General features: G+C 46.3%; 3 protein-coding genes, 1 long non-coding RNA gene, 1 other non-coding gene and 1 pseudogene across 7 annotated transcripts; 1 reads left to right on the top strand and 5 right to left on the bottom strand.

The window, feature by feature from the left end:
• Window positions 1–10,769: 10,769 nt before the first annotated feature.
• Window positions 10,770–16,051, bottom strand: LOC120685401 (GTPase Der-like). Of its 2 annotated transcripts, none has more exons than XM_039967302.1 (12): window positions 15,600–16,051; window positions 15,397–15,449; window positions 15,177–15,260; window positions 14,772–15,065; window positions 14,405–14,544; window positions 14,033–14,120; window positions 13,408–13,590; window positions 13,060–13,221; window positions 12,737–12,930; window positions 12,341–12,491; window positions 11,790–11,952; window positions 10,770–11,455 (listed from the first exon to the last, which is right to left on the bottom strand). In XM_039967302.1, exons 1-12 carry the CDS (start codon window positions 15,979–15,981, stop codon window positions 11,391–11,393), a joined length of 1,959 nt encoding a protein of 652 aa, XP_039823236.1. In that variant the 5' UTR covers window positions 15,982–16,051; the 3' UTR covers window positions 10,770–11,390. The 2 variants fall into 2 exon arrangements, with proteins under 2 accessions (XP_039823236.1, XP_039823237.1); XM_039967303.1 differs by having other exon boundaries at window positions 15,397–15,465; window positions 15,600–15,733.
• Window positions 16,052–20,722: 4,671 nt separating this feature from the next.
• Window positions 20,723–26,490, top strand: LOC120685718 (1-acyl-sn-glycerol-3-phosphate acyltransferase PLS1). Its single transcript, XM_039967793.1, has 11 exons — window positions 20,723–21,095; window positions 21,866–21,988; window positions 22,887–22,926; window positions 23,044–23,117; window positions 23,202–23,261; window positions 24,006–24,083; window positions 24,161–24,319; window positions 24,933–25,058; window positions 25,273–25,365; window positions 25,496–25,579; window positions 25,998–26,490. Exons 1-11 carry the CDS (start codon window positions 21,015–21,017, stop codon window positions 26,202–26,204), a joined length of 1,125 nt encoding a protein of 374 aa, XP_039823727.1. The 5' UTR covers window positions 20,723–21,014; the 3' UTR covers window positions 26,205–26,490.
• Window positions 26,491–27,820: 1,330 nt separating this feature from the next.
• Window positions 27,821–29,508, bottom strand: LOC120685149 (annotated as a pseudogene).
• A 6,067-nt stretch (window positions 29,509–35,575) lies between these two features.
• Window positions 35,576–36,205, bottom strand: LOC120684453. Of its 2 annotated transcripts, none has more exons than XR_005679303.1 (3): window positions 35,921–36,205; window positions 35,711–35,794; window positions 35,576–35,634 (listed from the first exon to the last, which is right to left on the bottom strand). It is a non-coding gene; the product is annotated as an uncharacterized LOC120684453 (long non-coding RNA). The 2 variants fall into 2 exon arrangements; XR_005679304.1 differs by lacking the exon at window positions 35,921–36,205 and adding an exon at window positions 35,866–35,904.
• A 3,001-nt stretch (window positions 36,206–39,206) lies between these two features.
• On the bottom strand, window positions 39,207–40,809 carry LOC120685148 (probable indole-3-pyruvate monooxygenase YUCCA10). The gene is made up of 4 exons (XM_039966978.1): window positions 40,195–40,809; window positions 39,699–39,932; window positions 39,496–39,618; window positions 39,207–39,383 (listed from the first exon to the last, which is right to left on the bottom strand). The coding sequence occupies exons 1-4, from the start codon at window positions 40,807–40,809 to the stop codon at window positions 39,207–39,209; spliced, it is 1,149 nt and encodes a 382-aa protein (XP_039822912.1).
• An 8,833-nt stretch (window positions 40,810–49,642) lies between these two features.
• Window positions 49,643–49,749, bottom strand: LOC120687049. The gene has a single exon (XR_005680551.1). It is a non-coding gene; the product is annotated as a small nucleolar RNA R71 (small nucleolar RNA).
• Between the last annotated feature and the right edge of the window lie 13,669 nt (window positions 49,750–63,418).

Here is a 63,418-nt window from a genome sequence, read left to right as displayed (position 1 = left end):
TTGCGCCTAAGGTGGTTATGGGGTCAATGGAAGCACCCAGAGAGACCTTGGAATGGCATGGAATTGCCAATCGATGACACTGATCAAGCACTATTTACAGCGGCAACAAGGGTGACCGTAACCAATGGGAAGACAGCACGGTTTTGGACGGCGAGCTGGTTTGATGGCACTTCACCAGCACTACTTTTCCCAGACCTTTACAGTCACAGCAAAAGGAAAAATAGAACCGTTTTTGAAGCAATGACCAATGATCAGTGGGTTCGTGACGTTTCTCACGACCTCACTGTTCGCCTGATTTCTGAGTTTGTGCAACTATGGACACTTGTTCAGGAAGCCCATTTTGATCCTTCTAGTGCAGCGGAGGATACAATCACTTGGACGCGGACTGCGTCAGGTGAATACACGGCAAAATCTGCATACTTGATGCAGTTCGACGGGGGTGCGTCCTCACTGTATCCCAAAACGGTTTGGCATGTATGGGCTCCATCAAGATGCAAATTTTTCATATGGTTGCTTCTTCAGAATCGGGTTTGGATGGCGGACAGACTTCTCATGAGGGAATGGTGAGGAATGTTGAGTACTCTATCCTGCTTGTGATGAGTGAATTGTTAACCGTGCGGTGTGATCGTGCGCTTGGTCTTTGGATTGCAGGTACACGGGCGTCGAGTGTCGACGGGGAGTTGCCGTGGAGGTGCTGTGGCCGATGGACCGTGCGGTGGACGGCGGTGCAGGGCAGCCGGGACCGGAGCTCGGACCTGGCGGCAGCTGTGGCGTCCACTCCTAGATCGAGGGCGCAAGCGGCGACAGAAGGCGGATTTCTTGGTTTGCGCCACAAAACCAAGGAGGCGGACGGCGGTTGAAGACGCCGAGTCGTGGAGGCACGGGCGTCGGTCTCGGGACTGACGGAGGCGACGGGCGTCGACGGCGTCTAGGGCCTCGCTGCGGGCGAGGAGGTGACGGGCGTCGGGCGGCGTCTAGGGCCGTCAGAAGGCCGAGGCGGGAACGGCGTCTAGGGCCACGGCGCGGAGGCGGGAATCTTCCCGCGCGTGAGGTTTTGGCGGTTTTCTCAAAACCGGCCACCTACCCGGGTTTTGCGGACCCTCCAAAACCGCGGACTAGATCTTCATCAAGACGGCGGCATCGCGGAGAAGACTTCGTTCCGAAGAAAGAACCTCGGCCGTCGGATGAGATCGTGTACATGGGGTGCTGCAGGCCAACCGGTCTGACCGGTCCCTGGCACCGGTCTGACCGGTCTAACTAACCGGTCTGACCGGTCCAGCGTACCGGTCTAACCAACCGGTCTGACCGGTCCAGCGTACCGGTCTGACCGGTCCCGCGGGTATAAATACCCCTTCACTTGTGTTAGGTTAAGAGCGGCTTTTGTAATCTGTTCGTGGACTCTCTGTTTCTCCAGGCCGCCGCCCCTGCGTCTCCCTCCCTCTGTTCCTCTCGTTTGAGTTGATTTTGTCCATGGATTGTTGAAACCTTGTAAGGGATTTGATTGGGAAAGGAGACCCTATCCTCCTCGTGCCCTCTGGGCTTTTGATTTGATTCAATCCCCTGGTTTTGTGCCTTGTGCAATGGATTTTCGATTTCGTTTTTGGCACACTTGATTGAGAGGAGGCTTCCCGTGCTCCCAACTCTGACCTAAACCCTCTGGAATCACTGGCGTGTTCGAATTCGAGTTCTTGAGTGTTTGAGAAAACCCCAATCTCTTTTGATCTCCCCCATAATTCTCACGAATCGTTGATCTTTAGGACGAGACCTTTTGGGGATATGTTCACGGGGTAGGGGCGAAGCAATCCCCCAAGTTTCACCGATTTTCGTGATCGTTTGCTCGAGATTCAACGTTTGAATCCAATTTCTCGGGGGTTTTCTGGGTGCTACCGGTCAGACCGGTAGGCACGACCGGTTAGACCGGTCCAGCGCACCGGTCAGACCGGTCGAGCGCACCGGTCAGACCGGTCCAGGCAGATCAGTTCTGCAGTTTTGCCGATTCGCTTCCGATTTGCTTTGTGGTTTCGCTCGCTCGTTCGAGGTCTTTTGTGTTGGTTTAGCTTTTCCATAGCTATTCCAAACTTTGGCCAGAATGCTTGAGGGCTCGGGTGATTTTCGGGATATAGGCCGACGGTTTGATTTTCGGAAGAAATTTTGATCGGCTCCCATTCACCCCCCCTCTGGTCGCCGGCTTCGGTCCCACAATTGGTATCAGAGCTTGATTGAGGTTTTCAGTACCTTAACCGGTTCGAAAACCACTCGGTGACCATGGCGAGTCTTGGTAAGATCCCGGTGTTTTCCGGCGAGGACTATGCCTACTGGAAGGTTCGCATGAGGGCCTTCCTGCAGAGCATGGGAGCCGAGGTCTGCGAGATTACCAAAAACCAGCTTTACGAGGTGCTGGCTGTTCGGACCACGCCTCTTCAGGTGACCCAGCACGAGGCTAATGCCAAGGCCGTCAATGCCTTATTCGCTGGCGTTTCTCGTGCGGAGTTCTCACGCGTCCAGGGTTTTCAGGAAGCCCACAAGATTTGGACGTGCCTTGAGAACTACCACGAGGGTACACCTCAGGTGAAGGCCAGACTGTTCGAGACTCACCGGCGTGAGTACGAGAACTTCACACAGGAGCCGGGTGAGAGCATTGACCTGATGTTCAGTCGTTTTCAGTCGATTGTGAACAAGGTCAATGCGAACAGATCTGCTGGTGCCCTTGAGTATACAGAGCACGAGAAGGCCCTAAAGTTGCTTTACGCACTTGATCGCTCTGTGTGGGATCTCAAGGTGAACACCATCATTGAGTCTGCTGGCTATGAGACTCTGACGGTGAATGAGCTTTTCAGCAAGCTCAAGGCCACAGAGGTGGATAACCAGACACGAGCCAAGCTTAATGGTGCCCCTCCTTCCAAGAGCGTTGCTCTTGTGACTGGCCCAGATGGATCGAGCTCTAACGCTAACTCTGCTCTTGGCTTTTCTCTTGCCTCTTTGCCTTCTGTTTCAGATGAGCAGCTGGAGACGCTGGGCGACGACGACTTGTGCCTCCTCATCAGCAAGTTCCAGCGCGTCTACCACAACAGGCAGAGGAAGAAGAACCCCGGGTGCTACAACTGCGGCGATCTGAACCACTTCATCGCCGATTGCCCCAAGAAGTCTGGCGGTGGCCAGAACAACTCCTTCGACTACTACCGCCACCGTGACCGCGATGAGGGAGGCTCCAACAAGGAGCGTCGGCGCCACAAGCACCGCAGTCGTGACCGGGGAGGACGCTTCGACAAGGAGTCGCTCAAGAAGCGCTTCCAGTACAAGGCCAAGAAGCGGGAGAAGGCCTTCTTGGCACAGCTCAGCGACCTCGACAAGAGCTCCGACACCGACCGCTCTTCTTCAACGACCTCTGACGACGACGACAAGAAGAAGAAGAAGCGGGACAAGGAAGCCACCGGCTTCATCGGCCTTTGCTTGGCGGCCGGTCGGCGCAAGAGCTTCTGCACCATGGCGGGCGAAGCCAATGGTGCTCGTGCGTCTTCGGGTGGACACGCTACACCGACGCACTCCGGCTCTTCTCCTGGATCCGAGAGCGATTCAGAGGTAAACTCCACAATCGACCTGCTTGATACAGAGGTTAGGGAGTTGTACGCTGCTCTCGACAACCAGAAGAGGCTGCTTAAGGAAGCAGCTAGAGAGCGTAGAAAGCTTAGGGCTGAGCTGGCTTGTGCTAGGGAGAAGTCTAGTGAGGATGAGTGCGCTGGCTGCATATCTCACATGAACAATCTTGTTGCTCTCCGTGCCAAGCATGATGAGAACGTCGCGGACTTAGATGTTGCTAAGATTTCGCTTGCTGACGTGTCTCATGAGCTCGCTAAGGCCAAGCATGAACTAGAACTGGTTAAGGATGCTCCTGTTGTTAGCGATGTGCTTGAATGCGAGGAGTGTCCTATCTTTAAGTCCGATCTAGCTTCGTTGCAGTCCAAGTTTGCTACTGTTGTGTGCGAGCTAGAGGAGATGAAGTCTAGGCCAGTTTTGCTTGGCGCTTGTAAGCTTTGTCCCACGCTTAGGTCGGAGCTAGAGGAGAAGAACGCTTTGATCAAGTCTTTTGGAAAGACTAAGGTCATAGAGTCTAGCCCACCTATCGACTGCTCTATTTGCCCTGGTTTGATCTCTGATTTGGATAGTCTTGCGGTAGAGAAAGCCAGCCTGGAGAATGAGAATACCTATCTTAGGGCGATTCTTAGTTGGGTTTCTGGTAGTGAGCCGCAGTTGGGCATGATGATCAAGCAGTTCAAGCGTGGTGATGGGTTTGGGGTCGGTTACACGTACACGAAGTCAGACTTTGACAGGTTGTACGGTAAGATTGGCAAGGCTGCTGGAAACACTGCTAGCACGAGCACGCAGTCTTCGCTTGTTGACCCCGCGGATGGTGTGCTTAAAGAGCCACCGAAAGCACCTCCGCAGAAGCAGTTTGGGTTCCAAAGCCCAATGAGCTGAGGAACTCCCTCGACACGCTCCCTACTGCCACAGCCCAGGTTGCCCAGAAGAAGAGGGCTGCTCCTCCCAGTCCGCAGGCTAGGCCTCCACCTCCCAAGCGTGAGGTGAGGTACCACTGCGAGTTCTGTGACAGGGAAGGTCACATGTAGGAGTTTTGCTTCAGGAGGAAGCGGGCTGTGAGGAGAGAGCAGGAGAGACTGAACGCGGACATGTACTCTGCTCGGGTGCATGATCCTTCTCGGCGTGGTGATAGGCGAGATGCTAGGGCGCGCCGTGTAGGTGGAGGTCACGGAGACGGTGGTGGTTACCGTGCTCCAGCAGGTGGTCGCTTTGCCGGCCGTGCTCCTGGTCGTTTTCAGTACGGCTATGGACCACGAGACCGAGGCTTTGGAGGAGGTTTTGAGGCTCCACGCTTTCCTCGCGGTGGTGTTCGTCAGTCACGCGGTAGACGGGATGGGGGATACGCTTTGTCTGGTTTTGCTAACCCTTCTGTAGAGCAAATGGCTCGACACTGGTTTGCTTCTCACTTTGTTAACCCCAGTGTTGAGACATTTGCTCACCCTTTGTCTCACTACTGATGTGCAGGTTGGAGGCTTGGAGAACAGGTGGATCATGGACTCCGGTTGTTCGCGCCACATGACCGGAAATGACAAATGGTTCTCCAGCTTCACCCCGATGCGCTCAAAGGAGTACATTGTGTTCGGGGATAATGGAAGAGGAAAGGTACGTGGACTTGGCGCTGTTCGAGTTTCTGATCGTTTTACCCTGAGAGAAGTTGCTTTGGTTTCGAATCTTGGTTTTAATTTGCTCTCTGTTTCGCAACTTCTTGATGAGGGGTTTGAGGTTCGCTTCAAGGAGGGCTGTTCGCGTGTTTTGGATTCCAGGGGAGATTTGGTTTGCCGGATTACATCTCGTGATCGAGTTTTCTTGGTTGACTTCTCTGGAACTCCTTTTGGCCCTTCTCATTGCTTGATGGCTGGTCCTTCTTCTGATTTGTGGAAGTGGCATAGGAGACTAGGACATTTGAGCTTCGATTTGTTGTCGAGACTGAGCTCACTTGGCCTGATCCGAGGATTGCCCAAATTGAAGTTTGAGAAGAACCTTGTTTGCCATCCGTGTCGCCACGGGAAAATGATTGCCGCTTCTCATCCGCCTGTTAATCAGGTGATGACCGCTCACCCTGGAGAATTGTTACACATGGACACTGTCGGTCCTTCTAGGGTGATGTCTGTTGGTGGGAAGTGGTACGTGCTTGTGATTGTGGACGACTTTTCTCGCTATTCTTGGGTCATTTTCATGAGAACCAAGGATGAGGCTTTCGAGTTTGTTCGAGACTTGATCTTGAGGTTGAAAAATGAGCTACCCCAGGCCATGCGAGCGATTCGCAGTGATAATGGCACAGAATTCAAAAACGCTCGTTTTGATGCCTTTTGCAGTGATCAAGGGCTTGAACACCAGTATTCTTCTCCCTACACTCCACAGCAGAATGGAGTTGTAGAGCGGAAGAATCAGACGCTGGTTGAGATGGCGAGGACGATGCTCGATGAGCATAGGACTCCTCGCAAATACTGGGCTGAGGCGATTAACACCGCTTGTTACGTGTCCAACCGCATTTTCTTGCGTGCTTTCATGCACATGACTTCTTATGAGTTGCGGTTTGGACGCCAGCCCCGTGTTGACCATCTCAGAGTTTTCGGTTGCCGGTGCTTTGTGCTGAAAGATGGAAATCTTGATAAATTTGAGTCTCGCTCGTCTGACAGTATTTTTCTCGGTTATGCTTCTCACTCTAGAGCGTACCGTGTGCTGATTATTGATACTAACATCGTCAGAGAGACTTGTGAAGTCACTTTCGACGAGACTGCACCGTGCAATTCTTCTGTCTTTGAAGTTGCAGGAGATGATGAGCTCGGCACCTCCATCTTTGAAGATGAGGAAGAAGCTGCAGATGGCGAGGCTGAGGCTACCACGCGTGCTGTGGACCCAGCTATCTCTGCTACGAGCTCGGACGATGACGACGGCCCCGACCCGACTACATCGACTTCCCGGGGGCTGTTCGAGGTGGTGACACAGGCTACACCAGCTGCACCTGAGGAGGCACCAGCTTTGGTTGAGGAGGAGGTGACTTCGACACGGGAAGCACCGCGACATATTCAGCGTCGCCATCCACCTCAACAGATGCTAGGTGATCTCAACGAGCGAGTCACCAGGTCCAAGGTAACAAGTATCGCTGGCTTTGCTCATTCAGCGTTTTTTGCCTCTTTTGAGCCCAAAGATATTGGACACGCTCTTTCTGATTCTAATTGGGTCAATGCCATGCATGAGGAACTTGAAAATTTTGAAAGAAACCAAGTTTGGGTTTTAGTCGAGCCTCCACCTGCTTGTAATCCCATCGGAACGAAGTGGGTTTTCAAAAACAAGCAAGATGAGGATGGTTTGGTTGTTCGAAACAAGGCTCGCCTTGTTGCCCAGGGGTTTTACCAAAAAAAGGGTATTGATTTTGAGGAAACTTTTGCCCCTGTTGCTCGTTTGGAAGCTATTCGAATCTTTCTTGCATTTGCTGCTTCCAAGGGTTTTAAGATTTTCCAAATGGATGTTAAATCGGCCTTCTTGAATGGTTTTATCGAAGAAGAGGTTTATGTAAAGCAACCCCCTGGTTTCGAAAATCCCAAGTTTCCAAACCGTGTTTATAAACTTCAGAAAGCTCTTTACGGTTTGAAACAGGCACCTAGAGCTTGGTATGATAGATTGAAAACCTTTTTGCTGGCTCAGGGCTTTAAAATGGGATGTGTTGATAAGACTTTGTTCCTCATGCGATCTGGCACTGATTTCCTTTTGGTTCAGATATACGTGGATGATATTATCTTTGGTGGCTCTTCTCACGCTCTTGTCTCCAAATTTTCTGAGCAGATGTCTAGGGAGTTCGAGATGATCATGATGGGTGAGTTGCAGTTCTTCCTTGGGCTGCAGATCAAGCAAACTCCTCAGGGCACTTTTGTCCATCAAGCCAAATACACTAGAGACTTGCTGCGGAAGTTCGACATGAGTGACTTGTCTCCTCAGCCGACTCCGATCAACACATCTACGGCGCTTGATGAGGACTTGGACGGTGAGGCGGTGGACCAGAAGGAGTACAGGAGCATGATCGGCTCGCTCCTATACCTGACGGCGACGCGACCGGACATCCAGTTCAGCGTCTGCCTTTGTGCGCGTTACCAGGCTTCTCCGCGCACCTCCCACAGGCAGGTGGTGAAACGCATCTTCAGGTATCTGAAATTCACCCCTGAATTTGGTCTTTGGTATTCTGCGGATTCTTCTCTGGTTTTGGTGGGCTTTTCTGATGCCGATTTCGGTGGGTGTCGGTTGGATCGCAAGTCGACATCTGGCACTTGTCAATTTCTCGGTACATCTTTGGTGTCTTGGTCCTCTCGCAAGCAGGCTAGCGTAGCGCTTTCTTCCACAGAAGCCGAGTATGTTGCCGCTGCTAGCTGCTGCTCCCAGATACTTTGGATGAAACAAACCTTGCAGGATTATGGTTTGAGTTTTGGTAGGGTTCCCATCTTTGTAGACAACATGCCAGCCATTAGCATTGCAAAGAACCCTGTCCTACACTCCAGAACCAAACACATAGATATCTGATTCCACTTCCTGCGAGATAACCATGAAAGGGGACACATAGACCTGATCCATGTCCCTTCAGAGAGGCAAACCGCAGATATCCTCACCAAACCGCTAGAGCAGGACACCTTTACTCGCTTGCGAGGGGAGCTTGGGGTTTGTTACCCCTTTTGATCGCTGACTTTTGTTTTGGTTAGCTTGGTAGGTCTTTGTTTTGTTTCCCTTTGTTTTTCTAGGTTTGGTAGTTGCATTGTGCATATGCATTGTACATGTTTGCATTTTGCATTGTCTCACTTGTACTAGCATTCTTGTATACATTGCTATGATCTTCTAGTGCCTGCTAGTGTGAGTTGTTAAACTTGATCATGTATAGCTTGCTCCATTGTGTATATGACATCATCTGAGTTAAGCTATTTTGATTTGAAAATCTGAAAACATGATCACCCTGTTTTGGCTACTAGCATGTTAGGGCGTGTTAATATGCTTTGCTATCTTATTCATGCTAGTGTGGTCTTTCGTTCAGCAATTCATATTTGAAATGATCTAAATCTGATAAAATTGCTTGAACTGTTCTGGAAATGGATGGAAAAGATCCAGGTGGGATTGCTTGTCGCACTGATCGAGCTTTCGGGACGGCTCACTTTGCACTTGTGAGAACCCGGACAAGGCTGTGCATGACTGAAACGAGTGCTTTAAGCTTCTGATTGTCTTTTGGCATAGGCTTGGCCTCGTTGCTAAGTAAAACATGATAAGCTTTCAACCCCTGGCATTAAAAATTGCTTGATACAAATTTGATTGAAAAATGAATGTTCGCAACATGTTTTGGCTGGTTTGGCTCACCTGTATGAGTTTGAGTAGCACTGCTTTCCATTCTCTACTTGTTAGTGCTAGATCATGGGTGATGCTTTTATTTCTCCTAAACTGAATTTGCCTAGCTCTAGACTGATTTGATATACCCTGTTGAGCTAGATGCAGATCTTGTTTATGGATGCACATATGCTTGAGACTAGATGTTGCTCATATTTTTGTATCCCTGAATGCTTTCACTTACACCTTCTGCATTGCATTCATTGCATAGCATTTGTTCAGGGGGAGTCTCAGTTTCAGGGGGAGCTTTAGGTCTTTTTAGACTTGATGTGTGCATGTGCCAACAAGGGGGAGAATTTTGAGAGAAGTGATCGAACAAGGGAGAGACTTGCTTGATTTTTGGAAGTGATCGAACAAGGGAGAGACTTGCTTGATTTTTGAAAAACTTGTTGTGCACAGGGCTTTGAGAGTGCATCATTTTGTGAGAGTTGCACATGTGAGAGGGAAAAACTTTGCTTGTGGAGTTTCTGCTTTGGTTTTGACTCCTAGTTTTCCTCGTTTTCCCTCTGCTTCTTGCATGACTGCGTCGAGCGTTACCTCTGTCTTTGAGGAGTCATGTTGTGGCTTTCGGTCGATTGCGTCGAGCCTTTGCCCTTGTCTTAGGGGATCGATCTTTGCTTGAGTAAGTGACTGGTCTTGCTTCTCTGAGCTTTGTGTCACTTGCTTGAGTTCTTCACTTTCTTGCTTCTCTTTTTATCACTTCTCTACTTTCAGGTGGTGTGTTGACAATGCACTCATCAAGGGGGAGATTGAGGAATGTTGAGTACTCTATCCTGCTTGTGATGAGTGAATTGTCAACCGTGCGGTGTGATCGTGCGCTTGGTCTTTGGATTGCAGGTACACGGGCGTCGAGTGTCGACGGGGAGCTGCCGTGGAGGTGCTGTGGCCGATGGACCGTGCGGTGGACGGCGGTGAAGGGCAGCTGGGACCGGAGCTCGGACCGGGCGGCAGCTGTGGCGTCCACTCCTGGATCGAGGGCGCAAGCGGCGACGGAAGGCGGGTTTCTTGGTTTGCGCCACAAAACCAAGGAGGCGGACGGCGGTTGAAGACGCCGAGTCGTGGAGGCACGGGCGTCGGTCTCGGGACTAACGGAGGCGACGGGCGTCGACGACGTCTAGGGCCTCGCTGCGGGCGAGGAGGTGACGGGTGTCGGGCGGCGTCTAGAGCCGTCAGAAGGCCGAGGCGGGAACGGCGTCTAGGGCCACGGCGCGGAGGCGGGAATCTTCCCGCGCGTGAGGTTTTGGCGGTTTTCTCAAAACCGGCCACCTACCTGGGTTTCGCGGACCCTCCAAAACCGCGGACTGGATCTTCATCAAGACGGCGGCATCGCGGAGAAGACTTCGTTCCGAAGAAAGAACCTCGGCCGTCGGATGAGATCGTGTACATGGGGTGCTGCAGGCCAACCGGTCTGACCGGTCCGTGGCACCGGTCTGACCGGTCCCGCGGGTATAAATACCCCTTCACTTGTGTTAGGTTAAGAGCGGCTTTTGTAATCTGTTCGTGGACTCTCTGTTTCTCCAGGCCGCCGCCCCTGCGTCTCCCTCCCTCTGTTCCTCTCGTTTGAGTTGATTTTGTCCATGGATTGTTGAAACCTTGTAAGGGATTTGATTGGGAAAGGAGGCTCTATCCTCCTCGTGCCCTCTGGGCTTTTGATTTGATTCAATCCCCTGATTTTTGTGCCTTGTGCTATGGGCTATGGTAGCACTTTCGTTATTATTTGACAATTAATATTCAATCATGGACTAATTAGACTTAAAAGATTCGTCTCGTCATTTACAGTTGAACTGTGTAATTAGTTATTTTTTTAAATATATTTAATGCTTTATGCATGTATTCGAACATTTAATGTGATAAGTACTGTAGGAAAAGTAACTAAACAGGGTCTTAGCTCCCGGCTGGTTATACACACACAAACTAAGGAGACCAACCCTTTAGCAAACACAGAGGTAGACCGACAACACGCAGCTTGGTGCTACAACGAACCTGTCCCTCACCACACAGCAGCTTGCATCCCAAGCTCCTAAACAAACGCGAAGCCGTTCTGCGACCTGCCATGACACACCATCATCCGTTTCAATATTTGGGATCCTCGGCGGTGAGCCGGTGACCTTGTGCTGCATGAGATGTGTCCACACACCATTCTCGTATCCACCACCACCACACTACTACAGGTGATTAGTTAGTTTGTAAGCAACAATCTGGCCCTGGATTCCTCTCATCTTTCTAGTCTCTTTCCCTCCGTGTAATACTGTCTTCCTCATCATCCGCGGCTGTCACTTCAGTACTATGTTGCCCCCGCATCTCCTCCCACTCTGACGGTTCGACGTCCCAAAAGTTCATTTCTGAATCTCAAACTCCACCCCCGCGTGTTTCGCATCAGCCAAGGCTATATAGTCAAATCCGAACAGAGTCTATAAACGAAGGTGGCTCGATCAGGCCGCCACAACCATTCTGCTAGGGGCTCCTGGGCTCTGCAACTTACTATCTGCAGATTTACCTGCAAAGAAGAAATAGCAAAGGATGTGAGTTTCAGTAGTCCTTGTGGTCTGTAACGCGGAAGGATACTACAAATTTGCAGCAGGTGCTAAAGATGGACGTGTGAATTGAAGAAGCTACGTTAGGTACTTGACTTTCAAGCAAGCAACATGAATGAATCCCACTAGCCATAGCTACACCAATATCCGACTTGAACAAAAGCTAGCGATATATTAACTCTTCTTTCCCATTTTTTTTTCACTGGCCGCGCAGAACTTTACCTGCATGTCTGTTTTAAGTAACTACTCAAAGCCAGCATCTATTCAGCTGAAATTGTGCACCAGCACTTCTCTCACCTCGTTTGTCCGGCCGCCTTCTGCTGCGCCACAGTAACCGAATAGGGGTGCCTGGAAATCCAGCATCCGACCGGAGTTTCTTTTCCATGTAACGGCGGTATGTATCGGAAAAGAGCTTCGCATCATTCACAAATAAAACAAATGTCGGTGGACCCATGGCAGCCTACAATTGACCAAATAAATTTCCTTCAGGTGCCAAAGAATGCAAAGATAATTCTCCAGTACTAGTTTCGGAACAAATCTCAAAGCAGTAAAAACCTTCTCTAGTGCTCATCTAGTTCATTTCTAGGTGTTTATTCTTTTCAGGGATCTAATCATTTTTGGATGGCCGATAAAGATGGTTCCTAAATCATCAAATAACCGGACATGATTTTGGGACTGTCGTTGATTCTTTTGTCACCAAGCTGGGAAATAAAACCTGATTGCAGAAAGGATGCAACAAATCTCAAATATTGTTGATTTCTAGATGTTGATTCCTTTTTAGCTTGCATCAAATACTTGTTGGCTTGTAAAAACAAGTGTGTTGCCTTGAGAAGAAGTTAGGACGTTACCTGTGTTGTGTAATATACACGACCTCTTTTGCCACCTCTTGTCCGTGGTGGTGGTTTGAATGCTATAGCTTCTCTCACAACTTGATTAAGAATAGAGGTACCGAGTCTTCTCGACCTTTCCTTCTCAACCAAAGCAGCAGCAGAAATTATCCTGACAACAATTTGTACCAACACATTATACACTATCAACACGTGAAAGGATATCTAATTTGGGGAGCTAACCCTCTTCTATAGGGGTTATACAGAGTAGGTGTTTGGATCAATGGTAAGAGCAATGCACAACTCAGAATTTTGAGGGGAAACAAAAGTTTCACAAGTCTGCTAAGAAAGAAAGAGATAAACAATAACAGTTATAAGCTGCAAGCAGATTTGGGTGTGCAAAGATGAGGTGTTTACTTTTCAACACTGGTTCCATTTGTCGCAGAACAGTAGACAATAGGTGCCCAATCAAGTATGCGAAGTTTTTCTCTTACATCTTGCTCATAATGTGTCGTACTCTCATGGTTCTTGTTTGGGATTGTATCCCATTTATTCACAACAATGACACAAGCCTTTCCTTCTTTCTCAATCCTCTCTGCAATTTTATAATCCTTGATACCACAAGAGTTCATTGTGTTAGAATGAACATACAAGACAATCACAAAGAAAAAAAGAAGTAAAAATAACTATTTTATGTCTCTTTGTGGGTCAAAAATCACCTGTGTTTATAGTTAACATACCTGCTCTGTAACACAGGCCATCGCTTCAATAACAAGGGCAACCACATCAGAGCGGCGAATTGCTCGAAATGCACGTTTCACCGAAAGTGATTCCGTTGTGCTGCCAGCAGAAACAACTGCTGCCCGGCGTCGGATCCCAGCAGTGTCAATGAGTTTGTACTTCTGCAGCATATTTCAACAAATTAGTGTTATATTCCTTTGAAAAGCAATCGGTCTTTCTGGGAGCCAAAATTTTATTTTGTGACAAAGGAAGTGAATATAAGTGGACATAACTAGGGCATTCAATAGAACAATGTAGCAGCACTAGATTTAATTAAATTTTGGCAAAAGTGTTGGGAACAGACATACCTCTCCATCTGCTGTAGTAAACTCAGTATCGATAGCATCACGTGTAGTCCCACTAACTGGGCTCACGATAGTTCTATCTTCTCCAACCAAAGCATTTAGAATACTACTTTTCCCCACATTTGGTCTTCCCACAATGGCAATAGCAGGAACCTTATTTTTCTCTTCTTCAACTCCGTCCAATCCCTGTAATTCCCAATGAGTTACTTTATGCATGTAACTGAAAGTGTCTTCGCACAGCAAACAAAAAGGGAAAAAGTGTCAGCTATACAAGAAAAATATTTTAAAGACATAAATTTCCGAAGCAAGGTACCAGTTTCCATAGTCAAATATGTTGATAAAACCATGAGGGGTCTCCACTCCAGCACATTTTATACTTTCCACAATATTCATTCTGCTTATTGCGGTATGAAGCTAATCCGCACACTGAACAGTACCAACCCTGCACTTTTCTAAGAGTCTTCTACGTTCTATGTTAAATCAACCTAGCTTTTTTGCAAGTAACTATACTTGTTTGTATCGTCCGATTATCCAATCATTATGTCACAAAAATTTCATTAATATTCAATCATTAACAGGAAAAAGCATGAACCTACAACTGTTTGGGTAAATATAACAATTTCAATACCTCAAATTTTCTCAGCTCTCCACACACCAGATCAAGGAGATCTCCGGTTCCTGTCCCAGTAATAGCAGAAATTGGCAGAGGAGAAAACCTAGCAGGAATCAACAGAAAGATGAGTGCAGCAGCTTGGCTGACTGTTGGGCAGTAAAAAAAAGGTACACCATCAACAAACATCAGATGTCCTTGTTAATATTTTATTTCTTTAAAGTCAACGCACAAAAAGAGAATTGCAGTCTTGCAGACAAGGTACCCCAGTTAAATTCTGATAGCAGTTTGCAACACAGTAATGACTGCAGCTTTCAAAAAAAAAACACAGTCATGTCTGCAAAGAAAACAATGATACGCAATTTGATAGACAGCACGATATATGCTCACCCTAGTGACCAAAAGTCTAATGCTTGCATTTGCCCTTTCCGTGGAGATTCACACTTATTGACAGCAAGTATAACACACTTGTCAGAGTAGTTGCGTCGTAACCAATCAGAAATCTCTATATCGGCTGCCACAAGACCAGCCTGAAATATGTATTGCCACCATTATGTTAGTAAGAACAAAGTTTAGATAAGAAATCACTGAATAATTTCTAAACGTTAAAGGCAATTATTAGAACTACAGCTACAAGTAATGCATTCCGTTTGACAAATGAGCCTAAAAAGGGCAATGGTGCAGAAATTGTGCTTCAAAGTCATATGAATTTAAATTAGCACTTCCCAGAACAAAAAACAAATTTGAATAAACCTGCCTGACCATCCACGACGAATAGTACGACGGCTGCTTCATCAACAGCTGCAACTGCTTGTTTTTCAATCATTGATGGCATCCTCGCAATAGCAGCTTCTCTAGTGGCGAGAGGAATCCCATCCATACCAACAGTAGTGGTGACAGCAAGTTCTTCCATCACACCTGCTTGAGACTTTGATAAAGTAATTACCCCACCAGTATCGATAACCATAAACTCCTGATCACCCCAATATGATCGTCCATATAAGCGATCTCTTGTCACACCAGGTTCATCAACAACAATAGCCCTGTTTCCCTGCAAGATATGCCAATTCAATTTATTGTAGCAACCTTTGCATTCAGGTCTGAAGATTACACGGTGACCAACATTGCAGACACACCAATGAACTGATGATGATTGGCATACCCCAACAAGACGGTTGAACAGCGCAGATTTACCGACATTCGGCCTCCCAATAATTGCCACCTTTGGAAGAAGACTATCTGGGATCTGAATCATGTATAGGGCAGTAAATTAAAAAAAAAAGTCAGCATTTAGCCATTTGATTCAGGAGAAAATTGCATAAATAGGACACCAAACAATGGGCTTCTTTGATTCAGTAGAGCATGAAGGTGTGTATACTGACATGTTTAGACACGGATTCCCTGATGGTTTTTCGTTTCTCCCGTACATCATCATCTGAAATGCAGTTGGTCTATCAATGAATTACTGAAACATGAACTGGGGGACAAAGCGCAAGCCCGGCTTCAGTAATTCGGATTACTTCGACAGGCCAGCGGGAAGGACGGAATGCGAAAAAGGGTTGGGCAACGAGGTGGAGCCGCTCACCGATGTGGAGCTCCCGGGCGAGGCGCTTGGCGAGGTCGGCGGCGGCGCCGCGCGCCTCCTCCTCCATGGCCTCCACGTCCATCTCCTCCACCTCGTCTTCATCCTCCTCCCACTCCTCCTCCTCGCCGTCATACCCGTACTCCTCCTCCTCCTCCTCCTCACCATAATCTTCAGCAAAATGGTACTCGGCGGAGCGTTGCTGTGCGGCTGGAGCGCGGAGCCCGGCGGCGCGGCGGCGGCGCGCGGGCGCGGGGAACGAGAGGAGGAGCGGGCGCGGGGCGGAGGCGGGCGGGGCCTTGCGGCCGGGCAGGCGGGCGTGAGCTCTGCTGGGGAGGTGAGCGGGGAGCGAGGGGGCGGAGGAGGAGGGCGCCATGGCGGCCATGGCGCGGCGGCGGGTGGGGGAGCCGAGCCGAGCAGAGCAGAGAAAGCAGAGTGGGCTTCCGGATAAGGGAGGGAGGGAACGCGGCGAAGCGTGGTCCCGTTACTAACGGGCGGGTCGCGGGGCTGAGAGTATGGCAGGTGGGGCCTAGATGTCAGTGATAGAAAGCTTTGGGGGTGGGACCCACCAAGGTCGGAGTTTGGGTTGTGTCGGGTGGTTGGAAGAGGGTGAATGTTCGGTCAAATTTTCATATCTAGGCGCAATTCGTTCGTACTCGCATATCAAATTTATATTTTCTATCTATTTCTAAAGTAAATAAAATTTTTACCTAAATTTTTGATTTGATCCGTTGATTTCATTCACCGCCTCACATTGAGTCATTGAGAGGTGGGTTTTAATTCATCCCGTAAGCGAGTCGTATCAACTCCCTCCATCTACGATTCGATCACGTAGATTTCTTAAGTAAGCACAAGCACCGATACCTATTCAATACTTATATAAATTTTAATTAATTGTTACTCAATTACAAACTGCAAAGATTATATTGTTGTGTATTCCCTCCATCCATAAAAAATGCACTTCTCCATCCCATAATAAGACAACTCGAATGCAATCTTAACATCGCGAAAAACAACAAAAGAGCATCCAGCTAACTTGGTTAGATGACTCCGGTAGTAGTACTTAGATTCTATGTTCGACTTCCAGTACTAGCGAATTTCATGCTGAGATTAAAAAAAAAATCCCAAACTGACTGTGTAGTGACTAGAGTAGCCTTTCTGTAGCCTTTTCATAGTCTATGGACCAAATTGAGCTGAACAACGGATAAATTTGGCTATTTTGCTATCTTTTTTGGAGAGGAAGAATTTGGCTATTTTGCCATCTTTTCTGGAGAGGAAGAATTTTCGGTGTCATCAACTGGCGGGCCCGGGTGGCCGCGTGTGGGTCATTTAAGAGACCATGCATGACACAAGCCTTGCTACATCAAATTCTCCCCTTTTTTTTCTTTCTCTTTTTTCTTTTTTTTTGGCACAGAAGGTTTAATGATAAGGTGTATTTCTTAGTATAAAGGTAGTATGAACTTTACGAGCTTCAACTGGAAGCACATAGTTTTAAAAGAGCTTTGTTGAAACATAGTAAATTAAAGCAGCTTACAGCTTTGGCATGCATTGTATCGTGTCAGCGTTGAACGGCTTGCTTGCTTGACTAATGGACATCTCATAGCCCTTAATTAGCTGAACCACCACCTCCGCCATCATCAAGCAAGCTCTCAAGGAAAACGAGGAAGCTGCAGCAGAGAGAGCGCGCGCGCGCGCGCACACACAGAGAGAGAGAAAGAGAGAGAGAGAGTGATGGTGCCACGGCAGGGTTCAGGCTACCATTTTTTCTTAAAAATGAAGGTTTTTTTTGGGGGGGGGGTATATTTCTTTTTGGAATTTCTACTGAAATATGAAGTTCTAGACAAATTTCATCCGAACAGAAAACGAAATCACCGATGTTAGCCTCCACTAGGGGTGACCGATTGAACGAACCAAAAGTTGCCGGTGTTCAGCTGAAACTCTGAACATTGTGCCGGGAGAGAACCATGGCAGATTCACCTTGGATTCTTGGGCAGGGATGTAGCAGCCTGCCACGGTAGTTGTAACACTTAAGGTATTAATCACCTGTAATTAAGAATTAATTTCGGTCATTAGCTCTAACTTCCATGATAATTCACCAAATTAAGTTGTTCTGTCAGTCTGGGCCAGACCAGTCTGACCGGTCGGGGCGACCGGTCTGACCGGTTGAAACTGTTTTGTGGGTTTTGGGCCCACATTATTTAAACCACTTTTCTCTCTCTCCCAACAACTCACTTATCATCACCAGCTCTCTCCCCTCACTCTCCCCGAGCTCATCCCGTCCCCAGCCCTAAGCTCCCCAAATCCTCCCTTTCCTTTGATTCCCAAGGCCAAGGAAGTATCAAACCGGCGTGGGGGGAGCTTCCTCTTCGTGATTCCCTCACTGGATAGCTGAGGATCCAAGTTCTTCGCGGGAGAAAAGGTCATCCAAGGTATTTTAGCTAGGGATGGTTCGATCTCCTTTTCTAGATGGTTTTAGGTATTTTCCTCTGGTAAAAAATGTCCAAATGCAGCAGACTCAAGGCAAGCCCCGGTGCACATCCTCCAATTTCAAATTATGATATCTATATATGTCTCTAATAATTGTGCATTAGGTTTAGGAATTGTTTGAAACCTTAGTTGCATGATTCCTAGGTCTTCTTGGGCCTTATACTAGTATGAATAGGTCGTTAGCACTGTTATCCTTAGTAGGGCTCGATAGAAGTCGAGTGATAATTCTGTCACTCGCGAGATATAGGATGTCTTTAAATTACAGTATATGAATTATTATATTCAAGATGGAAGGTATGGGATGGGAGACCGGATGGGGGAAGGTGTAGCCACATCTGTGTCGATTAAGGACCGTTCCGTTGTAGGCTGTGCTGATTGGGGATTGAATTGTACTAGCCGCATGCCGGGAGTAGGAGGTAGTCGAAACCGGTAAGCCGAGTACTGCTTTGCTTTGAAAGTACAGGAACTCGCACCCAACTCCTGGGGCGAGTCGAGTAGTCGCGGAGAATTGGGGATGCATATGTTTACTTTTGGTGGTCTCACGTTGAGCTCGACTGACCATATGTCGTTGTGCTGGTTCCTGTAGTTCGAGGCGGAGAGGGGAAAGGTTGGTGCGTGGGGTTCGACGGGGCTTTTGCGTGCCGTGTTGGTTAGGTCCACCTTGCAAGGTTAAATCGAATCGATTCGCCGTGTCTCGCGGTTATGAGGGCCTTGATCTCTTGGTCACATCGTAGAAAGGAAAATGAGTAGAATGAGAAGAGATGAAATGTGGGATGATGATATCTAATTAATGATTTGATCACCTTGATTGTTGTAGTTCTGCCAATCATAGATGAGTAGTAATTCTATTGATAGAAATGAGAGCTAAAAATTTGGGAAATAAGGACTCGCTTACAGTGCTTTTCTGCAAAATACCCACCAGACAAAAACCTTGCATGTCTAGATACGTGGGCTAAGTTATACCCACTGGTCGGGTAAATCTTGCTGAGTATTACTTGCTCAGGGTTTGTTGCCACCATACTTTTATTTCAGGGCAAACAGACGTGGATTTCTGCCCCTGCTGCGTCAAATTTATCCGCCGGGATGCAGAGGGGCGGGAAGTCGTGGATCGAGACCCTAGGTTAGAGAGTTGTCGGGTTGCACACTTAAGGGCAAAGTTTCAGCCCCTCAGATTTTGTTGGACCGGTCTGACCAGTCGGAGGGACCGGTCTGACCGGTGTCTACGTGAAGAACCCATGCACACCGGTCTGATCGGTGGAGTGCACCGGTCTGACCGGTGGTGTCATGCTGAACCTTTAGGGGTAGTGTAGTATAGTTTTTTTTCTTGGCATAAATTCTAGTTTTAATAGTTGGGAGACTTGTATATCAAGTATGTATTTAAATCCGATTTGTAAAATTATTGTATTCTAAGTTGGTTTGTAAAAGTGTGTGTTATCCTATTATGTCAAGTGTTGTATTTTCAAGTAATTGTCGTGCTTGTACCATCTGCGCCCACCTTCGCGTGGGACTACCGGTGTTGTTTCGATCGGGCCGTGGGTTGAGAAAGGATCGCCAAATTAAACCATTAAGCTAATGCGCCCGATGTCTTCAAATAACGGCCATTACGCTTAATTTGGAGTTTTAATTTGGCAGCACAGTAGTACAGTGTCCAGCCCCATGGGGGTACATGCTGGATGGGGGTATTCTGGGAAAATGAAAGGCATGCTGCTCACCAACAAATACCTACCGGGATTGATGAGAAAATGAAGACAACATTCACTGGCTTGTCTGACTCACGCACCTCCATGTCCTGACCAATAGATCTCTTTCTTCAGCCATCCCAGACTGTCAGTGACTCGGTGCCTGATCATGTCAGTGTTACTTCTTTAAAGTAACTACTAGAAACAAGTTTGGATCCGTTGTTTGAGAATGTGTGAAATGTAAACGCTGCTCTCGACTCTACCTTTCCTTCCTTTCTTTCTGTTGGTGTCGTTTTCCAGCGAGCAAATCAACGTACACGTCGCTTGGAACCTCATGATTAGCTACTCTGTACGCCCTGCTAAATGTGCTGCTAGAATTAGATACAAACACACGTTTCGGTTCCTTTGACAAGAGCATTACTTGCTCAAAAGAGTTCTACACGCCTCCTCTAGAAGAACTCATTTCTTTTTGAAGACGTTTGTCGTTGTCTGACAGAATTTGCCAAACGAACTAAATGCATCAAAAAAAAAAAAAGAGAGAGCCTTTCGCCATCTTTTTTACTTTAGACCAGCCAACACATTTTTCACATTTTCACAAACATTTGAAGTCGTTGAGTTCCTCACCCTCAAGACTACATACTCGATATACAGTGTGTTGGGTTTGCTGGGCTGATCGCGGCTGGGGCTGAGGCTGGCGCTGGACTGGCTACAAAGCATGCGGCTGCGGCTGGACCCGAGCAGCTGCAGCCCAGCAGATCCAGTCCAGCCGAACGGCGCTATAGTTTCAAACCAAACCAAAAACTTTGTTTAACAAAGTCAAATTATAGTCATATTTATCCGGGACCCTCCATTTGCCTCCTAGTACAATGTGTCCCTTCTTCTTAAAAAAAGGGTAAAAGCATCATTTTTTCTAGGGAAAAAATCGTTTTTTTAAAACGAGTTATCCGACGTGGCACACCAGCCTCTCGTGTTGCCAAGCCAACCATGGACGCATACGCATACGCATACGCATCCGCTTCCCTCCGTCGCCTGCCTCCCAGCGCTCATCCATCCACGACCGCCCCTGTAATAAAAGCCTCCGAATCCGGAGCCTCGTGTGCCCCGTCCTCGTCGTCGCCGGCGGAGCCGCCTCCGCCCACCGCAGCTCGCTGACCTCCCGCCGGGGAAGGAGAGCCGCAGCGAGCTTCTCCACCGCCGCCTTCCGCCTGACCCCACCCTCCGAGATTGGGACCGGCGGCAGCGGCGGCCGGCCATGGCGATCCCGCTCGTGCTAGTCGTGCTCCCCCTCGGCCTGCTCTTCCTCCTCTCCGGCCTCATCGTCAACACCATCCAGGTAGCCTTCCTACCCACCGGGGCTCAGCTCGATTTGTTTTGCCTTCTCCATTTTGGGCGGCGGCCGGGGTGATCTGATTCGGTTGCTCAGCAAAAGATTTGATCTTTTCCCCCTTTAAATAGACCACCTTTTTCAACATTTTCGTTGGATTCCTTGACGCTAGTTACGCGTTGTGGGTTAATTATTGCTGATGCGTGTTTTACTGAGGGCCCGTTTAGTTTCAAAAAAAAAATTCATAAAGGACCCATCACATCGAATCTTCGGACACATGTATGGAGTATTAAATGCAATTGAAAAAAATAACTAATTACACAGTCTAACTGATTACCACCAGACGAATCTTTTAAGCCTAATTAGTCCATAATTGAACATTATTTGTCAAGTAACAACGAAATGTGCTACAGTCTCAAAACCCAAACTTCTTCGCCAACTAAACACACCCTGAAAGATTTGGTCTTTTTAGACACAGATTGTCACGGTCGCCTTCTGGGATTTCGTTCGTCCTGATGCTTCCTGAAGTTTTTTAACTTAAAGATGTGTTTTTTCGGGGAAAGCTTCATGTGGGTCTGTTAATTTTTGTGATAGTATAATGCTTTCGTAAAATATAATTAGGAAATTTCCCTTGGCAGCGGTTTGCGGCTAAGAATGGTAATCGTACTCAAAACTGCATATCGTTACCGAAATGATCAGAAGCTTAATGCAATTGATCTGTTAATGACCTGAACTACAACCACCACTCAGCAATTCTCGATCTGTTTAAAATTTTTCAGGCCATTCTATTTGTGACAATAAGGCCCTTCTCAAAGAGCTTCTATCGGCGGATCAACAGATTCCTGGCCGAGCTGCTGTGGCTTCAGCTGGTTTGGGTTGTGGACTGGTGGGCAGGCTTCAAGGTATGTAGATGCAATCAACATTAAATCAAAATTTTGTTTCGCATTGCATTTTTAGATTAGTTTTACCTTTTTTTTGTTGCTACATTAGAATTTGAAGTTGCATTAGCGCCATGAGTCAGGCGCCGTTTGCATGATTTTGTCCGTTTCCTAGTCAACGTTACTTGCACCTGTCATGTGTTGTGTTTTGGAAATGTTATCCAGTGGAAATAGCTAGCATTTATGAACAAACTGAGCAAAGCTACTATTTTCAGTGTTAGAACCTAACAGAATCTGGTAGCTGGATATGTAACCGAATATAGTAAGCAAAGCGGTTTTTCAAGAACTTAGCTCTCCCACACATCAAGTTCCATCAAAGTCAGTCCCAAGGACCAAAACAACAGAAGTGTTAGGGGCGTTGATAAAAATTGACAAACTTCCTTGGCTAGAGTTGAGTGTGATGTGTTTAAGAGCCCTACTGGGCAAACCATCATGGTATTGAACTACTATTCAACTCTGTGGTGCTGCATTTTGGTGAACTTTAGTTGCATATCCTCTAAACATGGACATACTTGTGCATGAATTGATTAGTGTGGCTTGTAAAACTGAAAAGGGAAGATACCCATGGCAGTGTGGCTTGTAAAACTAAAAAGGAAGATAGCTAACCTTTTTGTTTTGTTCTGATGCATTATGGAAGTATAGCATAATAGTAGACATGATGATTTAACATTTACTTAACTGGCTTAAGCGTACAACAAATGAAATGCTCATTGAGGCTTTTGTTTCTTCCTTTTCATGAATAAATCTAAATGAACTTACCTCTTAAGTACATAGAGTATAAATATAATGTTCAACTGATGTTTACAAAGAAATTAGTGGTGTTTTCTCCCTATCACAACATAATTTTGTTCACGTTCTGCAGGTACAACTTCATGCTGATGAGGAAACTTACCGATCAATGGGTAAGGAGCCAACTTCAAGATTTTGTTACCCGAATTGCTGGTGCTTACAGTAACCGCCATGCCAGCTTAAGAAAAATGTTAGAGTTGGACTACAAGCTTATCTGAATAATTCTGTAGGTAAAGAGCATGCACTCATCATATCAAATCATCGGAGTGATATCGATTGGCTTATTGGATGGATATTGGCACAGGTTGTTATCTCTCATTTTTCTGAACAGCTGTTGCAAACTTGTATTGTTTACTGATTTCCATTTCTTTTCTGGGCTTGTGTTCAGCGCTCAGGATGCCTTGGAAGTACGCTTGCTGTGATGAAAAAGTCATCAAAGTTCCTTCCAGTGAGTTGTCTCATATGCATTTTTCTGTAGCATGTAATTTTCCAATTTATATTCTCATTTGCTAGTGCCATTAATTGTAAAGCACCCGCAAAAAGTTATTTGTGGCAAAAGTAAGCAACATAAACAAGTATATTTGGGGTAGAAACTTGCTTGTCTAGTATCAAGAAATTAGGATAGCATATTACTTTCTCATGTTCTTACCGTAACAACTGTGGGTTGCAGTTGATGTATGACTCCCAAGGAAAATTGCTTAAAGATTTGTTCTTCTTGCTTTACAACTGCACCAACCACTGAATATCAACTACAGCCTGAATGAAATTGATAGTACTTATATTTTATTTTGGACTGGGGAATCTTATTTTGTTTTAGCTATTGAGATCCAGCGTTAATAACTGAGAAGCAGTAGCGTTTCTAGAAGTACCATTGCCTATTTTCACGGAGTCCACTGATGTGGAATAGAAGGTAGATCTGGAAATAAAATAAAATGACATAAGTAAGCTCAGATAGTATACTTTTGGCAAAAGGAAAATTGGAAATATGTAACCATGATCAGGTTCAATTATTTGGAAGTTACCTCATATTTATGGTAGGATCCATTTATGTTTATAAGGCATTCGTGCACTAGCACCAAGTGAAGCAAAGATGCCTGATTTCAGATCCTGCTTGAGTTAAATCTTACCGTCTCTGCATAGTAGATGGCACATGCTTTGATGTCCTGTAAGTCATTCTTATCACTTTCTGCAGGTTATTGGCTGGTCCATGTGGTTTGCAGAATACCTCTTTTTGGAGAGGAGCTGGGCAAAGGATGAAAAGACACTAAAGGTAACTCTCCACCGTTTATGTACAAGGAATTTTAGTTTTCCCTTTTCACCTAGTGATCTTGTAAATCTTGATTGTAGTGGGGCCTCCAAAGGCTGAAAGACTTCCCCAGACCATTTTGGCTAGCCCTTTTCGTTGAGGGTACTCGCTTTACTCCAGCAAAGCTTCTTGCAGCTCAGGAGTATGCAGCTTCACAGGGCTTACCAGCTCCGCAAAATGTACTTATTCCACGCACCAAGGTACCTCGCTGTTCCCACTTTGAAATGATTCTAATCTAACAATTCAAATGAACAAGAACATTACTAACATTAGCCTTCTGTTATATTGCACATAACAGACTTAATGTGTGATTCTAATTCCAAAGTGTAACTTGGCATGCTCCAAAAAAACTACGTTGTTCATAGGATTTGAAGGCACTTTTTTTCTTAGTTTATTTACAGAGCACATCCCTTGTAATGTTTTGAATATGGGTCACAAAAATTGTCAGCAGTTTGTTGCATGTTATATGTACATGACAGCTGGTAGAACTAATAACATATTTGTTGGTTTCAGTCCAGTTGTGCAAACTTGAAAGGAAAAAGTGCAGCCTTTTTGTACATTGATGATACAACTACCATCATAAAAGCTAATCTTGATATTCCAATACAACATTTCAGACTAGTACATAAATAACAGATACTGAGTACTTGATTTGATGGAATGACTGGGCAATTAATCTATTCGTAACAGCTACAGACACTAGTTATCAAGAAAATATGGTTGTATCGTATATTTTGCCTCACCTATTTGTGGCACCACTTTATTATGTTTTGCAATAAATTATGTACTGATACCTTCTGTGGGAAATTCCAGGGATTTGTATCTGCTGTGAGTATTATGCGGGATTTTGTTCCAGCCATTTATGATACAACTGTAATAGTTCCAAAAGACTCACCTCAACCAACAATGCTGCGGATTTTGAAAGGGCAACCATCAGTGGTAAGTTTGCTAACTTAATGAATATCTGAAGGTAGATCAATATGGAACTAGTCGCATCAACTAACCACTGAATTGAGTTGATTATTTTTCAGTACTAATGTACTATGGTGTCTTAAAGTCAAATTGGACACAGTACAATCATCATAAATTGTGAATTTCAATGCCCAATTACTTACTGAGATGTTAAAACAAATTTACTACATTTTTTCTGTAGATACATGTTCGCATGAAACGCCATGCAATGAGTGAGATGCCAAAGTCAGATGAGGATGTTTCAAAGTGGTGCAAAGATATATTTGTAGCAAAGGTACTGAACTATATGTAGTTATTTTCAGATGTATATTGGTTGGAGCTTGTTGAAAATTAAAATTCTCGTTTACTGTTCTACCTATGATTAACTCTTAAGTACATACCGTCGGTCTCCCTTTTTGCTACAGGATGCCTTACTGGATAAGCATTTGGCAACAGGCACATTTGATGAGGAGATTAGACCAATTGGTCGTCCGGTGAAATCATTGCTGGTAAAAACTCAATACAATATATCAAATATAATCTGCCACAGCATTATCATTGGCAGTGATTATTGTCTTTGCTGAACAAGAAAAAGTTGGTCTTGCTGCGATGGACAAATGGTGTTTTTGTGTAAATATGTTAGTTTCAGGGTCCTTTTGCTCGTGGGCCAGGTTACATAAGTCAAGCAAGTGTCATGTGAAATTTTGATGCTGCTGTTTCACTAGGAGTACTGCCTTGTAGAAACCTCTGACAGCTGTCGCTCTGTTTCAGGAAACCCTTCTTTCAGTACTCATTGTAAAATTTATCTTGCCATTTCATAGCTCAATAGCTTTGCTTTAATTGAACTGAGACACCGCCTCTAAATGCATTAGCAGTATAGCATATCCTTGGCAACTAACTGATTTCTTTTTTCTCCTAATGCATCAGGTGACCCTGTTTTGGGCATGCCTCCTCCTATTCGGCGCCATCCAGTTCTTCAAGTGGACGCAGCTCCTATCGACATGGAGAGGCGTAGCATTCACCGCTGCCGGGATGGCCCTCGTGACGGGGGTCATGCATGTGTTTATCATGTTCTCCCAGGCGGAGCGTTCGAGCTCCGCAAGGGCAGCACGCAACCGTGTGAAGAAAGAGTGATAGTATGACGGTATTCCGGGTCTGCTAAAAGGCAATCCACCAAACGGTTGCAGATTCAATTCATAGACACCAAATTTGTGGGTCTCTGGGCTAGACATTGTTGTACTCAACAGGAAGCGCATAGCGCTATTCTTGTATTTTGTATGCAGGAAGGGAGTTGTTTTCTTTGATTTTTTTTTTCCTTTTCAGCGGAACTGTAGGATATGGATTCGTTGGTACTTTTACCCCTGCCGTGTTATGTGGAAGTCTTCAGTGATTTATGGATTTGCTAAGCTTTCCATCTCTACTAGTGATGTGTGTTCTTTTAGAAAGGTGGTGTGACTGTGAAGCCTGTGTTGAGGCAGCCTGTTTCTGACAAGGGGAATGTTCAGTAGGAGACCGGCTGATCCCCTCCTGGCTCCTGCACATGCTGAAGGGGAAGGTGTTCGGATTGAGAGCTTTTGGTCTGTCTCTCCTCCAGGAATTCACATCACACTGACGCCGACACCTGGAGAAACCTTCTTACCATCGAAAGCCACATACGGAATATTTGTTGAAATTTGGCCCATAAATATGTTTTTTTTTCCTAAAAAAAAGCTATAGAAAATTTAGTTTGGTTGGGTGTTGCTACTATCAATTGAAAACTCGTTCAACTGTATTCAGAAAAGGTATCAAAATACGCATATGTCGTGCTCAGATAAGAATGCGGGAGATCACCAGTCAGATGCATGGCAAGTGTAAACCATATTCGAAATTTTCAAAAATAAATTTCCTGCGATTGCGGCCTTGTTGCGCAAAACTTTCATTTGGGAGTGCTAAAATCGTGCGAAATTTGTTAGCCACTTCCTATCTCAGTAACTGTGTGTCCAGAAATGAGTGCCCTTTTAACATTGCTTGAGACTGTCACAATGTATATATTCTAATTAATGGTTCGGGTTTAACTGGACAAACAAACGGATGTGAGCCTGCTACGAGCCTGAAATTTTAGCATGCTTGTAGTTCCAAGTGCAAATTAAACAACTTTGCGACAGAAGTACTACTATTCTTGTAGGTTGTAAGAATATATTTCAAGATGCATGCCTCGAAATATTGTTAGAACCTTCCCGGGTCTAATTTTTTTCTCGGAAAACGCAGGAGAGCTGCGCATCATTATATTAAGAAGAATGAGGGGGTAAGAAACCCCAGGTGATACAGTTTAGGACCTGTACCAACCCATACAAAGTAACCTGATTGCTATTACAAAAATATTATAAGGTGGGGCCTGACCAATTCCCGGGTCTAATAATATAGGTGGTTATGTTTTTATAGTTTATTACCATGTTGAGTCAGCGTACAATCCGTGTTGGGCAACATAAAAGCAACGAGACACCTAAGTTAATACAGAAGTTGGATGAGACATGAACAAGTTCTAAAGATAATGAGTAATACATTCTTGGTGTGCTATGGGAAAAAATCATTACAAATATGATGTACAATGTCCATGCTAATGTTTTTTGTACAAACTATTACAAGAAAACATATCATTTCACAAGGTCAAGATCGATACATAAATATACACAAAATATGGCTAGAAGATAGCACCGCCACAGCCTTCATAAATACAGTTAAAGGCTAGCTAATTCATCTAGACATCATGTTTATGCATGGTAGCTAGAAAAGATGTCATTGGCGATATTCTTGGCATCCAAGGCAATTCCAGCCAAGCCTCTCTTTGCCAAGCCAGCACAATAGAGCCCGTTTGTGCCCTTCCAGTGATCCGGAAATTCGTGCTTTGGCAGTCCGTCATCATTTAACATGCTTTCACCATTCTGAAACCATAAATTGAAAATTTATATTAAATGACACAATTGTTGTATAAATTAATTTATTTGCATAGTAAGACCAGGCATTGGCATTGGTACCTTGAGCCACGTATTTGCTGTGCTTTTATATCCAGTTGCAAACACAATGGCATCAAAAGTGCTTTCCTTCCTGCCTTCAAATTCAACTAACTTACCCTCAATTTTGGAAATATTTCCAAGCACCTGCAAAGAATAACAAACTTGAATAAATTGAAGAAGAAACTTTACATATAATATTTCTTTCATATGAGAAAATATGCTCACCTTGATAGTTCCATTCTTAATTAAACTAATTGTTCCAACATCAATCACAGCAGATCGTCCGGTTTTTGCCTTTTGGAGGAGAGGGCCTAATTTTGGTCTCACAATGCCATGCTTTGAAAGGTCTCCAAACACAAAATTTGATAACCTCACTAGAAGACCATCCACAATGTTCACTGGTATATGTTGGACCAAAGTCATGCCCAACCGAATTATTTCTTTTGTCACTACATGTACCTGCAAGCACACCACATGTCGCACACACATATTTTTGTAAGAGCACAGCAGCATAAACAAGTGCAGAGTGTTCATCTTTATAGAACTATCGCCCTACATTTTCTCATTTATAAATCATTTTCCTATGGAAAAATTATGAGAAATTTGGGCTCTTTTTATGACTGCTCCATTAGCTCGAACTAAGAATACAATTAACTATGGTTGATTGCAAGCATAACAATAAACTTACCGGGCTGCGTATAACAATGGATGTGTTGGCACCATGAGACGCAAGGTCATAGGCAATCTCCATTCCAGAGTTGCCGCACCCAACCACCAACACATTCTTCCCTGAGTAGGAGGCACCTGATTTGTATCTTGATGAGTGGATAGCATCTCCATCAAAGCCATCCAGCCCAGTGATAACTGGGATGTTCTCTGCACTATTCTCACCACTTGCCACAACAAGGAACTTAGCCTTGTACCTGAAAACCACGGATGTTGTCATGTCACGTGCCATGCTGACCCAACACTTTCTACCTTCATCATATGAGCATGACTAAATGGTAGTTTCGTACTTTGGCTGGATGTCAAAACGGTCAGTATAATTATCTAGGTACTTCACGAACTGATCCTTTGGGATGTAGGTTGGTGCATCTGCTGGGTATGCCATGTGGGGCAACTCGCAAAACTCCTTTGCAAGGTGCAGATGCACTACAATCCTCACGCTCAACAATGACATAAGGGATACTTAGTTGGGTGAGGCCAGGGGCGGAGCCAGGATTTGATCATTGGGGGGGGGGGGCAAGCAGTGATTGAGGGGGACCAACAGTCTTGCCGCAGATCATCGCTAAGGTGAGTTTCACCTTCGCTAATGGTGCTACGGGAGCATTAGGGGGGGCCAGGCCCCTACCCGCCCCCCATCTCCGCCCCTGGGTGAGGCATGCCGCAGTTGCGAGGCCTGCTAGTCCAGCGCCCACAATGAGGACTACGGTCTGCTCCTCCATTGGGAACGAGCGAGCTAGTGAAGTTCTACTTCTAGAGGGAGATGTGAATGTAGGACTTGAGGAATTGTTATTGTTGTTTGTTTGATGGATTGTGTGAAATGTTGTTAAGGGAGGGGGAGTATATATGTCTTACTTTGACGCGTATATTGCACTTGATTGAATGAGAACGTGGTTGCTGTCAAATTTGGTAAAACCACGTTGAAGGACAACACATAGTATGTATGCTTGTGTGTGTAATGGTAAACTAAACAAAGCAAGAGGAGAACCTACTACCTGCATTTTGTGTACATTATTGATCCAATGTGAAAGCTTTGTCTAATACAGAAATAGTTATAAACACATAAGAATTTTATCTTCAAGTGTATATTAATTTTATACTAACATTTTCCTCAAGCGTTATTTATGATCCACGGCCTTGTCAGAAATCCTTGTTGAATTTCGTCCCAACGTGTTCACACAGATTACCCGGATCTTGTTTTTCACCTCTAGGATTACTGGATGGATGATCTTAATGGAATAAGAACATACGAAAAGATGTGAGAGGGTTCTAAATATGTTTTATATTTTTTTTTGGAAAGGGGAAACTTTATTGATTTCAAGAGGATACATCAAGGTGATACATCGACTCGAAATGTTCCCGGCCTCTGCCGCAAATGCACACAGCCTAAAAAGAGTTTAAATATAACCAGGTACACTAGTGACCGTCAATCCTATGACTAGATCGCCACCCATGAGCCTGGGCAAAAAAATTCTTGGCCACCTGCGCCAAGAAATGAGATGCCGCTACAAGGATATTCTGCGAAGAAGGCCGTTGTAGGATAGCCCACGTACGAAGCCAATGTGTAGTCAAGTAGATAACCTGCAAAAAGAAAGATTGTTTGTTATCGAACACCACCGCATTCCTGCAGAGCCAAATAGACCAACACAAGGCTCCCGCGCCCACAAGCACTGATGGCTTAAAATCTTTGGGTATTCCATTTAGCCAACTTTCGAACATATTAGACATATTGCGAGGTTTGGGTAATCCCTAGGCCGCATATACTGTAGCCCATAACATTCTAGTGAACCTGCAGTCAAAAAACAGATGTTGTATTGTTTCATTTTCATGACAGAAACAACACTGTTGATTTCCTTGCCAGTTTCGTCTCACTAGGTTGTCTTTTGTGAGAATGACACCCCTCCTGAGATACCATAAGAAGATTTTGATTTTCAGTGGGGTCTTCAGTTTCTAGAGTTTCTTATTCAGGTTTGGGGTATCTTGATGGATTAATCCCAGGCAATGTGATTTCACAGAGAAAACACCAGACTGGTCTAAATTCCATCTAAATTCATCTCTCTCCTGTCTTAGTTCTATTCCCTCTAGCCGAGATAGAAGATTGTTCCACGATATCAGCTTGTTGCCAATTAGGTCTCTCCGCCAAGATATATTTGGGATCTGTGTACTTAATACATCAGCCACCGTATCATGTTTTTTTCTGGCTATATTGTAAAGCTGAGGGTATTGTTCCCGGAGAGTTATATTGCCTAGCCATCTATCCTCCCAAAAACGCACTTGTGACCCGTCTTTAACTATGAAGGTTCCGAATTTTAGGAATTCCTGTTTCGTTTTCATTAGGTTTGCCCAGAAATGAGAATCTCCATTTTTCCATTGGACTTGCACAAGTGGCTTTGTCCCAATGTACTTATTGCGGATGAGTTGCTGCCATGTACCGTCTGTCGTTAGCAGACGATATAACCATTTACTGAGCAAGGCTATATTTTTTAGCTCTAAGTTGTGTATCCCTAAGCCCCCTTGGTCCTTAGGTTGGCACAGGATATCCCACTTGGCTAATCTATATTTTTCTTATGCTCGTCATATTGCTAGAAAAATCTAGAACGGAAATAATCCAACTTCTTACGGACCCCTTTCGGGATCTCGAAGAAGGACATCATGTACAACGGTATACTGCTGAGGACCGAATTGATTAAAGTCAGTCAGCCACCAGTTGAGAGGTTTTTCCCTTTCCAACTGCTTAACCGCTTTTCAATTCTTTCTAGTACCTTCGTCCCATCATTGTTAGACAATCTCCTATAATGAATAGGAATGCCTAGATATTTAATTGGGAAAGTACCAGGGTTACACCCGAACAGTTCCATGTACTGATTTTCACAGTTCTTTGCTTGGCCAAAGCAGAAAATTTCGCTCTTATGGAAATTAATCTTGAGACCGGATAGTTGCTCGAAAGCACAAAGGATGTTCTTCATGTTCTAAGCCTGTTCCAAATTATGAAGATTGTGTCATCAGCGTATTGTAGTATAGATAACCCGCTATCAATGAGATGCGGCATCACACCACTTAGCTAGTCTTCTGCTTTCGCTCTATTTATAAAAAGCGTGAGCATATCGGCCACAATGTTGAAGAGGATAGGTGAAAGGGGATCTCCTTGCCTCACTCCCTTTTTAGTCTGGAAATAAGGTCCCACTTCATCATTAATGTTTATTGCTACACTGCCACATGAGATGAAAGACTTGATCCACTCTATCCATTTGGACGAGAAGCCTTTCATCCGAAGCGACTGCAATAAGAAATTCCAATTGACCTTGTCATAGGCTTTTTCAAAGTCTATTTTAAGGATAACCCCACTCTGTTTTATATGTTTTATATGGTAGGTCCTTTATATGGTAGGTCCTTTTTCTTTGTCATATAGTATTTGGCATTTCCGTCCAAACAGATAATTGTAGTTCCCATTGAAGTACACAGTTAAAGATGAGGCTCAACCTGGGAAAAAAATGTGATGTTTTTATCGAGTAGAAACGAAGCTTAAATTCTAAAGTCACATTCATATTAAGTGTATTTTCTAGAGAAAAGGTTTACCCCCACTTTATTATAAAAACATAAAGTGTACAAAAGAGTTTTAGTCGTCCGTTTTGATTGCTACGGTACTCCTATTACCTCCTAAGAGGTAAGAGGTTGATTAAATTTGGACCTTTAAATTTCAGAAGAAAGAAGCCAATTAATTAAATGCAAAAAAGATTTTACATGCTATTTCAGTTAGCATGCAAGCGCCCATGCACACAGGGGGAATCTGGCATGGCGCTGAGGTCATTTTTACTCGGAGATGATTCAACTTCAATCTACTACATGCATGTTACATTTAGTTGTTGTCACATTAGAATAGAAAAAAAAGTGTACAAACGTGTCATATTTAATTAGATCTATTTTGCTGAAGGCTTGGAGAAAATCAGATAGACTGATTCCATCGTATATGTAACCCTTTTTAAAAAGAAAACAAAATCATGTATATCTTTCAAAACAATTGTCATGTATATAACAAAAAGATAGATGACATCCATGACACACATATCACCTATCTGTTATATTCATTCGAAATAAAAATATACATAATAGTAGGGATGAAAACGGTCGGAAACAATCGGTAAAAGGTTCCATCACTTTCACTTTTATTTTTTCATTGAAAATGGAAACGCTTCGATATTATCAAAAAAAAATGGCATCGGTATTACGGTAATTTCTGAAATAAAAATATATGATTGAGAATACATCAATAATGATCAAAACCTATCGAAACGGCATCTTGAAAAATGATAAATATGTCAAACCATAGAGCACAACTCCAACTATATGACTTGACACATTTCATGCACAAATACTCCAACCATATAATACTTTCATATTATTTTCCATTTCCATTTTTGTTTAGCCTTAAAAATCGATAGATCTCGAAAATCTGAAATTACCATTTTCACTTTCATCCCTGCGTAACAGCATGCCATGTTATACAATTTTAAAACAAGTAGAATATCATGCCACACGTCACGTCTCGTGTTTCTATTTCAAACGTGACTAAAGGTGCAAATAACGCACCTTTTGCTAATTACAAGATATTTCGCCTAATAGATCTTAACGGTAAAAAACTACAATTCATATATGTCAAGTTATGAAAAAATATTTCAACTCACACATCTCATATCTAGTATAGATCTACTAGATATTTAAATCACACGCCATGTCACTCTTTTTTCTAGCAAATCCATTTCACAAGATATGATTGGCACATGTCACGTGGCGAGATGGCAAAAATGTTGAATGCAATCTGCTATGGGTATGTGACACGCTTGGAGGGGACAAAAAATGTTTCTTGTCTCAATTTAATGGCCGGCACATCGTATGGTAGAAAACAAAATATGGTTAGCAAATGTCACGTCATGGCAAAAAAAAAAACGTTACACCCAATTTACTACCAGTATGTGATGAGTGATGGGTATGTATCGTGCATGGCATGGAGGGGACAAAAAATGTGTCTCACTATTACCTCCTAAGAGGTAATAGTCTATAAGATCAACAGTCCACGGTTATTTCGGTGTACCGTAGCAAATGCCATTTTAATGGGTGCCTGCTCTAACATAATAACCTAGATCTTCCACTGTAACACTCCGATGCAAAGTCACTCGACGCCACATCAGTGAACTGAGCAAATGAAGACACTTCCAAACTTGATTCCGACATGGTAGTCCAAGTGATCCTCGGCAGCCTTGATCCTAGTCGCTCTGGTTCGCCAATGAAGTTGTCCATCTCCACAAGCTTGTCCTCCTTGATCAGTGTCTTTCATCGTCTCAACATCCTTGCCACCATCCCCAGCACCTATTCCACCCCATGCCAACTGTTTCATTAAAACATAAGCCATTCCTTAGTTTTTAGGCGTGTTGTCTGAAATGCTTTCTGCCCAAACAATTTTAAGGTGTTTTCACGACAAATCCAGCATGACACCACCCAGCAGGATCACATGTGATCTCTAAGCTGAACATTAGGATTAGAACACTGCTGAGATGTCAGTACTAGGAACTTTTAGCAACCGCTGATTGATCATATGATTTCAGCAACTGAAGGGTCCACAGAAGGGTAGTCTGAATATTTACTGTCATATCTGAATATGCTGTGTGCTGTCTTGGATTCAGAAGTGGCTCGATGGCTCTCGAGACTGGCTGATCCTCCTGCACATGCTAAAACCCGAAGCTTTGCAGAATGAGATCTTTTGATTTGCAAAAATCTATCGCTGTCATGTGAAGATCATCGCTGTCGTCGAACAGGCAATCAGGCACTTCCAGCTCGGTGGTCCGACGCCTAACAGGACTCACTACGAGATCAGAAGCTTGAAGCTAAGCTGTCACCTTGTTAAAATTACAACAAGCTTCAGGATGTTCCTTTCTCTGAATCCATTGAATTCTAACTAAATGGGTGCAGAAGCCCACTCTGCAGGTTCAAGATTCAGAAATGGTGCAGTAGCTAGCCAGTTTCTGGAACCCTATTGTATCCTGAATTTGGATGATACACTACTACAAAAATTCATTAATAGAGGCTTTTTTTAGCATATCTGAAGCGGGTACAAAAAATAACCGTCTCTATTAATGCTCAACATTAACCGAGGCAGTCATTTCTTATTAACAGAGGCAGTTAAGAAAACCGCCTTGCAAAATCGATTAACAGAGGCTGTCAATGTTCAAATGATCGGCTCTGTTAATACTCCTATTTTCAGAGGCAGTCTAGTAACAAAAGTCCGCCTCAGTTAAAAGGCAAAATTAGCTCCAGGACATTCAAAAAAGGTGGCATTTTCTGCAACACACTAAAAAAAGATGTCTTTGCCCAAACACACTAAACTTTCATGTCAATTAGGTGCTGGACACTATAACACATATTATAACATATCATCATCCAAAAGGTATGAACACATTTATAAAAGACAAGTATACCCCTGCCCCTTCAAATGAACATTTAGATAGACAAAAGGACATGATAACAGCATGTTTTCACCATTCAGCAAGCACCATTCAGCAAGCAGTAACATATACAAATAGCATGTTCAGCCATATTTGGTTACAATATAGACCCTAATTACATGGTTTAGCAACAGGGAATGATTCAACAGGTTTAGCCAAAAGGAAATCACATATTCGAGCCACATTTGGCTATCTTGATGCTACCAAAACCATACATGCTACTGATCCAACACTCTAGACCTGACAACCTTCATCTTCTTTGCCTTTCCCTTGTTCATGAAGGCTGCTGGAGATAGTGCTTCACATGCAATAGGCTCTATGGAGTCTTCAAAGTCCAGCAACCTTTTTCGGCTGAAATGAATATAAAAGCATGTTAATAATTATTTGAAAGAAAGATAACCTGAAAAATATAATGGTGGACGTATACCTCCTTGTCATAGGGCTAGGTGTTTGCACATGAGTGATAGCTCTACTTGGTGTAGATGGATTTTGCTGCAACCTCCTTGACATACTAAATGGAGGAAAAAAAATCAAATTCAGAAGTAATACAATATGGCAAAAGGATGGAAGTTGCATTTGTACCTTCTTGTCATAGGGCTTGGTGTAGAAACAGAAGTGATAGAAGTTGCATTTGTACCTTCTTGTCATAGGGCTTGGTGTAGAAACAGAAGTGATAGTTCTTGTTGGTGTAGCACTGTAAATTATTTAGAAATGCATGTTAGTTGTCTGCTATGTAAGATATGTTTCAAGCTTGAGTTGAAAACTTACAATGATTCATCAAGTGATGGTTGCTCCTGTATTGGATTAGTAGCACTACTAGATGGCACTACAGTGACATTTTTCTTGGCCCTTTTTCTTTTTGGTTTTGGAGAGGCAGGTGGTGGTGCATCAGATTCATAAACATATTCATTACATGTTTTTTCCATGTGGCCAAGCTGTCCACACCTTTTGCATCTTGTGGACCTCTTTCAAATGCCACCTTTTGCAATTGATTTGTACCTTCTCTCCCTTGGTCTACCAGCTGCCCTTTTCAGAATTGGCCACAATTTGAATCCAGGGTCCATCTTAGGCCATTGTTTCCTATCTGTCATTGGCTTCACAGATTTCTCATAGGCTTTCTCGAACTTTGCCATAGAATAGTACTCATGAACATAGTCTTCTATATTATAACCTCGAAATGAGGTGATAATACAGAGGGCCTGTGTACATGGCAGACTAGTAACTTGCCAGCGCCTACATGTGCATATCCTCTCTTTAAGATCAACAGTATGGCTCCAATGAACTAGATCCTTTGTAACACCTTCAACTTCACCTAAAATTTCAGTCTCAGTAACACTATCTTTGTGTGCATACCTCCACACAAATTTGAGCCCCCTGCTTCTTTTATTGAGTTTCTTCATGACGTTAGGTAGGATCCTGCCTTCAAGCTTTCTTGAAATTTTTCTTCTCAAGAACATTTTGTCCATTTCCATCTGTCTTATCCTATCCAAAAGATCCTATCTAACCCAACTGTTGAATGTTTCAGCAATGTTATTTGTGACATAGTCACACTTGCTTCCTTCAGCAAACAAGTGTCGTGTCCAAAGGTGCTTATGAGTATTATGTATCCATTTCATGGCTTCAGGACATGCTTCATACATTAGATTGTAGTGCTCTTCAAACCTGTGCCTTTGATAAGCTCTACAGGCTGGCCACAAGTGCTTCTCAAAGACTTCACCCCAAAATCGCTTTTGGAAGTTTGCAACTAAGTGTCTCATGCACTCTCTATGCTCAACCCCATTTTTGAAGACTTTAGTAACAACTGAATCAATTTCTTTTCTTGCATCAGTTGAGATCACTAAGCCTGGAGGTGATCCAATAGCTTGATGAAGTCTGCTAAAAAACCATTCCCAATTGTCACTTGTCTCTGATCCAAACACACCATGACAGACTGGAAACATCCAATTGTGCCCATCAATACCAGTAGCAGATGCAAGTTGACCCTTCCATTTCCCTGTCAAATGAGTGGAGTCCACACCAAGGAAAGGCTTGCATCCATTTAGAAATCCATCCACACAAGACTTCAATGCAACAAACATTCTTGTGAACCTCATCTTCTTCCCAACTTTCTCATATTCAATGTCTACCAAACTGCCAGGATTGGTCTTCTCCACCTCTGCCTTGAAACTGAAAATACACACAAAACTACCATCCCACTTCCCTTTGAGTTGCTCCAAAGCCGGCTGAGGGCGCGGTTCCAGAGGCTCACGTGGCCACGGACGACCGGCCGGAAGCGGCGCACAGCACAGGGAGGAGCAGCGCATGACACTTGGAGGAGAGCGGCGCAGGAGTGCGATCTGTTTCGCACAGGGAGAAGGGATGGGGAAGGATGGAATAGGCAAGGGCAATTTCATCTTTTCGTTGACCTTTCTATTAAAAACGATTATATTAATAGATGTAGTGTCCAGCGCCTAATTGACAAGAAAGTTTAGTGTGTTTGAGCAAAGACACTTTTTTTAGTGTGTTGTGGCAAATGCCATCTTTTTTGAGTGTCCTGGAGCTAATTTTGCCTAGTTAAAAAGCCAAGCCCAAGCAGACTTGGAAAAGCCCAACCCGGCCCGGTAGATACCTCCAAGTATATATACTTGGGTTAGGGTTTTTTCTTCCTCACTATCTCTCTCTATCTCTCTCCCAATCTCTCTCCGTCTCTCCCATGGCAGTGCCCCAACCCTCACGCTCCCCCCTCTCCTTCCCTCCCTCTGTCTCTCCCATGGCGCGGCGGCGGGCTCTGGGCAGCGGCAGCAGGCGGCGGTAGCAGCTCCGCTGGGGGCGGCAAGAGTCGGAGCTTGGGCGGCCAGTGGGCCTCCGGTGGGGTGAGCTGCTGGGCCCCGACATCCATGGATCGAGCCTCGGGGGATCAAGGCTGGTGGCCCCACGATGGGGGAGCGGCGGTCGGCACGGACCGCATCGCCGCCGTCGGGGCGGTGGCCGGGCCTGCCGGCTTGGGGCGGTGGGCGGTGGCGGCCGGCGGACGTGCGGCATCAAGTGACGCTCAGATGGGCTTGGCGGGCTCGTGATGGCCTCAGCCGGCTCATCACGGGTTTTTCTTTTTTTGTTTTTTATTTGATTAACTGAGGCGGTTGCTAAAACCACCTCAGTTAATCGATTATGCCTGCCTTAGAAAAGTTTTGTGTAGTAGTGATACCTGTTGAAAACCTGAAACTTGAGTGCTGGACGAAAGTGGTCGAAGGATCGTAGAATGCAGTGTCATCAGACAGGATTGTTTGCAGGTTCAGAGCTCCACAAACTAGAGACCATCATAAACCAACTGAACAAAAAATGACCATCTTTCTCTTTAGGTGAAGCAGCACCGTGAATGTAGAGTGTCTATTGGTAATTGCGAACGCGTACTGCGCCAGCCCCATTGACTCTCTCACCGCCAGTTGGCATGGCACGTGCTCGCGCCTTGTCTCCATGATCATAGCTTCAATTGTCTGTGGGCTTTTTGCGAAAGGATGGTTGCGATGAAGGCACCATCTGATTAAGTAGGTCATATATGTAATTTTTTTAATCCTGAGCAACCCAATTTAGGGAATTATTAGCAAAAACAACCTTGGGATGTTTGCAAAAAATTTGATAATCCGTACAATTTGCACAAAATGATGACATCAGTGGATCAGGCCAATCGTTTCACCAAATATGAACATTTAGCATCACAACATACATACTTAGGATAAATCTAAAATTATACAACAACAACCATATCAATGAGTAAACGGCTGGATAGAACCCACAATATTACATAGAGTGCTCATGGTAACATTTTATACATAATATATAGAAAAAAAACTTGATCGGTAGCATATATACACCTAACAATATGGCTAGAAGATAGCATCAATGCTTTCAACAATACAGTTAAATGTGTCTATTACGTCTAGATATCATGTATATGAATGGTAGCTAGACAAGATGTCATTGGCAATATTCTTGGCATCCATGGCAATACCGGCTAGTCCTCTTTTTGCCAAACCAGCACAATAGAGTCCATTTTCACCCTTCCAATGATTTGGGAATTCTTGTTTAGGTAATCCATCATTATTCAGCATGCTTTCACCATTCTGAAATCACCAATTACAACAAAATATATACATTTGTTAAAACGCAAATTACCCAATTGTTATGTAAATAATTTTGTTGCATGGTAGACCAAACATTAATGTTGCTATGTACCTTGAGCCATTTATTGGCTGTGCTTTTATATCCAGTTGCAAACACAATGGCATCGAAAGCATTTTCCTTCCCACCTTCAAATTGAACTATGTTGCCCTTAATTTTGAAAATATTTCCAAGCACCTGAAGAGATAAACAAACTTGAATAAGTTGATCAAGAAAATTTACTATATAAATGTTTTCATAAGAGGAAATATGCTCACTTTGATAGCGCCATCCTTAATTAAACCAACTGTCCCAACATCAATCACAGCAGATCGACCAGTTTTTGCCTTGAGGAGGAGAGGACCTAATTTTGGTCTCACAATGCCATGCTTTGACAAGTCTCCAAACACAAAACTTGACATCCTCACAAGAAGATCATCCACAACATTTAATGGTATATGTTGGACCAATGTCATGCCCAACCGAATTATCTCTTTTGTCATTATGTGTACCTGCATGCACATAACGTGTCAGACAAATATATATATTTTGTAAGAGCACACCAACATGAATGTGTATGAAACATTAGCCTATATGAAAGTGTCATACCACATTTTTGAAATATTACGGTATAGATCATTTTCCTTTGTAAAATTATGACTAGTTCAAACTCTCATATTGAATGCTCTCTTTACCTCAAATTAAGAACTTTATCACACAACTAAACTAATATTGCATATGTTCCTTTAAATGCAAAAGAAATAGCACACATACCGGGCTACGAACAACAATGGATGTATCAGCACCATGTGATGCAAGGTCGTAAGCGATTTCCATTCCAGAGTTGCCACACCCAACCACAAGTACATTCTTCCCTGAGTAGGGGGCGCCTGATTTGTACCTTGATGAGTGAATAGCCTCTCCAGCAAATTCATGCAGCCCAGGGATCATAGGAATGTTCGCTGCACTATTCTCACCACTTGCAACAACAAGAAACCTAGCCATGTACCTGACCGTCACTGATGTTGTCATGTCACGCGCCATGCCAAACCAACATTTTCTAACTTTGTCATATGAGCATGACTCAATGGCAGTATGATACTTTGGCTGGATGTTGAAACACTCAATGTAGTTGTCTAGGTACTTCACAAATTGATCCTTTGGGATGTAGGTTGGGGCATCTGCCGGGTATGACATGTGGGGCAACTCACAAAACTCCTTTGCAAGGTGTAACTTTAGGCGGTCATAAGCACGGTTGCGCCATAGGGATGCACTACAATCCTCACGCTCAACGATGACATAAGGGATACTAAGTTGGGTAAGGCATGCCGCTGTTGCGAGGCCTGCTGGTCCTGCACCCACGATGAGGACTACTGTCTGCTCCTCCATTGGGAACAAGAGAGCTACTGAAGTTCTTGGGGGGGGGGGTGAATGTAGGACCGGAGGAAATGGTTATTGTTGTTTGTTTGATGGGTTGTGTGAAGTGTTGTTAAGGGAGGGGGAGTATATATGTCTTACTTTGACGCGTACATTGCACTTGATTTAATGAGAACGTGGTTGCTGTCAAATTTGGTAAAACCACGTTGAAGGACAACACATAGTATGTATGCTTGTGTGTGTAATGGTAAACTAAACAAAGCAAGAGGAGAACCTATTACCTGCATTTTGTGTACATTATTGATCCAATGTGAAAGCTTTGTCTAATACAGAAATAGTTATAAACACATAAGAATTTTATCTTCAAGTGTATATTAATTTTATACTAACATTTTCCTCAAGCGTTATTTATGATCCACGGCCTTGTCAGAAATCCTTGTTGAATTTCGTCCCAACGTGTTCACACAGATTACCCGGATCTTGTTTTTCACCTCTAGGATTACTGGATGGATGATCTTAATGGAATAAGAACATACGAAAAGATGTAAGAGGGTTCTAAATATGTTTTATATTACTGGTTGCTGTAAAATTTGGTAAAACCATGTTGAAGGACGCCGCATAGTATGTATGCTTGTGTGTACGCGCAACAGCGAACCCTTTGGAAAATTTTCTTTATATATTACAACTTGGTGTGAGAAAAACTTAAGTATTATTTATTAGAATAATTGTAGTACAAATAGGGAAATATAAATTAAGAAAGAGTGGTAACTTACTAACTACAAGCATTTTGTGTACATTGTACCAGTAGAATTGATATCAGTTTGAAAGCTTGGTCTAATACAGAAAATAGTTAGAAACACGACAATACAAGAAATTTATCTTTTAATTTTATGGCAACTCCATACTATAATTTTCTTAAAGCATTATTTATGTCCCTAGAATCATCGAGATGTGGTCATTTTAGAGTTGTTTCCCTTTTAAGCAGTCTACATCAGTATTGTATATTATTAGGGTCTTCTCGGTGAGCTATAGATGGCTTAAGCATAGATGCAGTGACCTTTCATGATTTCATCCTTTGGTGCGCCCATTCCGTAATTCAAACTTTCATAATTCTATGGATCAGTAGAAAAACGTAAAACAATTTAGTGCGTGAGTAAAAAAACTGCCAAAGGTGCAATACAGATATACTGATAGGGCTTGATAAGTTTGTAAATCTCTAACACATAAAGTTCAAAGTTTGACAGAACTATATTACATATAGTGCAGATATGCTATAAGGTCTTACATATTGTAAAAATATTACAATTCTACTGAGGTAAAAAAACACGCATTCTAATTAATTTTTCTAAACACTTGTGATCACTTGAAATTCGACATTGGAAACACGCGTGCGCACGCACACACCAGTCGTTTTTGTTTCCTGGCCTATTGGTTTACCGGGTGTTGTTTTCCTTCTCCTTTGTGAGCTTTCCTCATTTTTGTTTCATTTTCTCGAATGGGCCAAGTCTTGATGACGTTTCATAACCACAGATGGCCATGTAGCAACTACGACATCAAGCAGCGGCTGAACCACACCGCAAACTTCTGTGCTAACCTCTGCAAGTCCATATAAGTGATGGCAGCGCTAGCTTAAAATTAAAAACGTTCTCTAAACTTCATAAACTATTCATGAAGAAATTGCTTGAATAATCTGACAATGAAATTTTCCAAATAGGCATTTCGCCCTTTGTGTATACGATTTACTCGATACCAAGTGGCCGTCAACCGAGTTTGTGAATGTTCCAAAGAAAAAGTTGCTTTCAAGTAAAAAAAAATGGCATCCTCAAGAAAAGAAATGTTCCACTGAAGACAAAAAAATGTTTCTCTGAAGAAAAGATTTGCACGAGTCCAATTTATGAATGTTACGTTTCAGAAAATAATTGAGATCTATATCACACACCCACATACATAGTTAACTAAAAGAATAGTGAGATTAATATTACTTGAGCAAATATACACCTTCTTTGTTTCCGGAGTCAAGAATGATGGGAATACCATATAACCATGAGAATTACCAATAGATTTTGTATGAACTCTACAATACCTACAAAATTAAGCGCATCTCAGTTCACTTAAATAAGTCACCATAAAAATGTTGTATTGACTACTGTCGGTGTCCAGACCTCGCGGCCTGGCACTAACTAGTAATGATGCTGCGTTTCCCTAATCCTAGATGGTTGATGCAAGAGGTAACACAGTAACACAAGAGTTTATCCTGGTTCCGATCCACGGGGCCGTACGTCCAGCAGAGTGTGCGAGTGCACTGTATTATCTTGCACCGGAGTGCCTGTAGTAGGAGGATACAAGCGAGGCGAGAGAGGGAGAGAAGCTCCCAAGTCTCTGCTAGATGCGAGATGATTGAGGCGAGTGCCAATATCAGGGAGAGTGAGCGAGTGTGCTCTGCAAGTTGTGTGCGTGGATGAACGATGCCAGATGAAGGAGCCCGCCTCCTCCTTTTATAGACACAAGGAGGGGCGGAGTACATGTACGGGGTGAGCACTGAAGTCTTCGTCCTTCCCCGAATCGGAGGAGAGCAGTGTGCTGTTGATGTTGCCGGGGCACTGGAGAGTATGGCGCCGGGCGTGAATGTCGTCCTTGGAAGCCTCTTTAGCCATGCGGGGATCACGCCGGCATCCTGCGACTCCTGTGGGCGGCGTGTCGGTTGCTGTTGAAAGTACCGTCCTCCGCGCCCGACTTGGCGGAGCGCCGAGGGTTCTGTTGACGTTGGTCTTGCGCTGGTCAAGGTCCGTACATCATACGAGGGTTGTACCATGCTTGTCGAGGATCCTGCAGAGGAGAAAGTACGGGGAGTTGGCAGCACAGTGGCGGGAGTAGTGCTAGGCGTGTCTGCACAGCGCGTCGCAGGTTCCCACAGGGTCAGAACAGCGCCGGGAATAGCGGCACAGTGGCCGGAGTTGGTGGACGGGACTCCGGTCACTCCCGCTGTGCGGTGTGGCGGCCTGAAGCCGGCTGACTCCGCGCACCGTGGTGGAGTGGTTGGCATTTAATGCCTCTGTCAGTCGGGTGGGTGAGCAGATGGGTTGCTTGTTCTATCTGTCGAGGGTGGCCTCGAGCGAGGCAGAGTTTCCCCCTGAGCCGAGGCCCCACGGAGGGCTTGGTCGAGGGGGTCTCGAACGAGGCGGAGTTGGCCTGCTTTCCAAGGGTAGGTCTCCTACCCTCGAGCGAGGCGAACATGGGGCGCGCTGCTTGAGGCCTCGGCGGGGAGGCCTCGAGCGAGGCGGAGGTCGCTCCATAGGTTCGAGGGGGCCTCGGATGGGCCGCATCGTTGAGTCGGACCGTGGGCCGAGCGCGGATTTGGCTTCTTTGGGACCTGGAGAGGATCTGGATGCTGTGGGAGAGCTGGAGGAGCTCCAGGATGTCTGGGTGTAGAGCAACGATGGAGTTGTCATCATTGGTGGCTTCGGCGACTTCTTCCTCTCCAGGATCGCCGTCGAGTAGTCCTTTTTCCCCTTCGAATCGGAGGAAGACAGTTTGCCTTGGTTCGTCATGACTGTAGAGCCCGATGAGGTGGCTAGCACTGTGGGCCCGATTGCCTAATTGTGTTTTGTGCTTTTGAGGGCGATTTAGTCCCTAGGTTAGGGTGCCCCTGATTGTGGTACCCGACAGTAGCCCCCGAGTCTTTGTAGGGATGGTTAGCAGCCCTGCAGAGGCTTAACCCCTCAAAGCGGTGACTCGGATGCCAATTGTTGGGATTTTGTTCCTCGAATATGTGAAATTTCCTCCATGGGGGTGCGTCAGTGCACCCGCAGGTGTAGCCCCCGAGGCCTAGGAGAAGTGCTAGCACTCATCCAAGGGCTATAAACGTCACGCTTGCATGGTCGATCGGGTGAGGCAGCCGCTCATCTTTCCTTTCAGCCGGCCTCGGCATTCCTTTCAGCCAGCCTCGGCATTCTTTAGTGCTGATAAGGTGGCCCCTTGCCCTTTTCAGACGGCTCACTGATCACGCGAGGGGGTTTGTTTGAAACGTGGATTTCACAATCAGGCGATAGCCGATTTATTTGAGGATACGGCCTTGGCCGTGTCGTGCGAGGAGCCCCCGAGCCCTGGCCCGTGTGAAGGCATTCAGGGGAACCATCGGTTTAGTGTTACAACCCTCGTCGCCCTTCCACAAGGAGGAGGGGTGAAGCAAGCCATGCTACCCATGCCCGGGCCGCGAGCTATGGATGCTTCGGTGAGCTGTTAGCGGGTAGTTCAAGTGGACGTCCGTGCCCCGTTCGATAAGGCTCGACTCGTGGTCCATAGACACATCACATAAAGAGCTCGCAAAGATTCGCTAGGCGGGGCTCGGACCCATTAGATAGGGTCCGAGGGCTTGATGCTCTCCCTCGATGGGATCCCCCTTGCTAGGCACCCTCGGCTGGCCTTGAACACTGCGTAGGACGTCTCAAACTCTGCATTCGAGGGTAGCTTGTAGGGCACGTCCAAGCTGTCCCTGAATCTGGTGATCTGGGGTGTCTGTCGAACTCTCGGCGGGCCAGTCTTTGAACCCCTAATCAGTAAGGCCTCGGAATAATGTTCCTTTGCTGATAAGGAGCCCCTGGAGGGAATATTCCGTCACAGTCCGCATACGGCACGGAGTCGTGGGTCGTGCGCGGGTCGTCCGCCGGTCATATGTGACGTGTCCCGGCACGTGCGGTGCGGGCGCGCCTTTTCAGGCGGCAGCCTCGGGGAGACAGAGCAGCGTGGGCGATGGCCGTTTGACGTGATGGTGCTACAGTGCCCCTGTACCGCGTTGGTTCCTGCACCGTGATATTACGGCGTGTGCGCGCGGGGGTTCCACAGGCGTGGGCCTAGCTGTCAGTGACTGCGAAATCTACCGCATTTAATGCGCTAGATTCGGGGTCGCTGCGGAGAATCCGCCCGGCGCAGCGATAAAAGGAGAAGTGTGTGCGGGGGGGGGGGGGGATCCGTTCGGCTTACCTGCCTTTTGCCTTTGCCTCCTCCACCTCCATTGCCGTCGCCCTGCATCAGAGCTCAGAGCGAAGAGGCGAGAGAAGAAATAGAAAAGCGAGCGCACCTTGCCCTTTGTTCGAGCCCCTTCCCCCGTCCTCCTTTCGTTGAAGCAATGGCGCAGCTGGCGGATCCGGGGCCATGGGGCAGGTCCACTGCCAATGCGGCGTTCCTGCCGCCAAACTCCGACTCGGCGCGCCCGGCGTGGATTGCCCCGACACAGGCGGAGAGGGAGCCGAAGCCCCCGAGCGGCTACGTCGTCAGCTTGGCACGGCTGCACGAGCGGGGGTTCGGCGTCCCTACCGGGCGGTTCGTGCGTGCGCTCTGCCATCACTACAAGGTGGAGCTACACAACTTCTCCCCCAATGCCATCTCGCAGGCAGCGGTCTTCGTCGCCGTCTGCGAGGGCTATTTGGGGGTGGAGGCGCACTGGGACCTGTGGTGGCACCTGTTCCGGGGCGAGCTCTACACCGAGCACGTCCATCAAGGGCCGTTGAGGGCCGTCCGCGCCGGTGGCCTCATGCTGCACGTGCGGGAGAATAGGAGAGATTTATACATCCCCAGGAAGATGACGTCGAGCAACCGCGACTGGAGCAAAGCGTGGTTCTATCTGCGTAACGACGACGGGCGGCTCCCGGCGTACTCCAGCAAGGTCCTGACGGACAAGCTGGATGCGTGGGGGTACGGGGTGTCACCTCCCGAGCACCATGCCAAGCTCGAGGTGTTCACCGAGGCGCTGAAGCGCCTGGCGCGCAGGGGGCTGACCGCGGCCGCTATCATTGCCAACTTCAACCGGCAGAGGGTTCTCCCCCTCATGGAGAGGAGGCTGGCGATCTTTCAGCTGACTCCAGAGGCCGCATCCGAGGGTTCACGGATATCAGGGGAGCTGCTCTTCTATGAATTCGCTGCCCAGAGGGCGAAGATTGCGGTGGTGGACTTCCCCTCCGACACCGAGGAGCTCTGCGCGATCAAGATGTGCCCCGAGGTGGGGTACATCCAGCTGAGGAGAATCGCTTTGACTATTGATGATTTTGTGTTGCTCTCTTTCCTCTCCTGATCTTAGTTGCGCTCGCAGGGGCTGACCCGCAATGGATACGTCTCGGACCCCCCACTCCCCGAGACCCGAACCGCGAACTGCCTATGTGCAGAGGCGGACAAGAGGAGGAAGGACGAGGAGAAGGCGACCCGTGACAGGAAGAGGAAGAGGAAGGAGGACCATGAGAGGGAAAATAAGAAGCGGGAGAAGGAGGGCCTCTCGCCGCTGCCCACGCCCAACTCCACCCCAGAGCCGGACTCTTCGTCCGATGAGGTGGACTTATCGGAGTCCGAGGACCCCGACACGGAGGTGGCGGGAGGCCCACCGCCGGTCTAGCAACGAGCTGGCGTCGAGACCTTGGCATCGGCGGCGGGCAAAAAGGCACCTGCACCAGCGACAATAGAGAAGATGACCGCGCCGACGGCGGGCAGGAGGTCACCCGCGCTGGCAGCGGGTAGGAGGTCGCCCATGCTGGCGGCGGGCAGGAGGTCGCCCACACTGACGGTGGGCAGGAGGGTGCCCGCCACGGTGGGCAGAAGGATGCCCGCGCCTGCGACGGCCGCGGGCGGAAGGACATTCGCGACGGCCGCAGAGACCCTCAGGCGGGCGATGCTGCTGTTGACGGTCATTAAGTGCGAAATATGATCATCAACTATAGTCAATAAAAAAGGAAAACTATACCTCTTACTTGCACATTTGTATCACTAACCTAGCTCCACAGTTGTTTTCGAGAATTTATGATTTCAGGAGCACAAGTCCGGAATAAGACGAAAACACGACGAATATGCAGACAGAATTCGCAGACGACTGTGTCCTGCGTAACATGAGCAAAGGAGGCCCACAAACCAGAGCAAACCGACCAACCAAGCCCCGGCACTGACCATCTGACATCAGGACCCACCAATCAGTGTACTAGAGAAGGACGGTGGCTAGTGGCGGGAAGAGGGGGTCGGCCGACCCCCTATGGAAGGTTTTCCCGCTAAGTTTTGGTGGGAAGACTGATCCTATCCTCTCAATGGCGGTTTGGCATGTTTCCATACAAGGAGATGTCGGGAACCGACCTCAAGCACTATATAAAGGGCCTCCCACCACTCTCTCAACACACACCACTTGGAAGCCTCTCTCTCTACACTCTCTTGTGACTTGTACTCTTTAGGGTAGTGGAGCTAGGCTAGTACTTCATCTCTTAGCGAATCCAGTCGTCCTCGGGGTCGGCGAGCAATCCTCGGCCTCTGGTATGGCTTTGTATTCCGACTTTCTTTATGTTAATCATTCAGAGTTTGTTCTTGGTTATCTTGCTATGTTCGTAACTTGTTTAGCCTTGAGCTGTGCTTTATCAAGTTATAGTAGTTGCATGCTTAGACCAGATGATCTGGGTAAGGATATCGGTTCGTTGTGCTTTCAGGCTTGCCTTAGCATTTACCTGTCCATCCGAAGGGTGGGGGACCCGGGGGTGCTAGGGTAGTGACCTCATATGCGGGCATGGTGTCTGGGTATGCGGGATCCTTTAGATATGACTGTGCTCCACGGTGTGACTGTGGTAGACCGCAGGTGGTGACAGCCCTATCGGTCCGCCGGGAAGCTGCTTCTCGGTTAGCGTACTCCCCGATGTTCGGGTACGGTGTAGGAGTTCATGCAAAAATGAAACGGGACTGGATGTTCTCCAGTGCGGGTCATTCTCCCCGATGTTCCTAATTTCCCGGCACCTGCAGCTCTAAGCAACGTAGCTAACATAACTTATCCGCTGACATGATTAGTATAACAGGAATTTTTGATTATGCTCCCACTAACCTTAGGATTGCTTGTTTATTCTTTATTCATGAGAGTTGGCTGTTCTGTGTGTCACATTACCCCTGATTATCATTCATTTATCACTTACCCCTGTATAGTCAGTGGTCTTCATCTTGCTCATACGTGTCATGGTTATGTAACTAAGTAAATACACTTTACACAACCTAGCCATCCCTTGGGAAAATATAAATAACGATACCCTGAATACTTCCGGGTGAAATGCTACAACGGTATATCCATGCGCTTGCGGATCCTTCTGTAAACATTAAGACATACCACACGGCATCTTCGAGGCGGTGTTGCTAGGAACTAACCACTCCTAGTGATGACGCTAAGAAATGCCAACAAGCATTTCTGGCGCCGTTGCCGGGGATGGCACTAGGTGTAAAGTTATTTACTAAAGTACATAAATATGGCAATATAAGTAAGAGGTAGCTACTGCTTATACTGGCTAATGTGTTTATCTTTTTGTTTTCTCCTGATTGAATGAAAACAGGGTAGTGTATGTCTGGTTTCTCCTTGCCGACAAATTTCATTGAAAATCCCGAGAAGCTCGTGAGAAGGGTCCGACCTCGCGTCATTCCTCCTCTGATCTCGCAGTCGACAAGTGAACCAGCTTTCCAAGCACCGTCAACTGAACTCATGGCTGAGAAGACTCTCCGCGACTTCTCCGTCCCCTCGGCTGCCAATGTGGCAACTGGACCCAACGTTGATGTTGGAGACGTGAACTTTGAGCTGAAGTCCAGCCTCATAAACATGGTGCAGGCTAGCCCATTCTGTGGCAAACCGAATGAGGACATCAACGTCCATCTCTAGAACTTTCTGGAGCTTTGCAAGACCGTAACCATAAGGGGCGTTACGGCTGATGCCATCAGGCTCCGTCTGTTTCCTTTCTCCCTCCTAGGGAAGGTGAAACAGTGGTTTTATCATAACAAGAAAGCCGTCAGCACGTGGGACAAGTGTTCCACGGCGTTCCTCGCTAAGTTCTTCCCATTGGGCAAAACCAATGCCCTGCGTGGAAGAATTCCAAGTTTCCAGCAGACAGGGATGGAATCCATCCCAGAAGCTTGGGAAAGGCTGCAAGAGTACATACTCGCCTGTCCTCATCATGGGATGGACGAGTGGCTCGTGCTACAAAGCTTCTACAACGGGCTAACGGCTACATCCAGAGCCCAACTTGATGATGCTGTTGGAGGAGCCTATCTTGATCTCACAATTGCCAAGGCTACGGCCTTAATCGAGAAGATGATCTCCAATCAGGGTTGGAACGAGGAGCGTTCCCATCCCAGAACTAAAGGCGGAATGCATACCGTCAAGGAGACGGACATGCTCGCCGCCAAGCTGGACCTCCTACTGAAGAAGATTGATGAAGGGAACCGGCCATAGATGCATGTTCCCGTCCATGCCATGAACTCGTACTTTACGTGCGAAGTTTGTGGTGAAGGTGGACACTAGGGAAATGACTGCCCTGAGATCCGTGAAGATACAGCGTACATCAACAACAACAACACTGGGTTCCGTCCACAAGGAGGCCAGGGGTAGGGTCAGACACGCCCACCATTCCAAGGAGGAGGTATCAACTATAACTCAAATTTCAATTTGAACCAACCCTCCTTAAGAGACCTTGTTTTTGGCCAACCTAAAATCAACGAATCTTTAAACAAAAAGCTTGCTGCCAACAATAAAATTTTGGAAAGCATACATGCAAAAGTTGAAACTCTTTCTTCTGCTCATAAAAATCAATGAAGTTTCAACAAAATGATAGAAACTCAACTGGCTCAATTAGCTGCTGCTGCTCCTGTCTCTGAAGACGGGAAGATTCCGAGGCAACCCGAATCTTCCGTTGAATCAGCAAATATGGTGTCTACCGGGGGGCAACCTTCCCCGGCAGACCTCTTGCACTAACCGTGCAGGGAGGTACAATCCCCCGAAGAATGACACTTGGGATGGCCTTGTAGTAGCAGTACAAGAAGACCCAGGAGTCCCCATGATCAGCTGCTCAATCTTCGATCAATCCTACACACGGGCCCTCTGCGACCTTGGGTCAAGCATAAACATCATGCCCAAGATAATCTTTGAGCAATTACAATATCCTGCTCTTTCCCAGACCCGTATGTTCGTACAGCTTGCAGATTCTACAGTTCGACATCCCGAAGGGATAGTCAAAAACATCTACGTATGAATCCGAAATTGCTTCGTCCTAGCCGACTTTGTCGTTCTCAACATGGATGGAGACTTGGGACTAGACCTTATCCTCAGACGACCATTCCTGAACAGTGTGAAGGCTAGGATCGATGTCGGATCTGGAGAAGTTCAGTTCCGCATCGGGGCCGATGAAATATTCTTTAAATTCCTCCACAAGAAGGAGTAGAGGTTCATGATCTAGCAGGCCCACGACGGAAGTCCACTCTAGGGTGCACCGGAACCCCAGCCAGAAGGACCTACGACCACACGATCAAAAAGAAGACGTGCAAAGAAGGTGTGGCGTAAGGTCGCAAGCTCGTCCTCGTCCAATTCTCCAGGACGAGCTGAGCAGTGGTAAACACAGCAGGACAAAGGTCCCGCTCATAAGACTCAAAACGACGAGCCCTTGCCGAAGGTAAATCGGTACGTATCTCATATTCACCCTCCATCATTTTTTACTTTTCTCGACTTTTTTTATTTTTTTCCCACTCCATGTTTGAATTTTTAAAACACCCTTGCATGCTAGAAACTTTTCTAGCACTTTTTCTTTCTTTTACAAAAATCCAAAAATATTTCCGAGCATGAAAATCCCTTGAAAAATAATTTTGAACATCTTTCGAAGCAAAGTTTGGCCGGGCACCAAAATTTTCAAAACTCATAGCCGTTAGGGAGGCCCTGGGCCCTGGCTGTCAGCTAGTGGGCCCACAGGGGGCCGGCCGAAACCTTGGGTCGGCCGACCTCACCTGACAACGGCCCCCTGCCACCTTTTTCTAACGGCTAGTGAACGTTGTGTGCAGCTCCTAGCCATTGTGCCCGGCCATTTTCCCTTTAAATAGAGGCCGAGGGTGGGTGTTGAGCTCTCGCACTCAACTCTCATTCACTCACTCTCTCTCTCAAACTTTGCTCTCGGGTTTTCATTGGATTTTTGCTCAAGATTTGATTTCAAGAGACCTCTCTCTCTCATTTCTTTGCTGCAAGAAAGAAGGAGCAACTCACGGGTAAGAACATTCAATTCGGTTCCACTAACGTAACCTGTTTCGAGTTGCACTTGTGTTTGCTCCATCATGAAAGGCTTAGGGCGGAAGGTTTCCTGCGCATTCAAGAAGATGACGGGTGGAAGTTCATCCCGTTCTCGGGGTGGCTCAAGCTCGTACACACCCGAACCTACGCCTACACCAAGCACAATGGACTATGAAGAAGAAGAACAACACGAAGAGATGCAAACAGAACCGCAAGCCGGGGTCATAGAGATTGATGCGGAAGATGCACCGTACCTCGACTTGCGAGATGATCATGAATGACAAGGCTACGCCATTCTCAAAAACAGAAGCTTCGTCCACACCCGAGCCTTCGATCTGGACCTCCTCATCAAAACAGGTATGTACGAAGACTTCTCTAACGTTTGGCATGAAATTGGATGGGATAACTTCGTTCCCATTGAGGAGTATGGTTCTCGACTCCTCACCATCCAATTTCTTTGCACTCTTCGGGAGGTGGAAAACGGGGTTTATTTTTGACTTTTCGGGAAAGGGTATTTGCTTTCTTGGAACACTTTTGCCGGCCACCTCGATTTCAACAAACACTGGCCTATTTCTTTGGACCAAGCTTGCCGAGGTTTTAATCGTCATGAGTTTTGGGGCCGGATTTCGGGTCAAGTTGTCCATGGCAAGTTTGCACCTCGGTGCAGCGATATTCATAATCCAACTCTTTAGTTGATGCACAAATGGTTGACCATCACTCTCTTCCCAAGAGATGATGTTCGACCCGTGCGCAATGATGAGTTGCTCATTCTTTATGCCATGGTCAACAAGATCAAAATCTCCCCTGCACAAGCTTTGGTTAGGCAATGGCTTTCGAATTTCAAGATGATGGGTCCTATTGAGTGCACTTCTTTGATTACCCGCATCGCTACACGTATCGGTGCCTTAGAGGGGAATTTTATTCCTTTCATTGAGAGCGACCGTGCGTATATCGATGAGGACTACTTGATCCAAGGTCACACACTTAAGAAAGGCCCGGATGATTCTTTGATTTTCTTTTACATGGGCTATACAAATGAGATTCCGCTGCCCAATGCGGAGTTCCATTTGTATAATTGCCATTCGCTAACCATCCCTCTCGTTCCACGATGTTGGTACCCTGTAGCAAGGATACTCACTTCTACTGCAGCAAGGCAGGACTCGCGTAGTCATCCATAACTACACCCTAAGGGGCGGAGCAGCCGGGCACCAGGGGGTCAGGCTCTTACCTCACCGGGCCAATGGCCCCGGACCCGTTCCCCGGTCTGGGACGGGTCCGGTGACGCCACGTGTCCCTGAGGAGGGGAAGCTCCGCGCCAACGGCCGAGGGCTCAGACCCCCCATAGGGGTCCGAGACCTCCCCGCATCCGTCCGGGCCTCCCATGCGCGTAGAACCAATATACCGCCGGGGCGGGGTCCAGGGGCGCCACGTGTCCTGCAGGCGCAGGCGCGGTCGCGAGTCTTCCGCTGGAAGACTCGCCCACCTATCGCATTCAATGCGGGTGGTTGAGGCGTGCTCTGCCGCCGCAGCACGCGGGACAGCTTTTGTCAGGCCTCATTGTAGACCGTATATTACCGTGGTACACAGTGCAACCGCATGCGCCGCATCCGCGCAGAGCCCGTCTGCCGCATTAAATGGATATGACGGCACGACACCTTGTCATCATACTGCCTACGCCGCAAGCTACACGGCCCGTTCAGCTACGCGGCAGGCAACGCCGCAAGCTACGCCCTGGCGCCGTTTCGACAAGACAGGGCATGGCTATGCCAGACGAAAGATTCCTACGGGCAGAGCAAGGAAATCCAGGAATGAGATCTCCGTCGCCTGCAACGCCATAATGTCTGTACAGTATGTTATTTTATACTACATCGTTGGGTCCACCTGTCGGGGACTCAACGGCCATGTACGCGCCTCCCTTGAGATATAAAAGGGAGGCGCTCGCTGCACACTCTAGACTCTCGAAGGCCAAGAAAAGCCAGAGACAACACAAGCTCGGATTCACTCCGAACAATCCCGTTCTCAACCTCTTGAGAGCATAGGCAATACAACACACAGTGGATGTAGGGTATTACGCTCCGGCGGCCCGAACCACTCTAAACCTGTTGTGTTCATCGTGTTCTTGCATCTAGATTGGACTAATCCTAGCTACCCCCCGAGTACTCACCCTCTGGGTTTAGGCGGGTGCACTACTCCACCCGGCTGTGGGTTTTGCACACCACGACACATGAGAAGGGGGTCGGAGGCATAGATCTTCTGGTTTGCCTGCAGGATGACAAGAAGCAGGACCAGAAGAGAGGCAGAGCCAACACCACCGCCTCAACAGCCACATCACCATGAGGCTGGTGGTTCGTCATGGCATAGTGCCAGCACTGAGGAGTGGACACAGCAGACACCAGGCCGCAGGTCCACTAGTTCCAGCTCCGGTGGAGCCCCGAACCTGATCAGACGGACGTCTTCATCCCGAGGTTTCGGTGACATCACCCAGCAGCTAGGTGAGCTGCGGGTGCAGGGAGACAACATACAAGAGATGCTGAACCAACAGATCGACAGTACCCAAGCATGGCAGCATTACACTGGCGACAGACTCCACGACATGGAACAGTCGCAGTTGCAGCGACAAGAGGAGTGGAGGGCATACTGCCGCTGGACGGGTTTCAACCCCGACCAGCCGTAGTGAGCCTGAAGCTAGCTTGGGGGAGGACCCCCCACGAGAGGTAACTTGTATCATAACTCTTTATTGCTTTCATAACCCTGCATGAAACCCATAAAAATTTGCAAAATCAGAAAATTCATAAAAATTTGCATAACTAAAAACAAATAAAAATTTGCAAGACTTAGAAAATACCAAAAATATTTCCTTTTAATATGTGTACTAAGCATGGTGTAAGTTTTCCTTGTTGAGATGATGAATAGTTGCTCTATTAATTTCCTTCATATGCTTAGTTACAACTTTATGCTCTATCTAGTTTTGAGTTTGGTGGCTTAAAATATTCATACCTTAAACTTGAAACTTGTGGGTAGCAAAAAGCATGATCCAAATCTAAGTTGTTGTGAGCTATGATATGGTTAAGTAGAGTTGCTATGATCTTCTCCTATGTGATACTTGACATCCGGAGTATTTAATTTTTGAAAACACAAAAATATAATAAAGTTCCTCGATGATATGAAATTCCTATCCAAAGCCATATGTTATTTTCATTGCAAAACCTACCACATATGCAATTTGTTATCTCATTGAGTTTTGTCAAATTGTTGTGACCCTTAGTGAGATTCATTTCATACTCCCATCCACATGCTAAGCTTCTACACTAGAAGTAAGCAAATATCCATCCACAAAATAAAACTCCATGTCTATGTATGACACCTCTCTCTCATAAATATATCAAGGATATGGGGCTATGCAAAAAGAAAATAAAAGATGCATACCTAAAGAAGGTATGCCACATGCTTCGGCATGTCAAAAAGAAAAAAAAGAGAATAAAAGATGCATACCCAAAGAAGGTATGCCACATACTTAGGCATGTCAAAAAAAAAAGAGAAGAAAGAAAAGATAGCCCATTATCCAAAAAGAAAGAAAAATAGAGAGATGGTGCATACAAAGGAGTTCATACACCATCCACAAAAAATATCCACACACTTGCACATCTTGATCAAGGTTTATGACTTGTTTCTCCTTTGGATCCGGTCTTTGACTTATCAAAATGTGAGAAGCAGGTATGCCTTCAAATCCTCCATACCTACAGCTCCGCAAAAATAGCCATTAGAGATAGGTTGAGGAAGAAAGACACAATAAAAGCCTTGGTGAGGAATTATACACTTAGAGCGATCCGAGACATCATCCGAGGAACTTTATAAATTTCTTTTAAAAAAAACTTTACAAAACCTCCGGATTGACGGTTGAACTGAAGAGAAAGAAATATAAGCACTCTATGATACCGTTCTGACTCTCAACCGCCAAAGATGAGGTGAAGCTATAAACACCACAGGAGTAAGGTAAGAGGTAAGAACAAAAGGCCAACTTATTCAAAATCACGGTAAGAAGCATTCGGTTGTGCCTAAGTATAAGTTGGAAATTCAACATTGTAGCAACTCCTGATCAACAACGAGCGCCTTGTTTTGCTCAGGGACAAGCAAAAGGCTAGCTTGGGGGTGTTGTTGACGGTCGTTAAGTGCGAAATATGACCGTCAACTATACTCAATAAAAAAGGAAAACTATACCTCTTACTCGCATGTTTGTATCACTAACCTAGATCCATAGTTGTTTTCGAGAATTTATGATTTCAGGAGCACAAGTCCGGAATAAGAGGAAAATACGACAAATACGCAGACAGAAGTCATAGACGACCGTGTCCTGCGTAACATGAGCAAAGGAGGCCCACAAACCAGAGCAAACCGACCAACCAAGCCCCGACACCGACCATCTGACATCAGGACCCACCAGTCAGTGTACCAGAGAAGGACGGTGGCCAGTGGCGGTAAGAGGGGGTCGGCCGACCCCCTATGGAAGGTTTTCCCGCTGAGTTTTGGCAGAAAGATTGATCTTATCCTCTCAATGGCGGTTTGGCATGTTTCCATATGAGGAGATGGCGGGAACCGACCTCAAGCACTATATAAAGGGCCTCCCACCACTCTCTCAACACACACAACTTGGAAGCCTCTCTCTCTCTACACTCTCTTATGACTTGTACTCCTTAGGATAGTGGAGCTAGGCTAGTACTTCATCTCTTAGCGAATCCAGTCGTCCTCGGGGTCGGCGAGCAATCCTCGGCCTCTGGTATGACTTTGTATTCCGACTTTCTTTATGTTAATCATTCAGAGTTCGTTCTTGGCTATCTTGCTATGTTCGTAGCTTGTTTAGCCTTGAGCTGTGCTTTATCAAGTTATAGTAGTTGCATGCTTAGGCCAGATGATCTGGGTAAGGATATCGTTTCGTTTTGCTTTCGGGCTTGTCTTAGCATCTTACCTGTCCATCCGAAGGGTGGGGACCCAGGGGTGCTAGGGTAGTGACCTCATATGCGGGCATGGTGCCCGGGTATGTGGGATCCTTCGGATATGATGGTGCTCCACGGTGTGACTGGGGTAGACCGCAGGTGGTGACAGCCCTGTTGGTCCGCTGGGAAGCTGCTTCTCGGTTAGCGTACTCCCCGACGTTCGGGTACGGTGTAGGAGTTCATGCAAAGATGAAACGGGACTGGATGTTCTCCAGTGCGGGTCATTCTCCCCGATGTCCCTAACTTCCCGGCACCTACATCTCTAAGCAATGCAGCTAACATAACTTATCCGCTGACATGATCAGTATAACAGGAATTTTTGCCTATGCTCCCACTAACCTTAGGATTGCTTGTTTATTCTTTATTCGTGAGAGTCGGCTGTTCTGTGTGTGTCACATTACCCCTGATTATCATTCATTTATCACTTACCCCTGTATAGTCAATGGTCTTCATCTTGCTCGTACGTGTCATGGTTATGTAACTAAGTAAATACACTTTACACAACCTAGCCATCCCTTGGGAAAATATAAATAACAATACCCTGAATACTTCTGGGTGAAATGCTACAACGGTATATCCGTGTGCTTGCGGATCCTTCTGTAAACGTTAAGACATACCACACGGCATCTTCGAGGCTCTGTTGCTACTAACCACTCCTAGTGATGACGCTAAGAAATGCCAACAGCCGCCGAGGGTGCAAGCTGGCATGGGGGCACAAGGAGCAGCTCGAATAAGCATAAGTTGAGCGCCCTTTCGAGGTGAGTAATTTTTTTGTTTTGCGCTTTGTGTTTTTTGCTCGTTTCTCCCCTTGGTCTCTGCTGACCCTGGCTTCTTCTCCCACTTTAGTTCAGCCGGAGGGCTACTCCGGCCGCCGCCCCGCTGGCGCCGACCAAGGCTCTCAAGTTGGGGGCGAGCGCCACGCCACACACAGCGGCGCAGTCCCCGACCGGAGGGTCCCAGATGGCGGAAACCATCGCGCGGTGCTGGGAGGCGATTGCCCGGGGAGCCGCGACAGTCCGGGCGCAGCCCGACATGGGCGACGCCGGCCAGAACAGCACAGAGGTCGCTGCCCGGTCGGATGCCGAAGGAGACGCCGGTCGAGACGGTGCGGAGGATACCGCCCGGCCGGTAGCCAGAGTAGGGGAGACTGGCGGAGACGCATCGATGTGCCCCGCCAGCCAGATGGAAGGAGAGGTTCCTGCCCTTGTGCCCACAAGGGCCGGGGACGAAGGGGCCGCAGCAGCGGCAACGATGGCGCAGACGGCGCCGGCGATGGTGCCCGTGGTGGAGCCAGTGGTGGAGATACCGGCGGAGGAGACGCCGGAAAAGGGGGCGCTAGGGCGGCTCGAAGACCCCTGGGGGGTCACCGCTGTAACACCTCCGGTGTTTAGCACTGTTTAAACATGCCATTAACATCAAATGACACAGTAAACCCCGTTTTGGTGATCGCGTAAAAGCCTAAATTCCGTTTAAATACACCAAAAGGTCAACTCTAGCACCTTTGCTCAAATGAACTTTTGCCCAACACGAAAGTTGTAGAGTTTGACAAGATAAACAACTTTTGTGTTCAAAGTTTTTCAAATTACAACATGAGATTTTGAGAAAAACCCCGAAACACAAGCGGGATCATTAAACTTGAATTCAAATTTTAAACTTCCAAATCATCGCTCAAATGAAGTTTTGCCTGAAAGGAAAGTTGTAGGAAATTTAATTTTGAACAACTTTCATGTTCAAAATTTTTCGAGTTTCAATTGCAAATCTTGAGTTTTGACCAAGTCAAACCGTTGACATTTCTTTTCTCTCTCCACCCCCTTTCTCTCTCTTTTCTCTCTCTCCCTCGCTGACCCTCCCCTGCCCGAGCGCGCAGGCACTCGAGCACTGGGCTCGCTGCGCCGCTGCCGCCGCTCGCTGCGCACTGCGGCCTCGCCGCGCCGCTGATCCCCACCCCGCTCGAGTGCGCATGCCCCGCAAGCCCTCTGACCTTCCCCTCCCCTCCCGTCGAGCCTGCAGCGCTGCCCCGTTGACGCGCACGCCGCGACATGCGCTCGGCGACACGCCGCGACGCCGCCGTGGCGTCCAAACCCGCCGGCCGTGCACCTGCCGCCCGCACGCCACCCCGCCATCATCGCCCCGCCCCCTCTGCGTCGCTGCCCCGCTGCTGCCTCGCAGCTCGGCCACGCCAGCACGCCATAAACGCGCCGCAGAGCGCCACGGCCACCCTCGCCGCCGACGCCCTACTCCCCCGCGCGAGCGCCCAGTTTCCCTCCTCGCGCCCTCACTTCGCCATTTAGCTCGCGCCGCGCGTGTGCTCGCATGCCCGCACCCCATTCCCCACGCCCACGCCCCACCCCTTCGCCCAGAATGGCCAGCGCCGCCGCGCCACTGCGCAGCGCCGCCGCGCCCCCATTCCCGCCCGCCGAGCCACGGCTCCCGTGGAGGACCTAGCTCAACGCCCCTCCACCCCCACCGAGCACGCAGCGAGCTCCATTTCACCCCAGGCAACTCCCATGCCCGCCCAATTCCCCCCGGAGCCTCCCAGCGCCGCGGAACACCGCCGCCGCCGTCCTGAACACCGCCGCCCGCCCGCCCGCTGCGGACCTCCCTGCTCCGCCCCTCTCCGACTCCAATCCACCCCCGAGCTAGCTTCCTCAGGGCGCCGTGAAGCTCCCCGGCCTGCCCTTGCCCCTCCTCCCACACCGGAGTGCCGCCGCCCGCTGCAGCCGCCGCCGCCGCTCCCTGGGCGCCGCCGCCGACCCTGCTCCGGCCTCCCCATCGACCACATCACCCACCCCTAGGTAGAGCTCGGTGAGCTCTCACCCCTGGACCCCATCCCCGCCGCCGGCGAGCCTCCTCCTCGCCGGAAAACCTCCGCCGCCGCCTCCTCTGTCTTCTACCTCCGGCCAGGGACCCCGGCGCGATTAGTTTTAGATTTCCAGGGGGTTTTGTCAAAGATCCAGGGGCCCCTTTGCGAAGCTGTGTTTGTGTTTTCTAATTTTTCCAGTGAACTTGTAAATTCGTTTAAAAATCGTAGAAAAATCAGAAAAATGCAAACTCAACTGTTCTGGAATCTTTAATGAGAGATCTACAACTTTTGTTACATACACTTTTTCATTTGCTCAATAGTTTTTACTTCATTTAAAATACAAAGAAAATGTACTTTATACTAGATCACAAGTTACAAGCATGAGTTGTTAGCCATTTTTGGTCAGAAGGTTACATGTTAGATGTTTAACCTTGTGTAAAAGTGTCGTGGGCAGTTTACATGGCTAGCTATCATTTTATTTAACTCTTGTTGTATGCCTAGTATAAATATTTTTATTTATCCAAGTTGTTATGATATGTTTCTTGGGTTCAAACTTTTACAATACTGGTATTTTAGTTCCAAGAGTCTACAGAAAAAGTTTAAGAATTTTTAGTTAATTCAATATGGACCAAATGATTATTGGTGAGGATAGCTACATTAAATCATTACAAATAGCTCTGTACATGAAAAATTCTAATAATTTTTCTAGAGGTTAACTTTGAGTATATAACCGTTCTGGTAAAAGATGAGACTCTGTAACTTGCTAGAACAGTCTGTAGAAATTAATTTTGATCCATGCAGCTATACTTTGCTCTATTTTTCATACCCTGTGCAATGTTTGTTTAATTGTGAAAAATTTATGGCAGGCTTCTAGCAGTAGCTGGTTATTTTATTTTTCATGGTTAATGGGCTGCATGAAATAGGCTAAAAATTTCACAGTAGGCAATTTACTCAGAGGTGTGTCTTGCATAAAAATTTCAAACCCAGAATCTCTGTTTAACATTATTTGTGATAAGGACATGCGTAACCTAGTAATAAATGAGAAAAATCCTTTCTTTTGCTGCATAAGGATAAAAGGTACAATCCACCCTAGTTACTTTGTGGAATCAGTTATAATGATTATTACTCTATAGAGGATCGTCCAAAATGATGTAACATAATCCTTTGCAAATCATCTTGAGTTTGTGTTGGATTACAACTCTTTAGTGAAGAATTGATTAAATCGTATCACTAAAATAACTCACGCATATGCATTTCATATAGATTCGACTACTCTCCCTGACGGTACGTACGAGTTGGTGCCGGAGTCCGAGAGTGAGCAGCGTGAAGCTCAAGTGAATCTAACTGAAGCCACTGAAGACCTGAACCCGAGTTCAGAAGAGCCCAAGGCTAGCTCCGCTCAGGAAGGCAAGCCCCGGAGCATGTCCTACCTATTTTAATTTATGCAACTATTTGTATTCCTGTTTATTGTGCATTTAAGTTGCAGGAATTGTTTGGAGCCTTAGTTGCATGATCCTAGGTACCTATGCTTGAACACTAGTATGTGTAGGTCGCTAGTTGGCTATGCTAATGGTTCGGTAGAAGTCGAGTGATTTCCTGTCACTCGCGAGCTCATAGGAGTTGAATGCTTACTACACACTGCAATATAAGGTTTACGGGCGGGGTTGTGTACTTGTGATACCCCGTCTATTTAGTGAAAATGGATAAGGCCGCGGTGTGTGGTAGTGGTGGTTAAGCGTTCGAACGTACTAACCACATGCCGAGAATATGGTAATCGGTAAGCTTAAGTACCTGATGGAACCGGCCGTGGAATATACTCCCCACTGTCTGGTCTATGGTCACGCACGGGTGCAGGGCACCCTAGGACGGTGGGCCTGTTTCATGCCCGGGGAAAAAGGGGAAAAGTCGCGTGGGTGATTGCATTTCCCATGCGTGTGTTTAGGTCTGCCTGGACAGGTTAACAAATTCGATTCGAATCGTCCGTCTCTCACGGATATTGAGACTGCTTAACCCTTTTGCCACATAGAGTAAGAAGTGGAACAATGATGATGAGAAATATGATTGAATGATGAAAAATAATTATTTTTCCACCATGTATGCTATTGGATAGATGCTAATGTAGAATGGTTAATCAAACTAGAACTTGAAAGCTAAAATCGGGAAATAAGGACTTACTCTTTATTGCTTGCGGCAAAAACAAACCCCTCAAGCCAAAAGCCTTGCATGTCTAGTTAGAGGGTTAGATATATCCTAGTCGGGTAAGCCTTGCGGAGTATTAGTATACTCAGCCTTGCTTGTGGCTCCATTTTGTTTCAGGTGATACATTTGAAGATCAGATAGCTAGTTTGACTTGGCCGTGTGTTTTACCTCCTGGTTGGTCGGTGGAGTGGGATATGACTCCGGCCAACGATGGCAATGCCGAGTGATGTCATGTACGGGCTTCATCATGACATCATGTATCGTCGTTTAGAATTCGTTTATTTCCGCTGCAGTGAACTCTGAACTACTTTAAATTCGAACTTCAAGTACCTTTCGGAGATTTCGAACTTGGTTTGTAATAATTAAGTTAAGACTCTGTAATGCAATGTATCTGTGAAATGTTATACTCTCTGGACTCACCTTCGTGTGGGTTGCATGTAAGCTTTGGGTTCGATCGACGCTAAGGTGGATTCTTCGGGACTTTACCCGACAGCACTGCCGAATTACTCCGTTTGAAGTGCGTGTTAGCCGGGATTATCTTTAAGATGATGATTAGCGCACTTGAGCCGGATTAATTAGGGCGGTACTGCCACAGCTGGTATCAGAGCCGAACAAAGCGCACACCTGAGAGTGCGACAAGATTTCAAAAGTTTTCCTTAAAACTTAGCCATACAATCACGTTTGGAAAATACGTTGGTTCGTTAAGGATCGTGTATAGTACGTAAAGCCCTAGGGATATTATGGGAATTTTTAGGTGGCTATCTAACTTATGGTTTATTTATAACTGACTTCCAGCATGTTTCTTTCTGTACTTTAAATTCAGTATTTACATTATGTAACGACGCACCTACGCTAAGGTAAGACGGTAAGAATCCTCAGTCAACTGAGAGAGTTTGACCTTCCCGTCGGTGATGCGAGCCGAACGCTGCCCTCAAGCAGTGGCTTACTTGAGGTGCTGCCAATATACCAACTATTAGTTGGCTATATTGGGAGTAAAGTATACTCAGTCAGCTGAGAGAGTTTGACCTTCCCGTTGGTGATGCGAACCGAACGCTGTGCTCAAGCAGTGGCCTACTTGAGCTGCTGCCAATATACCGACCATCGGTCGATTATATTGGGAGTAAAAGAAACCGTGAATACGTCACCTCGGTAGCGTATGAGCGCTGTCCATGCAGTGTTGGACGCATGGATGCCGCTTCTATAGTAAGCGGTAATGTATGGGGACGCTTTCATGTGTGCTGGCATGAAAGGTTCAATGAAAATATATCTGTCAATTTTCTGCAGGTACACTAACAGCGATTATGTAAGTTAAGAACGGTTAGAACTCGGCTAGAAATCTATATAGGGAGAGACGTAAATTGTGCCATGCCACCGGTGCTAACCCCGTAAGTCCAAAACTATTTGGCAATTGTTTCCCTTGGGAGGACGATTAGGTCGTGCATGCATCATACTCATATAATTGAAAGCCACTGAAAGTAGATGTGGATTAGTCGGCAAGGTTAAGGTTTGCACGTGAGCACGGTTTATCTTCTCTCAATTAAGGTCTATCTAGAAATCTGTCATTTCTACTATATCCTGGAAGATGAA

Source organism: Panicum virgatum, chromosome 8N (genome assembly GCF_016808335.1).
Source record: "Panicum virgatum strain AP13 chromosome 8N, P.virgatum_v5, whole genome shotgun sequence".
NCBI classification, from domain to species: domain Eukaryota; kingdom Viridiplantae; phylum Streptophyta; class Magnoliopsida; order Poales; family Poaceae; genus Panicum; species Panicum virgatum.
This window is presented reverse-complemented; position numbering and strand designations above follow the sequence as displayed.

What these genes read in the sequence shown, in the direction of transcription:
- LOC120685401 (XM_039967302.1), bottom strand. Translation starts at nt 15,981, where the DNA reads ATGGCCGCCATGGCGCCCTCCTCCTCCGCCCCCTCGCTCCCCGCTCAC. An exon ending in CGCCCGGGAGCTCCACATCG is followed by an intron (nt 15,450 to 15,599) that starts GTGAGCGGCTCC and finishes ACTGCATTTCAG; the next exon opens with ATGATGATGTACGGGAGAAA. An exon ending in TTAGACTTTTGGTCACTAGG is followed by an intron (nt 14,121 to 14,404) that starts GTGAGCATATAT and finishes GATTCCTGCTAG; the next exon opens with GTTTTCTCCTCTGCCAATTT.
- LOC120685718 (XM_039967793.1), top strand. Translation starts at nt 21,015, where the DNA reads ATGGCGATCCCGCTCGTGCTAGTCGTGCTCCCCCTCGGCCTGCTCTTC. An exon ending in ACTGGTGGGCAGGCTTCAAG is followed by an intron (nt 21,989 to 22,886) that starts GTATGTAGATGC and finishes CACGTTCTGCAG; the next exon opens with GTACAACTTCATGCTGATGA. An exon ending in AGTCATCAAAGTTCCTTCCA is followed by an intron (nt 23,262 to 24,005) that starts GTGAGTTGTCTC and finishes CACTTTCTGCAG; the next exon opens with GTTATTGGCTGGTCCATGTG.
- LOC120685148 (XM_039966978.1), bottom strand. Translation starts at nt 40,809, where the DNA reads ATGGAGGAGCAGACAGTAGTCCTCATCGTGGGTGCAGGACCAGCAGGC. An exon ending in TTAAGGATGGCGCTATCAAA is followed by an intron (nt 39,619 to 39,698) that starts GTGAGCATATTT and finishes TTATCTCTTCAG; the next exon opens with GTGCTTGGAAATATTTTCAA. An exon ending in CAGCCAATAAATGGCTCAAG is followed by an intron (nt 39,384 to 39,495) that starts GTACATAGCAAC and finishes TGGTGATTTCAG; the next exon opens with AATGGTGAAAGCATGCTGAA.